The sequence below is a fragment of the Silurus aristotelis genome (assembly GCF_946808225.1).
Source record: "Silurus aristotelis genome assembly, chromosome: 9".
In the NCBI taxonomy this organism is placed as follows: Eukaryota; Metazoa; Chordata; class Actinopteri; order Siluriformes; family Siluridae; genus Silurus; species Silurus aristotelis.
Window position 1 is genome coordinate 18394234 of NC_139582.1, and position 58318 is coordinate 18452551.

The following is a 58318-nucleotide window of genomic DNA, read 5'->3' on the forward strand; positions in this document are numbered from 1 at the left end:
AATCAGTATAATCAAAAATTTCTGGACTCAAATGAAGGTGTAGAACCATCTCAAGGATGATCAGAAGAAATGGAGAGCACCTGAGTTAAATATATGAGTGTCACAGCAAAGGGTCTGAATACTTAGGACCATGTGATATTTCAGTTTTTCTTTTTTAATAAATCTGCAAAAAGGTCAACAATTCTGTGTTTTTCTGTCAGTATGGGGTGCTATGTGTACATTCATGAGGAAGAAGAATGAACTTAAATGATTTTAGCAAATGGCTGCAATATAACAAAAAGTGAAAAATTTAAGGGGGTCTGAATACTTTCCGTACCCACTGTATATATATATATATATATATATATATATATATATATATATATATATATATATATATATATATATAAAGTAACATAAAAATCATAATTGTGTGTGTGTGTGTGTGTGTGTGTGTGTGTGTTGAGCATCCTACACTCGAAAGCATAAAACCTGTTCCAGTTAATCGACACCCCATTTTAATTCACTCGGAACAGGTCACAGGTCAACAGGAAGTTGCATCAATTGAATTCCCTGAAGAGGCCAAAAGTTTGTGGACACCTCATCACACCCACAAGAGTCTTCTAAATGATATAATGATCCAAATTCTGAATCATCATCTTATGTATGAAGAACCAAAAAATCCTTATAATATGTAAATGCTTTATACCAAAACGCCCCCACAGAACCCATCAAAAATCTCTGGGATTCCGCGTGCTCGAGAGGATCATTTCTTGTGTTCATTGTCGAAAGGAATTGTGTGAGGAAATAAAAGTGGCATGTGTTAGTTCCGACACATTGTTGTTTCCCGACCATAAAAGAAAACCACAGTGTGTGTTAAAGCACGATTGTGAAGCGTTGCTGCTTTGTGCAACGCCATCGGGCTGTCGCAACTTGCCGAACGAGTTCAATGACGTTCCTGCTGTTTGTTCGTCTCCGATACACAAAAGACAAAGTGTTTGGATCTGATCCAGATAAAGAGCACGACGTTCTCGTTTTGTTTTAGACTGCATTCAGGACCGAGTTATTTTTACCACACTGAAGTATCCGGAATTCATCTTAAACCACAAATAACAATCACCTTTTTTTGTTCATCATTTACACAAACAACTCCCGCTGCTTTATTTAATTTTTTATCCGTTTATAAATGAAATTTTACCACAGTATCTGCCACTTTTGGGCACTTAAGCAAGGCCATTACCCCGATGACCTCTAGGGGCGCTGTATCATGGCTGTCCCTGTGCTCTGACTGCTTGTTATCACTTCTATTATAAGTGTTATAAACAGTTGCTACCTCACCTGGTCTGTCGTTTCTATTTTTTCCCACAAAAATAATGGAAAATATGATGCAGCATGTCCTGTCCCTCCTCTGTCCTGCAGTCCTGAAGACTTTCTCATGGTGGAAAAACCCTAACCAGTTAAAAAAAAAAAAAGAGAAAAAAAAGTAAGATTTACTAAATAGCCTTGAACACTGTGGTTAATTGAACCGTATACAAGACACACAAGGGTCAAATGTTTGTGGACGCCTCGGTACATCCGTATGCGAGTCCCATTTCGTCTTTAACCAATCAAACTATATCATAACAGACTGAGAGGTAGAAATATTTAAATACTGAATCTTTGTTCGAATAAATTCTGATCGCATCGTATCAGATTTTTTGGGATCGCCAGATATCAAACCGTTGCTTTAACAAAATTTGTCAAATTCTATTCATTTAAAACTGTATCATGAATCGGAATCATATTGTGAGATTCAGTGGTTTTCTCAAATAACAAATCAGTGCCTTATGTATTCAAATTATATTGAACTATCGACTCATATTTTTTAATTGTATCGAAACGTTGCTTTGTCGACCAAAATTGTATCAAATCTTCGTTTTATCAAGCGAAATTGGATCAAATGGTCACGTCAACAATGCGAATCGTATCGAATGGTTGCTTTATCGATCAAAATTGGATCAAATCATTGTCTTAAAAATCTTATCAAATCGTCGAATTATCGATCACAATTGGGACAAATTGATTATCAAACAAATTCTCATCAAATCGTTGCCTTAATAATCAATATCATATTAAAGTGTTGCTTAAAGACCGTTATGCTAAATATTATTAAATATTATTTATTAATCCAAATAGTATCGAACCGTAACAATCGGAATGGTCCAAAGTGAAGCTGCATCATTTTCCTCAAGATCCTTAAAATAAGATGAAGAAGACGTCTCTCATTTCCTATTACTTTATTATCAACCGATATTGTAATAGTGAATGGTCCAAATCGACTTTACAAATCAAAACTGTCGAATCCTCTAAAAAAAAAAAAAAAAAAAAAAAAACAACAACAAAAAAACATACCGAAACGTTGGCCTTAGAAATCAAAATCGTATGAAACGTTGCCTCAACAATCAAAATTGTATTATGCATTATGATTGTCAAACGATGTTTTATTTACCTTGTCAAATATTGAAATGTTGCCTTTTAGGGTTAAATTGAATTATAACACATTCAGTAGTATACAAAATACAGTTGGGGGGGGGGGGGGAGATGGTGTGTTTAGAGTGAAACGCCGGCGGAACCAAGAATCATTAACCCGAAATATGCCGAGGAATTCGGATCCGGATATTAAGTGTAAACAAAAAGGTGACTTTTTAAACAAAGTGAGGACACGCTCCATAGGCTGCGAACATGTTGCGTATTTATTGCCATGATTAAAAATACAAAAATATCGGTTAAATACAGTATCGCAGCTTAATTTTATACATTTCAAAAAATATTGTATGAAAATAGCATGAACCTGGTCTTCTTAATAAAACGTCAAGCTCAGCACAGGTTTAACATCGAAAGCTTCTACAGAAAGAAAAGAAAAAAAAAACGAAATAAAAAATCCTTAAATTATTGGATTTTGAAAATAATTGCTTCCAATCCGCCATACAGGACGTTTAAAGGTTTTCTTTCCTTTTTTAAAAGACAAACAATATAAAGCAGTGCACGATGAAGCAACACTTCTAGGACACGTCGTAGCTGATTGAGGACAGCCGACTGACTGTACACAGGTTTTGGTTTCGCAGGTATCAAGTATTAGTGGAGGTTCTATTTTAAAGTCCCCTGAAACTTCTGTGAATTTAAAATGTTTATGATTCAAATCAGTGCATTTGTTCCCTGCAAATAGTGTTGAAATTCTTGGCAAAAAAAACCAACAAAAAAACCCCCAACATTCTTTGATTTTCCTGTGTAGTAAAATTTAAAAAGATGAAACGGAGGACTCCTGAGTAAGCTTCCTGTTGCTCTGGAAACGATTCGCTTTTGACCAATCAGAATGAAGCAATCAACAATGCCGTATATCGCAATAGAGAGGACAAAAAAAGAAATGATACGTCACTACACTACACGATGTGGCTCACAGAAACCAAATCAGATTGTTCGGAAAATATATTTAAAAAAATTAATAAATATTAAATGTATTTTTTAAAATGACTTTTTCCCCCCATCTGCTTCTATTATTGAAAGAATTTAATTTCTAACAAAGCTCATTGGTGATGTTCTTGAAAAAACACAGGAGATGTGAATCTAATTTGGAAAAAGAAATGAAAAAATTATTTATGTATCATCTGAGAATTGTTGCATCATAAAAAAAAAAAAAGAAGCCAATTAGGTTCCAGTATGCAAATGCAGGCTGCTTTATCATAAAACTCTCACTGGATGTTAAGATAAACAAAAGTATCCTGGTTAGCTAATATGAAAAGCTGACTACCATTAGACAAGTTCTAGTTAAATCTATACATTTTCAAAAACTCTGCTTTTAATGAAAGAAAAAAAATGGATAAAAACATTTTACTAAAAATGATAATCAGACCCACAGTGAGCAGTGGATTAAAAGAAAAAAGTCAATTATGTGGATAAATAAAAAAGATTAAATTAGAAAAAAATAAAAAAAAAATAAAAAAAAATAAAAAAAGATCCTAAAGGTTTTGTTTTTATTTGTAGTGTTTTTTTGGTGCATTAATAGAACTGCCACACGACTGATACCAGTTTCTCGTTTGTATCCTTAATTTTGAAATGGTAGAAACGCTTGATTACTTTTTTTTTTTGTTCTGACAATCTGCTTGACGAACTGATGATTTAACCGTAGAAATTAATTCTATAGAAATTAATTCTATAGCAAATCTTTAGCTGAGCAAACAATGTGTACGTCAAACAGCAGCAGTTGTATAAATGTCCGTGTAAAATGTTGCAAAAAAAAAAAAAAATTAATTAAAAAAAATTATAAATAAAAAAAAAAGGGGGGGGGGGACTTCAGAAAAGTTCCAGGTGACTTTACAGATTCTTCAAGACGAAGTTTTTTTTTGTTTTTTTTTGCATAACACAGTCTAAAAGATAAATAAAACGTCGCTGTTTTTCTGAGGCAAGACAGATTGTTTTTAACACTGCTTTTAAATAAAAAAAAAAAACCACCTGAGCTTCCTGCAAATCTCCTTGAAAAACACGCTCACACACATACAAACACAGACGTGCACACGTCAGCAGGCTTTCAGGCCACGCCCCCTTTACGTCGTTCGATGCAGTATAAAAGCATGTAATCCAAGTCGTACAGAACAGTTCTGATGATCGACAAAAAAAAAAAAATAAGCTGCTCGAAACAATGGACCACTACAATGGGACTCGAATGGGGTAACTACATTTGGTTGCTGTGGCCAAAAAAAACAAAAAAATAACAAAACAAAAAAAAAACAATAAATAAAAATACAAAAAAATACACGAGGAAATTCTTGTCATCCTGGGTTTTTTTTCACTCCGTCGCCTGGACCTTTCAGAACTTCAAATACCTCAGTCAAACAAATACATTTACAAAAATATCAGATTTTCACGCAAACGGTGACCTCGATATGTCTTCGTAGTGGTTAATAACACACAGTTACACATAACGGTCATGATATCACACTACCTTCATTCTTGTGTGCCAGAACAAAGTAAACAACAAAATAATTCAAAACATAAAAAAATAAAAATAATAATTTGCCCTAGCTTGTTATTAAGTTGCTAAAATAGTGGTAGTGTGTGCTAGCTACATTACCTCATACGTCAGCAAGCAAGCTAGATACTATCGCTAAATAAAAGCGTCAGAACTGCGAGTTAGATAACGTTTTTAGCTAGCTAGCTAGATTTTTGGTTACGTATTGTTTTCTCTTTGGATGCTACTTAAGTTGCGAATGAACACGTTCGGAGTACATGATGTTCATTTAACACAAGGGGGCGAATTTTTACCTCAGATTTCGATATAATTTTTATGTCCCAACATACCACATGAATTTTCTGTACGAGTCGTACATGCGCATGCTATTAATTGCGCTGATTTTGATGTACTGACTGTCGAGAGCAAGACCTCTATTCAAATTACACCACAGGCATCAAACACAAAAAGTACAACTTCTTAGCGACAAGAAATTAGCAGGCGTGACAAACTTTGATATCGGGGCCTGACGTTGTGTTTGATCAAGCAGTGTGTTTTCTTTTGTAAAATAATGCATAGTAAAAGGTCGATCTTTGGTTCTTCTGCTACTGATTTCATTTTTTTTTTATAAAATATTTACAAGGGCATACGAAGCAAAAATTGTAGCGTTAAATGGAAATTAGCATACAGTATATATACTATACGGACAAAAGTTTGTGGACACCTGCGCATTAGATTGTTATGTGTTGTTTAATCCTCCCATTCCACATTGAGTCACCAGGTACTGTTAGAAGAAGCTCCACACTCTTCTAGGAAGATGTTCCACTAAATTTGCGGTGATTTCTGGTCATTCAGCAACAAGGGTGTTAGTAAAGTCAGGAACTGATGGTGTTGTTGAGGTGAGGACCCCTGGGAGATCAGAGGTCAATAGCAGGTCACTCCAGATCTTCCATAGCAACCAATATAAACTATATCTTCATGGAGCAGGTTTTGTGGACAGGAGCATTGTCATGGTGGAACAGGTTTGGGTTTTGTAGTTTAAGTAAAGTCAGGTGTCCCAATACAATTATCCATATAGTGTCTTAATTATATAAAGGAGCAAACAAAAGTTAAGGGCCTTGCTCAAGGGCCCAACAATGGCATCATTATGGTGCGGTGGGATTTAGACCTACAATCTTCCAATCACAAGTCCAACATCTCTTCCACTGAGCTACCACATTACCCGTACCTAATGAGCCACGGAGGGACATTAATACAGTAATGATGAACAGAATATTGCAAACACACACTCGGGTTTTTCTACGGCGCAGTAGAACAGAACCATCCATGCAATCGCTTTTTCATGTATTATAATAAGACCGTGCAACAGCTCGAATCGTGAGAAACAGGTTCCCAACGTCAAAGCCAGCCTCCCACTCACACAAACACACACACACACACACACACACACACACACACACACACACACACACACACACACACACACACACACACACACACACAGAGAGTTCTGCTGGGCCCAGCAGAGTGTGAAATATGATGCTACAGTAACTGATCTCAGATTCATGCAGTGCGTCTTGTTTTCTGATTCTGTTTTTTTTCTCCCGCAATGGGGATATGACACCTTCATATAATAATATTAATAATAATAATAATAAATATACGTATTGATGTTTCGGTGTCTGAAATTATCTTCATTGTGCTGGAGTGTGTGTGGGTGTGTGTGTTGGTGTTGTGTGGGTGTGTGTTTAGCTGGACGGAGCTTGATGATGTAACAGCTCACATTTTAATGTGGATCAGAGTGCATAAATCTGTGTAGGTGTGTAAATGTGTGTGTGTGTTAATATGGACTGGGATTGATGCTGAAGGATGTTTCCCCTACAAAGAGAAATTTTCATTGTGTGTGTGTGTGTTCGTATACATGCATGCATAACTGTATGTCTGTGTGTGTAGCCATTCAAATGTTTCCATAGTCATGATATTTGGTTTTGTATTTATAGCTGTGTGTGTGTGTGTGTGTGTGTGTGTGTGTGTGTGTGTGTACATGCATGAATAACTGTACGTCTGTTTGAATGCAGCCATTTGAATGTTTCCATAGCCATAAATTATTATTTTTTCATGCATCGCTGTGTATATGTGTGTACAGGTATGTATATGCGTGTGTACATGTATAGCAGTGTGTGTGTGTGTGTGTGTGTATTTATAGCTATGCATATGCATGTATAAGTAGCTGTGTGTGTACGTGTTTACAGTTAGGTTTGTGCGCATGTGTAGCTATGCTTGCGTATGTTTGAGTGTGTGTGTGTGTGTGTGTGTGTGAATATACGTGAACATGTAAATACTTATGTTCGTACCTCCATGTATGGCTTTGTGTATATGTGTGCATAACATTGCCTTTGTGTGTGTATGTAGAGCTGTGTGTAAATGTGCGTGTTTAGGTGGGTGGTGGGCCATGGTAGCGCAGCATGATGTTGAAGGAGCGGGCGAAGTTGTTGGACAGCGAGCAGCTCGTGCCCTCGTCCATCAGGGGCAGGAGGAAGGCGAAGAGCAGCAGTGCAAGGAGCAGCAGCTGCAGAGGGAGAGCCACGCGACACACGCGGTACAGGAACCCGCAGCAGCTCTCCTGCCGAAAACACACACACACATAAGTCCTCTGAAATAATAAGACCAAACAATTTTGCCCACATTCATGACACATCAATCAACATACACTATCTGAGCAAAAGTTTGTGGACACCTTACCAAGATTAGTATGTTATTTTTTGAACATCTTATTCCACATTTAGTCCCCATTCCCAGTTATAACAGGCTCCACACTTCTGAGATGTTGTTCCACAAGGGTGTTAATAAAATCGGATACTGATGTAGGTGAGATGAGGAGGCTTAGGGTGTCCAATTCGCTTAGTAGGGTTAAAATCAGAGCCCTATAACAGGAGATCTTCCACTGCAGCCCATGTAAATCATATCTTCATGGAGCTGGCTTTGTGCACTGGTTTAGTTCTTGTAGTTCAAGCGGAAGGAAAACGGAATGCTACAGCATCCAAAGATGTCACATACAGCCGTCTGTCTTCAACGGTTTGGAGAAGAATCAAATATACGGCTGGAAAAATTCTAATTCTGTTCATGTAGTCTCGTTACCTATAGAAATCAGGATCTGCTTGTTCTCATAAACACCATGTTTATGTTTTTCTGTGACTCATAAGCCTTCAGTAAATAAATGCACACATTCAAATAGAGCATGAAGACAGCGCTTAGAAATCCTGTACTGCTTCGGAATGATGCAAGAAGCAGAACCACCCACACCTGTTAACAGAGAGCAAAGCGCAGCCTCGGATCGCCCCCGCCCTCCCATGTACCATCTATGCAGAAGATCACAGGCGTGCTCAGCGTGTGGGAGATTTCAGATATAAAGCCAGTGCGCCTTGTGAGTGGGAGTGGGAGAGTGGGAAGATGAGAAGAGAAAATCTTTTCCTCCTCGGGTCTAGTCGGCTTCTAATCGGCGAGTTCGCTGTAATTACAGCCTCTGATTGCGACTGACACAAAACACAGCCAATGGATACGGTGAGGCTGTTATACTGCGAATGAGCTCAAAAAACGAGAAATTCAATCAATAATAAAATTATACACACACAAACAATATTGCCGAAAGTATCCATGTTTAATATGATGTTGGCCCTTTGCAGCTAGAACAGCATCAACTCATCTGGAAAGGATTTCCACAAGGTTTAGGAGTGTGTTCATTTAAATTTGTGGCGATTTGTCCAGTAGCGCATTTGTCAGGTCATACATTGATGTTTTGGACAAGAAGGCCTGGATCACAGTCTTAATTTATCCCGAAGGTGTTTTATCCGGCCAGTCGAGTTCTTCCTCACCAAACTCACTCATCCATGTCTTTATATACGTTGCTTTGTGCACTGGTGTGCAGTCATGTAGGAACAGGAACGGGTCGTTCCCACAAAGTTGGGAGCATGAATTTGTCCAAAAATGTCTTGGTACACTGAAGCATTAAGAGTTCTTTCACTGGAACCAAGGGGCCGAAGCCCAACTCCTGAAAAACAAGCCCACATCATAATCCCCCCTCGCTGCCTTTCACGATGACTATTAAACAGGAACACAACAACATTTTTAGCAACAACAAACGTTCTCCAGCAAGTAAAAGCACATCTCGATTGGTCAAAATAAAATCAAAAATCCCGCCTTTAACTATTATAGAATAAATAATGACTACATCATACATTGTCTTGAGTGAAGCACGGTGGTGGTAGTGTTAGCACTGGCATCTGTATTATAGGTTATTTTGTGTATATATAAAAAATAATCGATAAGGAAAAGACACGATAGTCACCAGGACAATCATGTGCATGATTGTCCTGGTGACTATCGTGTCTTTTCCTTATCGATTATTTTTTATATATACACAAAATTATTATTTTTTTTTTTATCAAAATCTGGCAACCTCTGACAAGAGGTTTTAACTTTAACTCTGTGCAGAGTTAAAGTTAAAACCTCTTGTCAGAGGTTGCCAGATTTTGATAAAAAAAAAAAAAAATCTCCTAGCAATTTAAGGAGTCCATTTACATGTACAGCATTTGGCAGATGCGTTTATCCAGAGTGACTTACAACAGAGCAGTTGAGGGTTAAGGGCCTTGCTCAAGGGCCCAGCAGTTTAAAATTGTTTTATTTTTTGGAGAAAAAGCTCTATGCACAGGTGTTACATTGGGTTAGAACCCTAGAACTTTTATAAGAGAACAGATGCTCTCACATACTGCCCTCAAATTGCATTTAATGCAGTCTTTTACTTCTAAAGCACTGATCAGTGGCCCTGCTTCTCCTCCAGGTCCTCAGAGAGACCGAGCAGATGGAAAGACAGAGGGAGACCGAGGTGTGAAACAAGGTGCAAATCCTAAGAATTCTCAGAAACGAGCCAAAAAACGCCTGCAGAGAGAGACGTCACTCAGGTTTCAGAAACTCGCAGCGTCCCACGGAGCCTGGAAATTAAATTTGTACTTGTTGATCGAAGCTCATAAGCCGAGCGGCGTCGCGTTTCGATCTCCGCGGATAGGAGAAGTCAAAGCACTTCGTTTGAACAACAAAACCAAACCCGAACTTGTTTTTTTTTAATCCGTAAAATGCAACTTGAATGGAGGAAACGTGTCGAGGCAGAACGGGAAAGAAGGCAAAAGATCTTAAGAGAATCCAGTCGGTGATGAGTATAAGAAAGTTTTCACAAGTACTGGAATCTGGAAGTTTGTTCTTTTGTATTGGAAACAGAACGTGATATTGGTTTAAGACTTATCCAGGAATTCGTTGTTTTTGGCGTCTGGTCTCGATTTTCTGTCTCATGTTACTAATCTAGACATTTTTGTCACGTTTTTGGATCTCCTGCGTTTATAATTGAGGCTACATCTACAGTAATCCGGATCAATTTGCTGGTTCCCCGAAAATCGCTCGTCTACACCGAAACGCTCACGTCCCTGTACTGCGCATGAGCCAATCGTAAGCCGCTTCAACCTGCGCCATTTTTCGTCTGATGTTTGTGTGCTTTCCGGCTTCTAAACATTGCGGCGAGTATACCTTCACTTTCCGCCATTTTCACTTTATAGTGTTTTTGTTCTTAATAATTAACAAAAATTTTTTTCTTATTTACATGCCGTTCAATACCGAGCTCTGTAAGCGTTATTTAGAGGGTAAACAGACGTCTGGAGTGATATCTATCGTGGCATGACCTGCCCAGTCGCTGCACCTAAATCCTATTGAACTGCTCTGGGATGAACTGGATCACAAGAAATCTCCAACTACTGAAGAACACCTTTGGCGGGTTTTGGGTAGTATTTCAGCTGAACGCTCGGAGAAACTTTTCGGATGCTAAGAGTATAAAAAGCTGTTTTCCTAATTGAGGATTTTTGCAATAAAAATCTGTGCAATCATATTTGTTGTTTATAAATACTGTTAAATTGGCCATGAAAAAAATTTGCATGTGTCTCTCAAAAACCAGAGCCAAATGATCGCAAACTTTTAACAATGTACATGTAATTCCTTTCAGTGTTTTATTACTTTAGCAACAATTTAAATGTATTAAAAGTACAGTAGAATTTGTTTGTGAAATGTCGAGATTGTTTTTTTTAACGAATTAAAATGCGAGGTTACTGTATATTCTCACCCAAAAACAACTGGTTTCCTATAGAGTCTGGTTCAAAGGTTTTAAAGTGAATGCCCCGGTGACGTGGAATGGCTGAGAGAATCACTGAAAGCTTTCGCTGTTTGAATTTATGGCACTTATAAATAACTATAATTGAGTACAGCGATTTTGGCATTGGCTTCTGCAATACTTAAATACATTGCATTTTTGTACACACAAAACAGCAGGGGCGTTTATCCACTTATCCCAACTAATGCCTGGAAGAATTCGCCTTAGAAAGACTCGTCGGTGAAATGTGTGAACCGTCCTTAAGCCTGCTTCACTTCATCATCAGGGATCTATGCGGCCAGAAAAGTCAGGTGTCCCGATACTTTTGTCTATATACTGTCTCTATGGATTGAGAAGTACAAAAAAAAAATACCTTTCCAGACCGGACGAGCTCCTCCTGCTGGATTCTCTCACCCTGGAAAAAAAGGGTAAAAGCAAATGATCAGTGTCAAGGGCGCCTCCCTGTGGCTGATCACAGCGTTGATAAGCTTTTGCTTAAATGTGCCTATAATACCTCCTAATATAAAAACGTGCTTTAAAAAAAAAAAAAAAAACCCTCCCTCCTCCCAGTACCTGGAGTGCGATCGGCGCTTTGACGCTTTCGGCATCCTTCAGTTTGGATTTATAAAGCATCCATCTGTAACGCAGCTCCTCCAGGTCCATATCCTCAGGTCCTGCTTCAGCCTGCCAGGAGCTGAGCAGCTGCTGGAACTGAGCTTGACCCCACGCCACGCCAGCACGCAGGTCCTACAGGCAAACACACACACACAAATACATCATAATACACTTCCTTATCATTTCTTTTAAATAACTGTCACTCTTTTAACCGAAATAAGTGATTTAAAAACAGAATTTGGTGTCTGGAAATATGCTGAAAAACTCCGCCCCTTTTTCCTCTACGACTTATAATTCAGATGAAGTTGAATTCAATTAAAACGTCTGAAATTGTTTTGTAGTTTTTTTTAAGATTTGGTTTTCCTTCTTCTTTTCTGGAACGCCAGATGGAGCTCTTAAAGGTCGCGCCATATAACGCTCTCCGTTTCCTAACCGCTCCCCCCCCCGCTGAGCAACTTCACATGCCATGCGGACCACTAAAGCCTGGCATCAAACAAACCCAGGATTCAGAGTAAACATAAAAGTTTATTCAGGAGAAGAGAGAGAGAGAGAGAGAGAGAGAGAGAGAGAGAGAGAGAGAGAGAGAGAGAGAGAGAGAAGAAGGCGGTTCGCAACCTTGAGTGCGTTCCGTCTTATCTTCAGTTCTTTGGTGCTCAGAGCGCTTTGGTTCATGATCCTCGCGAGTCTCTCGTTTTCTCTGCCCAGCCAGGCGTCGAACTCCTCTCTCCGAGATTTCCAGTCGGATCTGCGCTCTCTTACCTGCGACACACACACACACACACACACACACACACACACAGACACACAGACACACAGACACACAGACACACAGACACACACACACACAGACACACACACACACAGACACACACACAGACACACACACCGCTGAAAAACCCGAACGCTGTTAGTGATACAAGTCCGAACCATTACAAGGGGATCCCTGACCTGTTTGGGGTCTGTGAAACCGTGAGCCGAAGCCACTGAAACGTGCGTAAACGCAGACACCTGTTTCGGTCGAACGTCTGCATTTGATGAATCGCCTGCATAGTGGCCTTCGTTCAGCACTTTGACCATTTCTCCTCCGGATGAGTGCTCTTCAACCCATTCCCTCGTTCTCCCTCGATTCCCGGGTCCACCTCCCGCCCCGTGGGCGTGTCCTCTACCTTTCTGCTCTCCAATATTCTGAAATCCACGTCCCACTGCAACCGAGTCCACTTCATCAACCAATCCCGAATGGCCTCTCGTTTCCCGTCTCCAGACACCCTGGATTCCACCCGGGCGGCTGAACTCGCCGTCCTCCGTTTGAGACGCGTCGTCCTGTCTGGGGACCGATTTCCCGAAAGCCTTCGCTCTGCCCGATCCTCCATCCGTCTGCGAGCCCTCAGAAATCTGAAGGTCGACCTCGAATCCTGAGCGATCTTCAGGTCTGAGTTGGATTGTGGATCCGCCACTTCCCTCCAGCAAATCGGACGCGTCGCCTGAGGCACCGTGTCCGTTCAGGAGTCTGAAAGGAAGAACGGCGCACGATATATTCATGTTATACTTATTAAAATAGAATAATAGAATAAAGTCGAAATATTATGAGAATAAAGTTGAAATTACGAGAATAAAATCGAAATTTTAAGAGAACAAAGTCGAAATTGCGAAAATAAAATTGGAATATTACAAGATCAAAGTCGAAATTATAAAGTCGAAATATTTCGAAAATAAAATCTTCGCAATCATTGCAGTCAGCTGGGGGACGACGTGTTGTGGCAAAAAGACTTTATTCTTGTACTGCTGCGACTTCTCGTAAATTTTGACTTTACTCTTAAAATATTTTGATTCGATTCTCATAATCCTACGACTTTATTCCCGTATGTTTGACTTTTTCCCCTCAAAATATTTCTGACTTTAATCTGGTCATCTTAGATTTTTATTTTTATTTTAACGTAGCGCTAAAATGCCATCATAAGAATCAAAGTCATGTTTAAGAGTCAATGTAATTTACCCACAATCCCATACAGGGCCTCACCTGTACAGGTTCAGACTGAGCGCATGAAGAGCCATCCAGGACTCCCGCAGGCGCCGGAGGTCACGCTGAATGTGAACTCCGCCCTCCTCTGAGGTTTTCTGCAGAACGCCATGTCCCTGCGCCTCGGCCCTGTGCAGCTGCAGCTCCTTTTCGGGAAACTCGCCCAGCGCCCTCTACAGGAGCAAGAGAGACACAACAGAAGTGGCCTGAGCGTGATGGGATTCTATTAATTGAATTTCTTCTTTAAGATAACAATGCGCATCCGAACTTGGAAAATAATAGGGTTTTTTTATATTTATAGGCATATTTATATTAAAGGAGTTCAATAGGGTTGAGGTCAGAGCTCTATAGCAACAGATCTTCTACTCCACCTCATATAAAGCATAGGGGTATCGTCGTGCTGGAAGCAGGTTTGGGCCTCGAAGATGTGATTCGAACGTTACCTCTGCTTCGTGACGCCGGTTTTCCACGCTCCACTCTCCGTTCGCTCCTCGGAACGACTCAAGTTTCTGACGCATGACCATCAGCCATTTCTCCATGTTCAGGAGAGTGTCATGGAAACTCTCATGCTCCGAAATGCTCTTCTCGCTTTCGTTCGCCTTCACCTGATAAAGACAGACGCACAAGTCCTTCCAATTACAAAATCTAGTCAGGGATTGTGTGTGTAATGAATGCAACTTGTAGGCATGTCAGCATTTCTGACACTCTGGTTATATAATATAAGGAAAATGAATCGAGGAACCAAAATGCGTATTCTTGAAATGTCTAATATCTGAAAAAATGCCCGGCACCGCCTAGTGGTCAAATATTATCGGGGCCAGTTAAATCAGGGGTCCCCAAACAGTTTTCTGTGAGGGCCACGTAATTTTTTCCCTTCTCTAATTCTTCTTCAAAGAGCATTATTACTATCATAATATCATTTATTCATATTCATCGCTATTGTTATCAAAACATTCGCTTACATACACATAATTGGTGTGTGAATCTAACAAATAATCAGGCAATGTTAAAAAAAAAAAAAAAAAAAACAACACTCGAAGTAAAATAGTACTGAACATAAAACAAAAGAAAGAAATAGCAATGAATCTTAAAAAATTTTCTAAATGAAATAAATATGAATATATTCATTAATAAACTTTATTATATAATAAACAGATTATAAATAATAAATATAATATAGCGCTCTTCGTGCAGCACGCAGTCCCTTGTGTAAAATCAAACGCACTTCAGAAATTCGCCTCTAGAGGCCGCTCTCGTAATGACAACAAATTTTTGACTGAAAGCAAACCTCTACGATCAAATACAGATATGAGTAAACAATGACTTTTTTAAAACACGTCTCTGTTCCAAATGTGGAATGAATGTAGTAGTTCTGGTGAAGTAAAAGAAAGACACCAATTAATGATACTTTGTACTGCAGTCTGTACCAACAAAAACAGGATTCTCCACAAGATCAAATCAAGACGTCCTTGGGGCTTTAATTAATCTTAGATTTCGCTCCAGACTGTGAACACGTCGAGCCTTTTGCGGGTTTCGCTCTGAGAACGTAGAAACGGCTGCTTTCACAGTCGCTTTGTTCAATAAGTAAACATCTCATTCACTGAGCCAAACTCCTCAGGCCAAAAATAAGCACAGCTTGATCGTGGGTTTCACCATCACCACCATCATCATCATCATCATCAAAGCACAGCAGGAGGTAAGGTATACGCAACCCTCACAGAATTACTTACAGCCTGGAAGTCTGAAGCGGAAAGAGTTCAAGGAAACACTTAAAAAAAAAAAAAAAAAAAAAGAAAAAAAAAAAAAAAAAAAGAAAATATCATTCCTACTTACCCGAACGGATTTATAGAGCAGCTTCCAGTCTGAGGAAAGACGCTCGAACTTGGACCTGTTAGCAGGGCTGGACGAGACGAGCGTCTCCAGGGCGGTGATGTGAGCCTCACAGTCTTCTAGATCTTTCTTAAGGATCTGCCGATATAAAGTCCTTATATGGTCGTTATATGGTCCTTTCAAAAATCCAGACTTTTCTAGACTCAAATACGCAGACTTTGAAGATTTAAAAGACCAATATTTAACATCTGAAATAATAGTTTGAAATTCCAGCTATTACATGCGTTAAGTTACAATCTCTGATGTATGCCAGAGTCAGAATCTCACACAAACACACACACACACACACACACACACACACACACACACCAATACTAATCCGGACCTGTAAATCGCTCAAATCAATCTCCATAGTTGTAGTTTTTATTTTCCAAAATGCGTAGGAACCCTGCCTGTTGCAGCTCCATAGATCTGAATGGAATAAGATTTGGTTCTGTAGATGGAACCTGAACCTGGGGCTCACCTTCAGTTGGTCAGCCTGACTTTTCTTAGCCAGGATATCAGGTTGGAGTCCGTCTGCTGTGTGAAATCTTTCCTTTATAGACAGGAGCTTCTGGTGAATAGAGTCGTGAGCATCGCCAAAGTTCTTGGTGGTTGATATTAATTCCTGAGAGGGGAATAATAATAATAAAAAAAAATCTATTTTAAAACATGAAGTGCTAATTAATAATAAACATTTATAGTAGCAATACTTTTTACGTGTGGTTCTAGGAACTACAGTTAGCGGAGCGTCACAGTGGCTACTCGCTTTTTCTTCTTCTTCTTCTTCTCCTTCCGGCTTCTTCCATTAGGGGTCGCCACAGCGGATCATCCTTCTCCATACCCCCCCCCCCCCCTCCACCACATCCATCAACCTCCTCCTTGGTCTTCCTCTTTTCCTCCTTGTACTCTTCTACAGATATCCCCCATGTCCCTCCTCTGCACACGTCAAAATCACACCTCTTTCATCTCGTCAAAACGTCCTGCATGCGCTGTCCCTCTAATAAACTCATTTCTAATCCTGTGTATCCTCAAATGAAAATCTTTACTGTGGCTACTCTCTCCGTAGCCAAACACGATTTGTAGTGCATTGAAAACGTGCGGAACTCCCACCACTTCCGTTTTTACGAAAGCCCACAATACGGATTCTTATACGTTTCATGTCCAGCTTCGAGTCTCTTAAAAGGAGAAATTCCGGACAATTTTGCAAATATCGCGGAAATGAATGAATGAATGAAGGATGGAAGGAATGAAGACATTCGTAAAAAAAAAAAAAAAAGTGCGCTGAAATAAGTAGAACAGTTAAGTAGATCATATTTTTGGAAAATGAAATATTAAACCCACACACACTTATATACACACCTGTATTACCCAAACGGGGTCTAAAAAAAAACTATTGAATTTTTTCCATTTGTTTAATTTTATTTAAGCGATTTAATTTGTGCCAAATGAATCGATTACTCAATTTAATCAGTATAATAAAGTGTTTTGCATTCATTCCAATTATTCTTTTTATATTTTTTATATTATAAAATATAATTTTTTGATATTTTAGCCACCCCCCCCCCCCACCCCCACCACACACACATTTACTCCGCTATGTTGCCATTCCTTCGTGACTCGTCTGACGTGTATGGATTTTGCTCCGAGGAAACACAGCTGGATTGACGCACCTGCAGTCGAAGTCTCCTTTGCAGAAGTTGGCTGTGAAGCTGTTCTCGCTTCCTCATGTCTGCACTGAGCTCCTCCAGCAGGGCCCGGGCTTTCTCCTCACCAAACACGGCGCTCAGCAGGTCGGCTTTCACCTGCAGCAAGCTGAGTCTCTCCTGCAGCTGCACGCTGTCTTTCAGCAGCTTCTACAAAGCGATGGGAAGGAGGGGAAGAAAACAAAAAACGAGCACTCAAACTCCAAGTGCACGCATCATGTTTGAACTTTTCAACCTATTGACCGCTTAGTATATACTGCAGATGAACAGAAAAGGCAGCGAGAGAGCTAGACAGACGAACGGGTTAAAGTTCAAGTAGACAGGAAGCAAAGGTTAATTCCATCCGCACCAACAAAAAAGAAAATACGATAAAAAAAATTTATAAATCAAATACGTTTGATAAGGAGAATAAATTACAGAACGAACAGCTTCCAAACTTCACTCAGGTGCAGAATATAAAGTGCATCCACTAGGGGGCAGCAGACGCACAATAAAGGAATATACAAAATCAAATACAAATTAATAATAAAAAAAGATATAAAGCTATATAACAGGGGTCCCCAAACTCTTTTCTGTGAGGTCACAATTTTTTCCTTCCTTTAATGAGACGCCTGTAATGGAAAATAACGGTCCTAGATGACTGCTTGTGTTAATGTGGAGATTTTATAATATGAAATGTATTTATTCTGCCTCCTAATGCAAGATTAGTTTATAATGTTGTTCCGCCACATACAGACAAATGAGCAGCACTTTATAAGAGATATATCACCTATTAAACGAGCATTATGACTATCATAATGACATTTTTGCATATTCATTGCTATTGAAATCAACACATTTACTTACTCAGCATATTGTTGGTGGGTGAATCTAATGAATAGTTACGCTACGTTAATAACTAGTGGTCGAGCGATAGTGAATTTTACCGATACCAGTGGCTAGGTCGGATCGTTCTTGCAAAAAATGATTAATCATCTGATATTTATATATTTAAAATATATACTGGATAAAAATACAAACATAAAACTCTATGTAAAATAGTGGTAAACTTTATAAAAAAAAAAAAAAAAAAAAACTGAATTATAAAAATAAACTAGAAATTAATATATTAACTCATAAATATTATTAAATATTAAAAACATTATAAATAATAAATATAATGTAGCGCTCTCCGTGCAGCGAGCAGTCTCACGTGTAAAAACTCCCGTCACGATAGTAAACCGGAAGCTGGGAAAACGATCCATATTTATTTTTGACGATAATTCCAGAAATCAGTCAATGGGTGCAGTAGTTTCCGGGCTGCGATTTTTTACCCTTGCATTATTTTTATTTTTTTTTTTTCACTCAGTAAGGGATAAAATTAAGTGAAGTACAATACTTCAAACAAAACATCCTTAAGTAAAATTAGTTTTTAAATAACTACTTGAAAAAGTAGTACACTAAAAATACTCCTCAATTACAGTATAATTTGTTACTTGCAGGCTGAAGTTTGGGGACTGTATAAACTATATAAATGTTTTCATTACTACACGATGCAAATAATAATCGGATGGATATGATGCGTAAATATCCCTTTATTCATTTCATTTTGAGATTTTGAGACCCGAAGTCGAATCGAATTCCAAGGATTTGCAGCATTGAAAGCTTTAGATGTGTGACGAGCATCAAAACAGATCTTGCGCTTATTTACCTCGATATTCTGCACGAGCAAAGCGACGTGGGCGAAGTCTGTGACTTCAGCCGAGTTGTCGAGCACCTGAGACGCCTGCTGACTCCAATGACTGAAGGCATGCAGGGGATCCTGAAGGAGCTGCTTTAGGGCCGTTTCGCTTTCCGAGCACAGTCGGCACGTACGTCCTTTTACACTGAAACACACACCAAGGGACATAAAACGCAGGCGGGTATGGGGGCAAATTGTTTGTATGGGCTGGCATGTGGGCAAATTGGGAAATTAAAGACCATTATAAACAGAACTAGCTGAGAATTGAAGCCTTTTGAAGAGTGATTTTCTTTGCCGTACAGTATTTCTTGTCTGTGTGTGTGTGTGTGTGTGTGTGTGTGTGTGTGTGTGTGTGTGTGTGTGTGTGTGTGTGTAAAAGACACATTCAAGTGTAAACGCTGCTCCCAGGTGTGTACACACCTGCACCTAATTCTTTTGGCTGCGTTCCACCGATGAATGATGGCCTGTGAACCATGTGAGCACTTTGTAAAACCACATGATGTGTAAACAGCTTGTGTATCGTCTGCTCTGTTTGGGAATCGTGTATGGCTCTCCTTTCGTGTGCACTGGCAGGAAATCGTGTGTTGTATCGTGTCGGCTATGACTCACCTCCGATACTCTTTTAGCACCGTCAGGACTTCATCGGCAACTTCCCGGGAATCGTGTGGGAAGCGGTAGAGCTCCTTCAGCTGGACTTTAAGGAGCTCGACCCGAGGCTCTTCGGCCGAGAGGACGGTCCTCGCGTCCTGCCGCATGAGACGGACACAAAACTAAGCAAGAACTCTCAAACTGTTTTCATCTCAGAACTGTGACCACGTGAAATAGAGGTCGACCAATTGATCGGAACGATTTTTGGACTTTTTTGATTTTTTATTAATACAACAAAATTGTATTTGGACTAATGAAAGAAAAAAGCTATCTGTGAAAGAAGCTCTGTGACTATCTGTAGCAGTGGAAAAAAAAGGCGTGGCTCAAATGCCCATCAGTATAAATCAGTGTGACAGTTATAGCCTCTGGCTATAACTGAAGAAGGCATGGTTTCTGTGCCCATCAGTACCACGGACAGAGACATGTCCTTTGTGCCCATTAGCGGCCCTAAAGAAGGCGTGGCTTCTGTGCACATGAGCCCCAGTAAAGGAGAGTGAAAGAAGAAATGTAAATAGTGAACATCCTCTGGAACCTGCTTTACCATTCAACTAACACCTCTAGTGAAATTCCGCTGAATGAGGTATGATTATCAGTCACTCCCTGGTCAGGAATTTACCCGAGGTGTTTTTTGCTACTCCAGAATCACTGCCACACAAGTATGCAGACTATGTTCTACTAAACAGCATGTTGTCTTGTGGTCATGACGGTTTAAAACTCACTGTAAAGCTCTTCCACTGAGCCACCATGTTCTCCTCGGTCCTCTCTCCATCCCTATTCTCCAGGCGCAGGCTCATTTCGTGCACGAGCACTCGAAGCTTCTTGATGCCCTCCTCCAGTTCTTCGCGCCGGCCCTGGTACTCTCTCTGGGCGTCCATAGAGCTCTTCAGATCGGCGTGGATGTCCATCAGTGTCTGCCGCAGCTGCTGCCATGCCAGTCGCAGATGTTCCACCTCCTCCCTGATTAGCTCGGCTCCGGCGGGCGACGTGTTAGCTTTCACAGCCTCGACCTGGTCTTCGATGTTCAGCAGCGACTCTTCTTTAAGGACCACGCTGGTATCCAGGCGCTGGAAAAGAGCGTGAGATCAGAATGGGAATTAAAACGTGCGGAATTTTCATGTATTTACATGTATTTAATCCCTTTTTTATAATTCGTGTGTTACTATAGTGACGAGAACCCAAAAGTAATGAATGAGCGCTATTCTCAGCCAGCGTGACTCATTTCCCTTTGAGAATTAATAAATAAATAAATCTCCTTGGGAACATCAATGCAAACCGTCGCCGTTTTCCCCGCATAAGTGGGTTATAGAGTACCTTCAGGGCTTGCACACGCTCCTCCGAGACGTCCTCTACCTCCTGGAAGAGAGTCACTTCTTCTGTTTTCGACACCAACCACTTTTGGAAGTCGCGAACGCCGTTTTGGTGCCGCTGGTGCTCCTCTGCCACCTTCTCCACCAGCGCAAGCCTCTCCTGCGGATCAGAAGAAACAATCAGACGCATTCAGATGTTTGTTTACAAAAAGGTTTTTATGTTTTTATGCACTAAACCATGAAGAATGTCACACAAAGTATATAATACGCACAACAACATTTTTTTTCTTAACGAAAGCAAGCATGAAAGCGGCGATGTGCTAGAAAAACCTGTTCAGACACGCAAAAAAAAAAAAAAAAAAAGGCACAGTTGAAGGACAGGACCAGACTTTTTCTAGCATTCCAGGAGTTTCAAAAGTGAATAGAAAGCAGAAAGTACTCTACAGTTTATTTCATAAACACACCTCAGGCGGTGGACACTATCATTCTTTTAGTTTTTTCTCTGAAGAGGATAAGACAAAAAAAATAAACTACGCTTGTCATTCGCACCAGGAAAAAAAAATCCCTCTGTCCTGAAATCACAGAGTACAGTTCAAAAAAAATTAAAAACTACACTGGAGACTCCTTTATTTGTATTTCATCCCACTATCTATCACGTTCCTTGAACGTCACGCTCACGTATTACCTCTGCCCTGGTGCGGATGTCATTGTACGCCTCTTGCAGTGCGTTCTGAGCGCCCTCGTCCACGCTGGGGTCCTGGGTGCGGTTGTACAGGGTGGACGCCTCATCCAGCAGGCGCTCCAGCAGCTGTTCCTTGGCCTTCAAGTCGCTGCAGATGACGCGGTGATGCTCCAGCTGCCACAGCTTTTCCCGCAGACCCAGCTGCAGCTCTAGCTGAGGCTCCACCACACGCTGCACCTTCACCAGCCACATGTTGAACTCCTCGTAAGCCTTCAGGTACTCGTTCCAGTGCAGCCACACCCACTCGATACGGCTGAAAAGCAATGGAAAGCTTATTTGACCCGTACTGCATCTCAGTGGAGATCATAGACAACTTGTAATGATATATTCGAACCACGAGCAGGTTCAAGGTTCAACTCCACATGATGTAGATTAGATGTAAAGTACTGGGACACCAGGGCTTCAACCCGCTTTATGTGGTTCTTCCTCCAAAGTTGGAGGCACAACTTTCAATTGATCTAGGAGACCCGAACCTGTTCCAGCATGAGAAACCCAGCTCCATGAAGATGTGGGTTGGAGTGGAGGATCTCCTGCTACAAAACTATAAACCATAAACACCTTGATGAATGGGAGTGCTGACCACACCCCAGGTCTCCTGACCCTCACCTACATCAGTGCCTGGCTTTACTAACACCCTTGTGGCTGAGCACAAATCTCCACAAATATCTAGTGGAACATCTTCCCTGAAGAGTGGAGGTTATTATAACTGTAAATTGGCCCTCGAAGTGGAATTGCTGTTGCTGTTTTGCGCAACATTTTGTGCATATGTTTACAAGTACACTCTTGTGTATGGTTACAGTAGACTTGTATGATATATATAATTTTTTTATTTAAATGCACACTGGTTGGCGCTATTTTTTGCATTTGTCCTGCACTGTTGTGTATTGTCTGTTTGCAATGTCTTTTGTCATGCACCGTTTGCACTTTATATGGCTGGGACCAACTTTAGTCCTTAGCTCTATGTTGTGTGTGTGTGTGTGTGTGTGTGTGTGTGTGTGTGTGTGTGTGTGTGTGTGTGTGTGTGTGTGTGTGTGTGTGTGTGTGTGTTTAAAACCAGTTAAGTAGATCATATCTTTAGACACACACACACACACACACACACACACACACACACACACACACACACACACACACACACACACACACACACACACACACACACACACACACACAGAGCCAAACATGGTTCGAACTCTAATATAACTCTAATATCACTTTGGATCAGTTTGAATACGAGGTTCAAATTATTTGGACTTTTTTAATAAACAGTATTAATTTAAAAGTGATCAAAACTGTATAATTAATTAGATTTATTTATTTACTTATTTAGTGAAACTGATTAGATTGAATTATACACAGTAAGTGCACTCTGTGGGAGAGGACAGATTTAAATTATAATTACATAATTATTCATTATAAAATCTGGTATTATTATTATGGCGCTGTAGAAATCTAGGCACCAAAAGTAATTATAATTATAATAATGATAAAAAAAACAAACAAAAAAACAAAACAAAAAAAACCCCACACATTTATACCAAAAGCAGCATTCCAGGGTTCCTGGTCTAATCTTTCGAGATTATTTTTTAACCCTACATCAAATGTCCATACCTGTGGCAGTGGATGATGTAGGTGGACGTCTCCTCCCAGAGGGTCTTTAACTCCTTAAGTTTGAGGTGAGTCTGGTTCTTCAGCTCCTCGTCTCCGTTCTTGAGCAGAGCGTCTGCGGCCACCAGGACCACGTCCACTTTCATACGGCCCTCCTGCTCCGACTCGTGGATTTTCTTGGGGGCAAAGCATTAGCACATTCATTAAACCCGCATGCAGGGGATGGATCTTTTAATATTCAGTTAATACATATTAAAACATGCAAAGAGCAAACGCTGCATCTCCCATATGGAATAAAAGATAAGCCTAAAGCCCCGTAATCTGCTAATCAAGTCCCGAAGGTGCGGAGAACAACTCGGTGCCAACGCGGTGGTCACGTGGTCGGGTGGGAATGAAAGGAGCGATTATTTCTGCGGCCTATTTTCACATCACAGCGTGAGAAAGTCAAGTATAATAAGTTCGAGTCTTGTAGAGGTCGGGGTTTCAAGCAGGCGGAATTGTGAGGATTATAGGATTAACACCATAATTGATAAATTTAAATACGAGGAAAATGAGTTATCCCAAAAATTAAAAAAAATTTTAACATAAAGAAAACACTGCACAGTGCGTTTAACTTTTTTTGTTTTTTTCAAATCATTTTAAATTGGGTTTTATATTTCTATAAATGATGTTTTTATTTACATATTTCCATTTGCATTTGATCGATTAATCGGCAGAATAATCGATTACAAAAATAATATATATATTAAAAAAATTAAATATATATATATATATATATATATATATATATAAGAGGTGCACAGATAGCAGTTGTTCTGTGATCCGCACGCATCACTGTGTCGGCACACACGGGAACTGCCGATTAATTGCTATTTTTTTTTGTATCTTTATTGCAGAATGAAAGACGTTTTTTTTCCTGCCGATATTGTTGACTGCACAGAGAAGTCATGCGTTAACAACGGCTAGCAGAGGGGAGCAGAAGAACTTGAAAATCCTGAAATACGGGCATCTTTCCGTCTAAAATGAAAACGGCCAAGATAGTACCCATTTTTAAAAGTGGAGATAAACATCAATTTACAAACTACAGGCCAATCTCATTACTTTCACAATTTTCCAAAATTTTAGAAAAGTTATATGTTATAAGACTTGATGATTATCTCAATAAATTTAACATTATTTCAGATTATCAATTTGGTTTCAGGGCAAATAGAGCAACCTCAATTGCAGTCATTGAACTGGTTGAGGAGATATCTACAGCGTTTGACAATGGAGAGTACACTGTCGGTGTCTTTATTGATTTGAGCAAGGCATTTGATACTATTGATCATAATTACCTGTTGGCTAAAGTAGAACGATATGGTATAAGAGGTATTGCCCATGATTGGTTGAGAGATTATCTTAGTGGCAGAGATCAATATGTACATATAAACAACTTTGACTCTGAAAGAACAAATATAACGCATGGAGTGCCACAGGGCTCTATACTGGGGCCAAAGCTGTTTATAATGTACATAAATGATGTTCCAAAGGTATTAACAAAGTTAAATTGTATCTTGTTTGCCGATGATACTAGTCTCTATTGCTCTGGACAAAATTTAGATTTTCTTTTGAAGATAGTGGAAAAAGAGCTTACCAAATTAAAAACTTGGTTTGACTATAACAAACTATCAATGAATTTGAATAAAACTAAATATATTATTTTTGGAAATCGAAAAATTGAGGAACCAATAATCATATAGAAATTGAGAGAGTGTGTAATACAAAATTTTTGGGTATCTATGTTGATGATAAACTCAATTGGAAATTACACAAATTATTTAAAGACAAAAATATCTAAAACTATTGGTATAATGTGTAAAATAAAATCATTGATAAATCAAAATTCATTATATTTATTATACAATTCGCTCATTCTTCCGTACTTAAACTATTGTGTGGAAATATGGGGGAATAATTATAAATCTATTATCAAACCTATCTTCATATTGCAGAAGAAGGCTATTAGAATTGTTAACAGAGTTGATTATTACGCCCCAACTAACCCATTGTTTATTAAAATGAATGCATTAAAATTACAGGATTTGGTTGATCTAAGCACAGCTGTAATGGTGTATAAGGTTCACAATCTTAAGCTCCCAGTCTATATTCAGGAGAGGTTTAAGCTAAGAGAGACTCGATATAATTTGAGAGGAATCGGGGTCTATAAAAAAAATAAAGTTAGGACCAATACTAAAGCGAGGTGTTTCTCAGTTAGAGGAGTCAATCTATGGAATAGTCTGGAGGACAAAATAAAACAATCTATATCAATAAAGGTGTTCAAAAAAAAATTCAAATTAAATGTGATTGGTAGTTATATTGCATTAGAATGATATTGTTCAGTTTAGTTTAAAGATCATTAAAACTAGTAGAAGGCCGGTGTATTATGTAATGATATATGGCAGTATTAGGGTAATGTAATGTTTAGAGGTAAATAGACAAGGTGATTTGTGTAATGTTATTAGTAATGGATTATATTTGAAAAATATTTTTATTTGATCTGTATGAGCTGTTCATATATAGCTGGTAATATTCTTACATCTGTTATCACTTTGCTGTTTTCTGATTACTGTTGCCTCATGTTGGGTATTTAAAATGGTTTTGTAAATAGGGTTAGGCATTAATAAGTGTTTCACTTCAGCCTAAACCCCTTCAGTCATTGCTGTACTATAAAAAATCTGTTTGTGTATGATGTTATGTTTAAATGACTGAAGAAAAAAAACTAACTAACTAAAACTAAAATAATTTCCTGGCTTTTTAAAATAATAATCTGAAAAAAAAGTTATATTTGTCTCCTCCCCTTTTCTTGGTTAGGTTAAAAAACCATTGGTTGATCTGTTGCGCTGCTTATACTCCTGACCATGTGCTTTTTTTTCATTCCATTACACAATTGGTCCCGTTTTTTGCTTATAATAATCGTGGAAGATTCAGACACAAGTAGCGTACAGGCACTGGTGTAGGTGCGGTGAGGCATCACTAAGAGTCGGAAAAACATTATCAGCACTCGCTATGTGTTTTACTGAACGATCCGATACCTACAGCTGAATCCTCGAAATTAATACTGATCTTTTTGAAATATTATTGAAATCCTTGAACCTGGAAAAAAAAGTTAAAGAAACTAACAAAAGTTCCAGCATGAGTTTAAGCTGCCAAAATGTATGTCTGAGAGACAGATTGATTGATGAAATTACAGCTCAGGGAATCAGGCATTCAGAAGACCACATTTTTTATTATAAGAAAAAAAAGAAAAAAAAAAAGGGGAATTGTGAAGCCACGATACGAGTCCGGGTTAAAACCCAGGATTTTTTTTTATTTTTGTATAACTGATGAATAAACCTAAAAAATTGATTAGACTTCGACAGGTCCTGAGTCAGTTTTTTTTTTTTCTTCCCTACGACCCGCTGTGATGGTAATGGTGTCTGACTGCTGCTCTGTGAGACCGTGTTTCTTACCCACTGTGCAGGAACTTATATAATCCTTCCCTAAACTATATGTTCTTCCTGTATAGTGCAGTTTGGTGAGTCATAGAAAGTCGTGCTGCGCCAAAAACCACGAGTGTAGTTGAGAATCGGAGCCTTTAATCGAATGCCTTGAATTATTACGTTTGATGGAATGAATAAGATTAAGATCGCCTCTAGAGGCGAATCACTGACGCCGCGTGCCGCACGGAGAGAGCTATATTATATTTATTTATCTATATATTAACATTTAAATGCTTTTAATAAAGTTTGGTACTATTTTACCCGACTGTTATGTTTGTGTTTTTATGCAGTATCTATTTGTAAAAATTTATTAAATTACAACGATCCAACCTAGCTATCGATAAAATCAATTTTCTTTTTAGATTATAAGGAGTCCATGTTTAAAAACTCACCTCCGTCTCTCGCAGCCGGGCCTCCAGAGCCGCTCGGGGTCCGTCTGTGTTGTCATTGATCTTGAGTCTTTCCTGGACGGCCTGCATCCATGCCTGCGCGTCCTCCCAACTCTCCCTGAACTCATTCTGCTCCTGCTGGGTCATGGGCGTGACCGGCACCTGCACGCAACACGTTCAAAAAAAATGAATCATTCTTCTGATTCATTTGCTGCTTTGAAATTGTTTCATTTTACACTCTGTCTATTTATCCAAATATCTGACTCTGTATCCAGTTGATTCTTCTCATGCATTTGCTATGCAATGGCTCTACGTGACATAAAACGCAGTTCCTGTTACTACAAAAACACACAGTTTTTATTCTGCAGTTGTGCTCTGGAATGAGAAACGGGATGTCTGAAATTAAATCTATTTCCTGAGTGAGTCACTTTCTCCCACCGCAGTCTCACAGTTCCTGAAGCCGGCTGTGTGAGGAGGAGGAGCAGAAGACCACAAGAACCTATACTGCTCCAAATGGATCGAGTTTGTCTCGGTGTGAGCTACGTGAAAATCTTCAAAATACAGCCAAAAATATTTTTAAGGGAAAAATGACTAATATTTTTTTTAAAAATGCCTGTATATCAACTAATATCCTTTAAAACATGCATAAATCGAGAAAATATTTCACAGTCTGGATTTCAGATATAACATTTATATCATGTTATGTTTAAATAATATAATTTTTTGATTATTATTATTAATTTTAAACTGGCTGTTAAAGTAGAATCTCATATTAAGGACTTTTTATTTTTTACTAAATAAATCTATAAAAAATATGACTGCAATGCTGGCAGTTGGTGAGCAAATCTACTGTTTGATAGTCCAATAATATATAAAATATAAAATTTTATTTTACAACCCTGATGTGCACATAATGTGCCATATTGTGCCTGCGAAAAATGTTACCTCTCCCTTTCATGGTTTTTGAGATACTTGCTTTTCTATGCATTCTAAGGCAATAACACACTAGAATTGGACAGTGAATGACTGGAAAAAAGTTTTGTTGAGTTTAAATGGGACAGAAGGATTTTTTTAATTGGGGATGTTTTGGAGCAGGGAATGTTGGAGACTTATTCGGGGTGAAAGGAACCAACATGGCAACCATTTCATACTTTAACACCCTGCAATTCCATCTGGACTTTGGCTAACTGGAGTGTTATTAGTCATGGAACGTCCTGCCCAGTCACCACACCCAAATCCTATTAATCTGCTCTGGGATGAACTGGATCACAAGAAGGAAATCTCCAACTAGTGAAGAACATCTTTAGCGAGTTTTACAGCAAAGTAAACGAACTGTCCGGGTGCTGTGAAGTGTGTGAAGCTGTTTTTCATGCTATTTTTCAAATGGAATAAAGTGAAAATTTTTATTCAAAAAGTTACATTTACGAGTTTGCTGCACGGAAACAAAGGAACGTGCACGTGTGTCTCAAACACCATATAAGACACCACAAAAAAAACCCTTACACAGAAAAGCAATTAACCCCTTCTGACCAATCAGAATGAAGAATTCAATAGCACTGTGGTGGAAAAGAGTGAAAATGACGCTACTACATTTTGCTTTGAGACTTTATTCCACGTGTGTGTGTGTGTGTGTGTGTGTGTGTGTGTGTGTGTGTGTGTGTGTGTGTGTGTGTAAGACTTGCAAATGGCAACGATACGACGGTGTAAGACATTTTACGTAATTAACATAATTCTATCTTTTTGTTGGACAAGCATCATAGATTTAAAAACTTTGATATAAACAACGTTTTTTTTTACTCGTGTGAGGGGTTTGTGTGTTCAGCCTGCGATTCATATGCAAATACTCTGCACTCGTCACTTTTGCTTTGCATCAGACAGTTTAAAAATAGGAAGTGGGGAAAAAAATCAATCAATCAATTATTTATAAACAAATCCTGATGAGTTTTAAAGAGTTGACAAATTGTTCTGTATAAACTAATACTAATAAGGATTCATTTGCTGATAAAGAAGAGAGAACAGAAAAGAAAGGAATAAAGAAATCAAAGAATAATAAATGTGGGCGGAGCTAACAAACCATGCGAGGTTTGAAAACAACTGCCGCAGTGCTGCAACAACTATCGATAAAATCGTCAACGAATGCAGTTATCAATTAGTTGGGCTGCTCAAGTTACTGGTTAAGGCAACATAACAGCAGGAAAACGCGTGCGTCGCAAGTCATCCCAGGCATGGGAGCATTTTATACTAAACGCAACAAAGAAGACTGTAACCTTGTGCAAAGTGGAGCTTGTGCGGCACGAGCACATGAAAAGAAAAACACACTGGTGTCGCGGATGAAGGCGAAACATCGGCACGTTAAACTTTTATAATTTAACAAAGTGCTATTGTGAAAACTCGCGAGCATCAAGTTGCACAGTCAGCAACTTTTCCAGCATTTTTAAATGTCGTATTATTTACATGCCGTACATATACTACAGTAATATTAGTATAATTAATATAATTGCAAAATATGTTTGATCTTATTTGACAATAATTTGGTGATATATTGATATTACTGATATATTGTGTAATATATATATATATATTGATATACACACACACACACACACACACACACACACACACACACAGTGTATTCGGAAAGTATTAAAACCCCCTGTGTGTCATTCCAAATCATGTCCAATCAATAAACTTTTCCAAAGGTGGACTCGAATCAAGGTGTAGAAACATCTCAGCAACGAGGAATGAAAAAACAAAAACTCATTTCTTTACTCGGATATTAAAAAAAAAAATACATAAAAAAAATCCACCAAAAATAATTTTTAATCATTAAACATGTCTTACTGATGCACCAAGTCTCAAAACAAGCACCAAAATCCGGCCACATCCGGCAATTAATACCGTCCGTGTGGAAAACATAACAAAAGTTCAGTTTGGTGTCCTGATGATTTGCTTAATTTAAAACATCGTAATTATTGTTTTCACTAATAATAAACATACATTTGCATCCATATTTGTCCATGCCCATTTTGTATAGTGTAGTAAAAACTTGAAAAGTATTCATTTAGAACAGATTTAGAAAAAAAGTGTGTTCATCGCAACTTAATCGCACAATTTTATCTGCATATTTCTTATGTATATATCATTATATATACACATACAAATAACAAAAATATATAGACAAAAATAAATAGTCCAAATTTGAATGATTACGATAATATCACAAAACCGTGATAGTGTTTTCATACATATCGCGATATTCGCTAAATCGTACCACCCTTCATACGGTTCAGCAGTAGCAACGATCACGAAAAAAGCAGATGTTCTAAAGTGTATTATGCGGTTAAATGTTATTGAAACGACTACTTCTTATCTCCATTCCAGATGTTTTGCATAACAGTTAAAGGAGGGGATGATGATGATGATGATGATGATGATGATGATAATAATTATAATGATAATAACCAAATCATAACGAATCTCTGCTTCTACTTCAGGGCGGTTTAGAGATTATCCTGAGTATGAACATTTTGATACTGGTTTTAATACAGGAAACAAATAAATGAACAAGTCGTGAAAACAGTATTGTAAACAGAGCACGCAAACTTTGTACGGAGACCCAAACAAACACGGTGTATGTAGTAGAGGCTCCTACACATCCATGCGGCCACTAATCCCAATCCCCACGCAGATAAACCCGACTAAATGACTTACTTACCGCTAATTGTGCATCTGAAACGCGAAATACAGCGTCCACGGAGTGATTCCGAAGTGCAGAAGTTGTCCACGAAGAGCAAAACAGAAGGAAGCAGCAGGAGGAGCAACAGCAGCTACTGTATTACTGCAGCCTCACTGTCACCCAACCGAGCCGTCCCTCAGAGCCTGGACTGCGCATGCGCCACGGCTTCACGCATGCGCTCTAAACATTTCGACCGTTCGCGACCTTTTACTGCACGATCCGATTCCTCGAGGTGTATATCGATATCGATACATCGAAACGTCGATATATTTGAAATGTTATTGAAATATAATTGAAACACTTCAACAAAGTAGACTTACATTTTTTGACTGTTCATTCAAATGTATTATCTTTCAGAAAAAAAACTGTCCCTTTAATTTTTTTTTTATTAATTTATTCGGGTTTTTTTTTGTGAAGAAAGCCTAAAAAAAAGAAAAAATAAAATAAAATAAATGTAAATGTATAAAAAAACTATTTATGGCTGAGACATTGATTTGATTCGAGGTTCCAGCTTGGAAATAAGGCCCACATTTTTTATTTCCAAAAAAAAAAAATCCACCATGGAAATCTATACATGTCGACACATTTAATCCAGTGGTGCACACATCTGTCTGCATGGGCGATATATAAATATATACACGATATTGACAAAGTTTGTGGACACCTGAATATTTTCTGTTATAATAACCTCCTTCTGGATTTTCGACTGTGTTTATTATGTAGGTGAGGTGAAGAATCCTGGGTGTCATTCCACTTCATCCCAAAGGTGTTCAATAGGGTTGAGGAGGTCAAAACTCTACAGCAGACCACTCAAGAGCTTCCACTCCAACCCATATTAAGCATATATTCATGAAGCTGGCTTTGTGTACAGGGGCAGTGTCATTGGGTCCCCAAGGTCAAATAAAGGAAAGAATTTTATGCTACTACATCTAAAAAAAACAAACATCCTATACAATCATTTGCCTCCAACATTGTGGTAACAGTTTGTGGTAGAACCACATATAGCTGGAAATGCCATGTTGTCCCTATACAAATGATCAAATAATACAAATAATATACCAAATAACACGTCTAATAACAAATCCAACTCTTATAGAAACAGGAGTTCACACAGACGCTCCAACAACATTGGATAGGATACAAGAAATAAGCATTCGACAAGATGTAGAGAAGTCATTCAGATAAAACAAACGGGTTGACAAAAGTCTCTGGAATCACATTTATTTTGAGTGGGTGAATTTTACAAGATCAGGCAACCCGTTTCTAGCAAAGACATGTCAATCATCTGGGTCAACAGGTTACTGCAATATCTACATGAAGAATCCTCTTCTTCTTCTTCTCCATTCGGCTGCTCCCATTAGGGGATCATCCATTTTCATACCCCTCTGTCCTCTACATCTTTCAAACCATGTCTTCCCTCACCACATCCATAAACCTCTGTTCTTCATATTTAGAATCAGGCTACACAGGTGGTCCTGAGTTCGTATAAAAGTTTCATGCCTTCCAGACTTGGCTGTGAAATTTCATACTATACAAAACCAAAGCATGGGATATATAGATATATACAGTGTATGGACAAAAGTTTGTGGACACCCAACTATAAGATTTGTGTCCTTTTTATTCACATGTAATCCCTGTTTGATCTTATAAAGAAGATGGAAGTTTTTCCACTAGATTTTGGAGTGTATGCTTGCGGACATTTGTGCCACAAGGGTGTTAGAGTCAGGAACTGAAGTAGGTGAGGTGATGAGGCCTGGGGTGAAGTCAGCGTTCTGCTTAATTCCAAGGTTGTATAATGGGGTTGAGATCAGCGATTTATAGCAGAAGATCTTCCAGTCTAACCCATGGAAAGCATACCTTGATAGAGCTGGCTTTGTGCACAGGGGCCTTGGCATGCTGAAACAGGTTTGTGTCTCCAATTCAAATTCACTGGTATGGTTTTCATTCTTATTTTGCTTTCATTCTCTAAATGCGAAAACAAAACAAAACTGTATTGAGTGGATTATTAAACCAAGAGCATTTTTAAAACACGACTTCCACCTCCTCCCTTCTGGCTTTTGTTATAGAACTCCTAGTAATAAAACAAATCCTTTTAGATATTCATTTAACCCCTTCAGCTGTAAATTTGATAAATTTAACATAAATACCTCTTGGAAAATGTGCTTGCTGCAACCAAATTGCCTTCGGGAAACAAATAAAGTAATATATGTACATGTATTTTACAGTTACCGTAATTTCCGGACTATAAAGCGCACCCATATATAAGCCACTGAATTTCACAAAGATTTTTAACATAAATAAGCGTACCTGTGTATAAGCCGCAGGTGTCTACACTGAAACTAATGAACTTTACACAGGCTTTAACGAAAGACAGTGTCTGTTACACGGTGTAACGGGTAAAATATGTTGCGGCTCCTTTAAGAGCAGAGCGGTATTTTGGGAATAGCCTGCCACCGCATTGCATGTGTGCAAGACAGAGGAATATGTCCTTATTATTTTCTGATGCTCATTTCTAAGTTTCTTTGACTAACTCATAAAGCTGTTGCCAAGAAAAATAAAAAAGCACGAGTTTTGGAAACCTGTCTGTGCTTATATGATTTCTGTTGTAACTGGAGTTAGCGAGCGCTCCCTTCACCCAGACTCAACCGATACAACGGCTTGTATCTAAACAGTAGCCTACCAACGAAGTCATTGTTCACTGTCTTCCTCCTTCCTTTCACAACTATTTCTCTCGGGAGTTTATATTTTGTCATCGTCGTGCGTTTAAAAAAACGCTTTTTCACCCGATGCTGTGCAGCTCAGAACACAGGTGAGGTGCGTTTTTTCGTTTCCGTTCGGAAATTTTATTGGTCTAATATTATGGGGTTCAGTTTATTGGCTTGAAATTTGTGAAACCGGGAAAAACCCAGGAAAAATCCATAAATTAGCCGCTTCGTTGTTTAAGCCGCGGGGTTCAAAACGTGGGAAAAAATTAGCGGTAATATTTATGTAATACATATTGGCCTCATTTAAAGTACCTATTAATGCAGATATAAGCTCATGGGGTAGAGACACACCTGCATTTATCTCCCCCTACTTGGTTGAAGTTGATCTAAAAATCCAGGTGATGGTGTTTTTTCGTTTTGTAAGTTTCAGGCTGAATAAGTAAGAATGTGTGGTCTTGTGTTGTACAATATTGTGTGTGTTAGAAAACAGTGTTAGATTTGTTGTAGAAGTGAGATCAGGTTCAGCTTCATAGCCTATACATTCGGGGGAATGTGATGAAGGGGTGTGTTTGGTTTTGGGGGGGGGGAATGTAGCTGGAACGGATAGAGGAAACAAATCCAGTTAAGTCTACAAAGGTGAAAAATTATAATACAAGATTTTCCCATTTAAATTCCTCAAATGTACATTTTATGCATGAAATCTGTCAAAAGTCTTTCAGCGTTCGTGTCCCAGAAGCTCTCGCACATCAGCAATAAACGGACCAGTATATGAGGTTGAAAAAGATGTAGGATCCGGGAAAGATCATGCGCGAGTACTTGTCGATGACGTGCGTGTTCTGGATTATGCTGAAGTTGCGCAGTCCTTTCTTCTTGGTAGCCGTCGAGGTGTTGCTGACCGACAGGTGCACCACCATGTGCTCACGTTTCTCCACCTCCTGGGGCATCATGGGAGCGTCGGTGTAGCCGGCCAGGCTATTGGCGTCTGCTTCACTGCACGTCCCATCCAGCATCATGGTCCTGGTGTGGGACAAGCCGCATGTGCAGGACAGCGACTGAAAAGCAAACAGGACGCTTTGAGGTCAAGGGTTAAAAAGAAACATACCATATAAATGTACCCCAAACAGAAGAGAAGAAGCGCTAATACCTGCGCTCGGACACGCTCGCGGAGCTTGCGTTCTCTCCTGTCCTGTACAGTGGACAAATAGTTGACTGCGGCGTACTCGAGGACGGAAAGGAAAACAAACACAAAGCTGACCCACAGATAAATGTCCACAGCTTTAATGTAGGACACTCGGGGCATTGAGGCGTTCACGCCGGTGATGATCGTGGACATCGTGAGCACCGTAGTGATACCTGAATTTGGGGGAGAAATAATATGATTTATGAGTGTATTTTAATTATTATATAGTATACTTTAATTATCATATAGTGTACTTTAATTATTATATAGTATACTTTAATTATTATATATTATACTTTAATTATAAATTAGTGTGCTTTAATTATTATATAGTGTACTTTAATAACTACTGTATATAGTGTACTTCAATTACTATATAGTGTATTTTTATTACTATATAGTGTACATTAATGACTGTATAGTGTATTTTAATTATTATAAAGTGTACTTTAATTACTATATAGTGTATATTAATGACTTTATACTGTAGTGTACTTTCATTATTATATAGTGTACTTTAATTACTATATATTAGGGGTGTAACGGTACACGTATTCGTACCAAACCATTTGGGTGCAGGAATACCGAATGCCTCACGAACATATTAAGTGGCGGACCACAAGTATGTTTGGTCTCCACCTCCCACTCTGAGTGCAGTGTCACTGTGGCTACACACTCCATACCGGTAACATGATTTTGTTTTGCGCATGCAGGAAATCGCTGCCACTTCCTGTCATCATCAAAGTTTTTTATGACAGTCTAGCGGTACTTCCCGTGGGCTCACCACCTGCAGGAGGGACCGTAAGGGACGGTGCTGTGAGGATTGGGCAGCAGTCGAATGGCGGGGGACTGCTTAGACTGCTGCCCCCGCGACCCGAATTACGGATAAGCGGGAGAAAATGAATGAATGAATGAATGAGTCCAGCGGTATTGATTCTTTGGGGCCTAACGAATGTAAACTATTTAAGTTAATTTGTGCCAATTTACTCGATTACTCAATGTAATCAATATAACAAAAAAGTGCATTAATTTGATTTATGCGATTTTATTTTTTATTAAAACCAAGCAGGTATATTATGTAAAATAGTTTTAACTGTTGATGTTTACAAATGTTAATAATAGTAAAAATATATAATAAATATAATTCATAGTATTATGGAAGATCATGATAAGTAATAGACATAGTTAAAACTTCAGGTCTTTAAATGATACAAAGCTGTAAACAGTTGTACCCAGGGAGACTCGGGCCGGCACGGCTCTGCGGTCGATCCAGAAGGAAACCCAGGACAGCATGACCATGAGCGTGGCTGGGAAATATGTCTGCAGTAGGAAGAAGAAAATGTGACGCCGCAGCGTGAAGTTGATGTACAGCCGGTTGTACCAGCCTGAGGAAAAAAGACAGGGAGCGAGAGGAAACTCAGACACTTCGGAATGAAGTGATCTTTGATCATGGTGCAAAAGGTTTGCCAGGGGGTTGAGTTTCTTTAAAAATCTATTCTCAGTGAAGAATTGTCAGGAAGCTAAAATAACTCTTTAGAAACGTGGCGAGCTGAAAAGCAACCCCCGAATGCACCTCATAGCAGATGATGAGCTCCATCAAAACTAGGAAATTAAGATTAGGAAAAGATCAGGTGATGATAATCGAACAATCGGGTTGTTCCAGACCTGTGCTGCTGTAGAAAGCCAGACGCGAGGTAGTGTGGAACTTCTGGATGAGGAACTGAGAGAGGGAGATCCTGTCGTCCGTGCTCAGAGACTCGTCCCCGCTCTTCCAGTACAGCATCAGATCCTCATCTGTGTAAGCATCTGTGATGGAGAGATTACAGCAGACATTACAGCTAACCCAACGGTCCAAGGAGTGCCAGAGATCTCGGACAAAAATAAGGGTTTATTCTAAATAAATGATGATTTACGAATTAATAAATAATACCAAACTAACTCAGAGAGAGTGTTTTTTCCCCCTCTTATAGTCTGAAAGCAGGGAAGATAATAAATGAGGCACAGGGTTTACAGCAGTATTTGGGTCAATGTTAGCTCATGGCTGTTGTGTGTTAATGTGTGCTGGCTATTAATATGGCCGAAAAATAGTCACGTGATTTTCCAAAAAGATCTCGGTTTAATATAAAGGTGAGCCAAAGATCGTATCGACGTTAATAAATTGTAATTTCAACAATAATTTTTGGTTAGAGTGTGTGTGTGTGTGTGTGTGTGTGTGTGTGTGTGTGTGTGTGTGTGTGTGTGTGTGTATGTGTGTGTGTGTGTGTGTGTGTTTGTGTGTTTCGACTCACAGCTCTCGAGTTCTAGAGAACAGGTTTGCGAGTCCAGCGGAAATCGGCTGAAGTCCATGTTGCAGGCGGCTGTAACCGTTACTCTGCAACACACACACACACACACACACACACACACACACACACACACACACACACACACACAATTAAACCCCACACACATCCTGTACAATGTGATAAATGTACAACCCAATCACATAATCTTTCATTGTTCAGACTTCGTCAAAAAAGGATTCGTGTCCTTGTCATTTTTGAAATTCTATTAAATTCTCATTAAATTCTGTGTACTTTGTATTATTGTAGCAGCCCAATGGAGACAACTCCATATGGTGTATCCAGCAAAGCCAGACCTTGTGGACTTTGTGGTGTAAGCCAGTTGTGCGCTAGTTTTTCATGTGCAAAGACCGGCTGCATATTCCATTCTTTTTTTTCTCCTCTGCACATCCTTTAATCCACAGCCATGTACTTTTACTTTCAAATCCTTTGCCCTGTCTTAGCTAGCATGCAAAACCTAAGCTCGCTGGTAGATCATGAAGGATAAGATCTTTATCTGTGTAGGCATCTGCGACAGGGAAATCACAGCTAAACAAACGCTCCAAGGAACGTCAGGAATGATCTGGGACGAAAATGAATTTGGCACTTGTGATGCTAGCGAGAGAATCCTAGCAACCTAGATGAAAGCTAGCTAGTTTTTCATTTGACTGGATCGACTTGTTGGCTGTGTTTTTCTTATTTCTGTTTAACCTATTAATCCCCTGATCTCCACATTTTCGTTCATATCTTCTCATTTGCTAACATACATTAGCTAGATTTATTTATTATATCATTAATTATTAAATGTTGTTTTTTGTGTTTGTGTGTTTTCCTTGCCACATCTGTAGATCTGCTAAGATGGCGATAATGTTAGCAAATGTTAGCATACAGATTATTAGGCCACATTATACTGTCCTTTTCAAATATGTGTTCAATCCAATTACGTCGTTTTACTTCAGGTTCTGCTACAATATGCTGACCCGCCATCTTTTCACTAGCGAGGGGGAAAAATCGAAGTCTTTAGGACACAAAGTTTACGATAGAAAAGCTGTACTTCCATACAAAAAAGTGAAAGGCAAAGCAAGATACCTTTAAGCAAAAAACTTTATTTGGCCTTTATGTGACTTTCACTTCTCTTCAAAAGCAAACAAAAAAAAAGTTCTAAATCCTGTTTTATTTGTTTTATTTTTTGAAGCCCATAGAAGCACATTTCTCTATTCTTTTTTATACTGACTTTGAAACGTATCACATATTAAACGTATCTCATCCAACCCCCATCGCTCTAACTGACATATTGGGATGAAAAGGTCAAAATTATTGTTCCAAAAAAAGCGATGCGTTATTCATCAAGCTTTGGGCCGGCCGTGTTTATTTTCTTGTCTGTTCTGAAGGAGGTGTCGTTAGTGTGTCGGTACTGTCCACTTTGTATCATCCGACCTACATCAATAAAATAAGACAGGCCCTGTCTGTACTCACAGATTCCCTGCAGAAACTGGCCGGATATTTGACTTTGAAATTAGTGCCGACCCTAATGCACGCAAGGAGCTCGGCCCAGTTTCCTCCCTCATGACGGTAGGGACAGAACAAAAAAAACAAGAAAAAAAAAAAACCACAGCACCGCAAGCGAGTTCCCTTCATTTGAATGCATGCAGCATGTGCAGGTAATATCACCGCACTGCCATAGGCCATGGCTCGCCTTTTCACAGGCCAAAAATATTCCTCACGCAAGGGGCTTTAGATGCATAATAATATGTGTAATGGGGAGGAAACGAACCAAATGGTATTTTTACCAATATAAAATAATCGTTAATAAACTGTGGGAAATGTGGATCGCATAAAAAAATTTAAGTGAAAAGCAAAGCTACGGGTATGGGATTTTCACAATCTGTTACTCGGTTACAAACACTCTATGGACAAAAGTTGACAAGTGACCATACGATTGGTATGTGCTTTTTGAACATTTTATTCCACATTTAGTCCCATTAGATCGATAACTAAAAAAAATTCCTTGCTACCTGAACAGTCGAAGTAAAAACCAAGACACCAATCTTTTTTCTCACACCTCAGGCTGTAGAGAACGTGGCCATCTGGGAAAACCCTCAGCATGATGTTCTCAGTGGTAGTGTCATGGATGAAGGATCTCTTCGAGTGCACGAAAAACACATCAGGCACCCAGATCTTTTTCACCAGGCGTCCATCGAAGGTCATGCTTTTGTTGGTGGTGCTGGTGAAGGACAGACGCTCGTCCTTCCAGTAGTGCCTGAGGTATAGGGTCATGGTGAAGTCCTGCGCAATAAGAATCAATTCGTTTCACAGTTACAGTTTACATTATGGACCTAAAATCTGTCTGTTGAATCCAAATGCTAATAGTCATTAGTAAGTAAGAGTACTTAGCAGTAAGTAAATTCTCTTTTGATTGACTTCTGGTGTAAAAAAAATTCAGATTGTTTAAAGAACAGGTTTAAAAACATTATGGAGTTATTATTGCATCTAGTGGTTAAAATGGGAACTGCAACAACTTCATTTACCATTGTTAATACTAAAAGGTATAGCTCCACTTTAATATTTCCTTAGTGTAATAAATATTACATATTTAGCTTTTAGCTTGTTTAAAGTTTAATAACGCATTCAAATGTAAAAAAAAAGTAAAAAAAATCACGAATGAAACCACCACGTCCAGTTTTCTTACCCTAATCCTCTTTTATAATGCCATGTACATTTATCTTATAAATTCTATTTTATTTTATTCTACTGCAATAAAATAGCATTTATTTTAATGCAGTAGAATAAAATATATTTACCTCTATTTTATTTTTTCTCTAAAATTTCAGTCATTTTTATCCTTTATTTTTTAAGAACAGTTGTGATAAGCATTTCAGTTCATGCCGTATTGTGCACGGGTATGGTTATGTATTTTATGTTTTACGAAATTCAAGCGAAAAGCTTTCGATCCGATCAACGAGAGGAAACCATTGATTTTCTGTAACATTTACATTTACTGTATGCCATTTTGGTAGACCCCCTTATCTAAAGTGTCTTATAGTTATATTGTTTATACAATTGAGCAGTTGGGGGTTAAGGGCCTTACTCAAGGGCCCAGAAGGGAAGATTTGAACTCACAACCTTGAGTTTTCTGAACCAGAATTCCAACATCTTATCCACTGAGGCTACGTCTATACAAATCCGGATAAATTTGAAAACAGCATTTTCCTGTAAAAATGCTCCGTGTTCACACTTTTGAGCAAGTTTCTCAAAACTTGCTTATCCACACTAAAACATCGAAAAAACTCCCACATCCCTGTACTGCACATCACAGCAAATTGTAAGACCTGCCATTTATTTACTTTCTGACTCTTTGAAACGTTGCGCCAATCGGAAATCACACTGCAACCTGAAAACGATATATATCCAAATGTATCCACTTTGGAGAGCGTTTTCATAAAGCTACGTTTTTGTTGACTGAAAACCCCACCTCAGTGTGGATGGAAGACCAAAACGGAGAGAAAATTATGCGTTTCCAAACAAAAACATATTAGTATGGACATGGACTGACCTACCACGATGCCTCATCAATTTATCTACAGAAGCTTGGACGTCGGTTTCGGCTGTATTTCAAACCACAGGCTTTAGAACGATTTGAACAATCAAATCAGGTCTCTTACATCCAGTCCTCATTATTCTAATCAAGTCTGACCAACCTTGTTTTCATCAACTCCATCATACCAAGCGTTTTTTCCTATTAGCAAGAGAGTCTATAAGACCAGGCCCTGTTTTAGTCCACAATAAAATAGATGCAGAGCGTGCATACACGCCTGATACTATTAAGCCAACAACAAAAAAATTGTGAAAATAGCCCACTAATTAAATATGGTGTTTCCTGGCAGATGGTCCCACTCCTAATGAGCCAAACGGCACTTTAATTTGGACATATTTCACAACAAAGGATTACCGGGTGCCAATATTTATGAATTCCTTCGCTTTTCACAAAAATAAACAAATTGATCAATTTGTTTGGCTTTCCTGCAATGGTTCTGTGCCAGAGCAAATCACACCAGTGAAATAAAAATGGAAATACAAGTCACAAACTTTTACTAAATGAATAATATAATGGCACATTACACAACACTGAATACAATTTTGGCCTCCGCACAATCTAATAAGATACCAATGATGTCTGGCGAAGATTTTAGATGATATTATGGTCGTTTATGTAGAGTTATGTGTGTATATGGCGCTATAAGAGACTATATAAGAAAATAAAAATGCAAAGGTTTTTGAAATTGTTTATGAAGACTGAATATTTTTTATAAATGGCTAAAGACAAGAGCAAGAGTTTAAAGCCGGCAATCTGAGACCTGATCTAAGGCAGTTCTATTTAAGACAACTTGAAATATGTGAGAGACATGCGATCGGTTTTAACAACCTGAAGAAAATCAACATACACAACCCATGATGTACGCATTAACAAAAGAATCATTTGAAGTTTGTTGATATGAACATATAAACTGATATTTTAATAAAATCATCAACATGGTAATGTCCTTTACATACCTTACACCAGGTGTCCCCAAACTTTTTTCTGTGAGGGCCACATAATTTTTCCTCTCTTAAATGGGGTCAGTGTGTAACAGAGATTTATATGGGCTGGAGTGACTGCCAGTGTCATGGTGGAGACTTTATGCATGTAAATGCATTTAAATTATAATTTTAAATGCATTTACTATGATGCCTTCTAATGCTAGAATTGTTTATTATTTTGTTATGCAGTGTTCTTGTAATGACAGCGGACCGGAAGCTGGAATTTTGCCGACAGTTCCAGCAATCAACTATTGGTGCCTCAACCTTAAAAGCCAAGAGAGCCATTTGGGGATCCCTGCCCTACATTGACAAAGTTAACAGTGTGAATTTGAACAATTTTCTAAACAAAAGGTTTGACTTACCATGTCTACTTCTGAAATGCTGTCCAAGCTTTCGACCTGAACGTCGACGCCCACAGGAATAGCAGGACCTGCATTGAGGACATCAAATATTCGCACAATATATGCTCATTAATTTGCAAACCGCGTTCATTGACAGATGACTGTTTTTTGCATCAAATCCCATTTCGAAAAAGATCAGAATTGTATTTGTAGTTATTGGGATGTCAGATGGTTCATGAACTGTATGAGGACAAGAGATTTCATAGAATGCTGGAGAATTCTCAAATCTGATTGGCTTTAAAAGGCTGGTGAGGTGAGGAAACAAAGTTCTACACAATCTTTAATAGTAAAATGTAACTCTAAATGGACAAAAAACACCACAACAGTACTAATACTGTAAGGTAGATTATTTCCCGATAACATTACGCCCCCATCCCACAGTTTCATTCAAAGTGCCGATTGGAGCACCAAATTATTCTGTGTCCTCCAAAGCCCAAGCATTTTTTTTTTTCTTTTTCTTTTGCATCTCTTCCATCAGATCTTTGACATCAGAGGGATTTCGAGCAGGCCATGTTCACTCAGCTGGAAATGCAGCTTTGATATCTTTCACTAATATCCACTCCTTTCGGTAGGATTAGGATAAGAGCAGTAGTTGTTACCGAATAAGATCAGACTAGTGGTATGGGTTAACATCACACACAAGTCTTCTTGACTTTTCAAGATGATAGAGGAATGCACTGTGGATGTATCCAAGGGTGCTTACAAGATGATAGGAGCATTGTATTGCATGACCCTCAAGGTTGGAACAGTGGAATGTTATGGTGACACGTAGATCATTCACAGAGCTGAACGTTTCTATATGCGGCTGGATTTAGAAGCCTACAACAGGGACTTTTTTCTGAGAGTGTGATTGACTTCAGGGCAGTTATTTTTTATTTTTTATTATATTTAATTGCTCGGTATAGCAGCCCTATTCCTTGTAATGCTGCCTGCAAGCCGTGTCTAAAATATTGTCTTGTGAGATTAGCGCACTCGAATGCTGGTATTTTGTTTCAGTAGAAACTTACTTTCTGAATGTCTAAGGGGGAAAAATAAATGGTGAAAAAAACAGCATTTGATTCAATTAGCCCAGTTCACATGAAAGAAAAACATGATTTTTCAGTTTCTTTCAGCAGAGCAAAATGATCTTGTAGCTCAGGATTCAACAATCCATGTGCTTTTTGAGCATCCCATTCCATACTTAGTCCCCATTCAAATGTTATAGTAACCTCCACTCTTCTGGGAAGATGTTCCACTAGATTTTCGAATGGCCTTCGAAAGATGGCCTTCGGAGATTTGTGTGAGATTCATTTAGCCACAAGGAAGTTAGTAAAGTCAGGTACTGATGTAGGGTGAAGAGACCTGGGGTACAGTCAGCATTCACATTCATGCCAAAGGTGTTTAGTAGAATTAAAGCTCTATAGCAGGAGATCTTCCACTCCGAACCATGTAAAGCATATCTTCATGGAGCTGGCTTTGTCACACTGGAACAGATTTGGGGCTCCAAGTTCAAGTGAATAGAAAACTTCATGCTACCACATCTAAAGACATCCTACACAGTTGGGTGCCTTCATCTTTGTGGCACAATTTTGTTGAAGAACCACAAAAGTCAGGCGTGCCAATACTTTTGTCCAAAATGCGAACGTCGTGTATTTGCTGTGCCACACATGACAATTTAACTTATTTCAAGCACTACTCTTTAAGCATATGGGAATTATATTCTAAACATGTACCTTGTGATTTTTATCATCATCATCGATTCTAAGGTCAACATTTATATATAAATATATGAGTAATGAAAAGCAGCAAGAGCAAGGGGGTATTCTGAAAGCAACACAGTTTTAAATGTTTTTCCCAGAAAATAGTTACATAGATACGCGTTGGAATCAAAAAGTTTCGTAACATGTCAACAGGTGGCAGCACGAGGCTGCACGCACAGTCACATGAAGCACCGAGCTTCATAAGTCAGTGTGCCAAAACACATCGTCCTGTGTACATCATGAGCTGTACAACTGTTGCTATTCTGACCATGTGCATACTCTGTCACTGAGCTCTCCTTACACGTGAGTTTCTTTTCAGAAACAACACAATCTCACTTCCGCTTCCACCCTATTTGCCAGATTTTCCGGATTTTGCACTTTTCCTGAAGATGACGATCCGGCTCAAAGGTCGCCGTTTTGACACAATTGCGGAGATCCGGCGCAAAAGGATTTGAAAAGAAGACATTCTAGAAGTGTCAGGAATGCCAGGAGTCAGGTATCACTTGGCAATGGGATTTATTTTAAAGTGATAGTGTGTAAACGTAGATAAATAAAGTACTTCCTTGTAAACAGAGCCAGTCTCAAAACCTTTTGAAACCACCGTCTATTGTTTGCTCATCATGGAGTTGGTGTATGCTGATTCATCAAGTTCTGTAGAAAGGCACTTTATTTGCATTAATATCCATGTTTACATGTCATGTGCCACATAGAAATATCAGACGAATAAGGCTAAGCACGAGGGAATGAAATCAATGCACCTAATGAACTAATCAACTTCCTGTTACATGTTTGTGTCTGAAAGTGCCCTCGGCTGGATTCGTCCCATATCCCTAAACTTTGGCCAAACATGTAGGCGTCACGTGGCATATTCGACCGGAAGGCCATGTGCTAACTGCTTACGCTGCGTGCGCTTTAAACGGTTAGCATGAAGACGGAGTTCATTCGAGATGCCACAGTTGAGCATTACGTCCAGATGGACAGACTCATCAGGGAGCTGCTAATTTGATTTTTAGCATTAAAAAAAAACCCTCAGGGGACAAGTGTACACTTCAGCTGTCGTTTTGAACAGCTGGATGTCAGTACTGACGTCTCTGTGTGGAAAAATGTTCCGAATGTACAAATACAGATATGTAATCTGATAAAAAAAAGGGAAAGTACTGCATAATCTGTCCCACCATGTCCACTAATCCCACATGCATGTAATCCAGGACAGTATGAAATCTATACAGCTATGGTGGGATGTCTCCATATACACAAAATGATCAAGACACTTTTCTGTCAGAGGATAGTCTTTGACCATAACGTACCATTTGGTAGCAGGGTCTAGATTATTCCTGCGCTCTCGCCCTTACTTTCTTTACCTCAGCTATGCCAACGTGACAAAAAAATTGTCAGAGGAAAAACTACTGACATTTACTACGGGATAGCAAGCGGTTATATGCGCAAGTAGCGCATTGCTGAGCCAAAGAAACATCAATAAGACGGCTGTGCTAGTGTCAGAGTAAAAAACTGGATTATAAAAGTATCTAATTCTGTCAGAATCGCTAGAACTTTTTTTTTTGGAACAACACACACACACACCACTTTGATCCGGCAGGTGATGCAAGAAAGCATCCTGTAGCTGAAAAAAATCCATTGTACTTCTCAGAAATATCACATCAGTTCCTTTAAGCAATAAAGCCTTATGTTTGAGACAAAATATGCAATTCATCTCAAAACCTTAATAAATCCGTGACTTGTAAAAAGTGTCCTAACGTCTTGGATAGTCTTTTTGCCAGGACACAGTGAAGATGGACGACGAATTGGCTGCAGAGTAGAGATGAGAAATCTGAATCCGTTAAGGGATTCGAATCTTTCTGAATCACTCATTGAAAGCATCCGAGTCTCACGTATCCCTTGAGTCACGTGAGTCAGTCAGGATTCTGCACGCTTTTGCCATGGAATTCCACTAGACGGCACTCACAGAATCCTTGGAATTTGCCGAATTCGTGGACTCATAAATCGCACTTACAAGTCCCTAGGATCCGGCCAATTCCATTTGAGCTTTAAGTTTGAATGAGCCGCTGAATCCCATGGTCCATGTGGATCAGCCATGACATGTATAGGACCTGAGTTTCTTTATGAAAAAAAATACAGCAGGAAGTAAACCAAAGAGCTGTCTTGATTCATGATGTACAGTAGTCATGACACTGTTAAGGGGGAAACTTCCTTCTTGAAAAAAATTTTTAAATAAATACTGGATGTTCTTTAGCTCAGACAAGAGTAGTGACAAGAGAATGAGAGATGTTTCTCCTGCAGTTGCTCAAGGAGTTTTCATCAGTTTCTCTGTTTATGAGAATTATTTCTGAACCAGAGTTGGAATTTGAGAGATTCGCTCATACTGTACAAATGTAGTGAATGATATTTACTGGGTTTACCTCCAAAAGCAGGTCTCATGGTGAAGTCATGATCGTCCACCCTGAGTAGCTGCTCTGTTTTCACCTTCCTGGATTTGGTCACATCTGGGGGCTTCTTTGCCAGAGGGCTGGAAGACAGTGATAACCAAAATTCCACCTTAAACTCTTACCCAAAATTCTGTGATTATATTGCAAATTCAATATTATATTCAGTAAAATAATTTTATAATTTATGATTTTATTACTTATTTTTTTTGTTTTTTTTTATTTCATGTAAAAAAAAAAAAAACATTTCACTGCTTAATCCGTATTTCTCTCTCTGCTACTTGCATTCTTTCTTTTTCTTTCTCTCTCCCTCTTTGTTGAGTTAAACATGCTCCTGAGGTACCAGTGACCAGTGTTCCTGTCTTGCCTGATTTATCTTAACGCCCTACACCTGGGTGGAGAATTCTTCAATTTGAGACAATCTGTGAAGCTTAGGATGGTTCCCCATATGAACAGCCTAAAGATCCATGAAGTTACTGAGCAAATCAAGGATGGATTTGGACTGTAATTAATATCAACAGTCCAGTAGGACCACAGGAGGCATGTACAGTTCTGCATTTCAGCACCCATCACTGAACAGCACCTCAACTGGACATTCGGTGTTTAGGATAAGGACGGGTTTCCTTTTCGAGTCTGGTTCCTTTTAAGGTTTCTTCCTCATGCCAGCTCAGGACATTTTTCTTTGCCACAGTCGCCACTGACTCGCTCATTAGGGATAAATTTACAATAATAAGGAATAAATTATAGGTGTTTACCTTATACAGTTTTTTATAACTGCTTTATCTCTGTAAAGCTGTTTTGAGACAATGTCCATTGCTAAAAGTGATTTACAATTAAATTGAAATGATGTCTTACTGAATAGGATTATGTACATGAAAAAGCAAATCTGAATTGTTTTACAGCACGACATTGCTCTCAAAATATTTAAAAAGTATACAATTGTTGGCGCATGGATTCTATTGTACGTAATAAGCTTTTCTTCTCAGCCCCTGTGCTGATGTCCTCCATGCAGGAGATTATTTGCTGTGATAGTGGCTTTAGTTGGATGTTGTGTCATCTCAGTGGTAAGTACCAGATGGATGAAACGTGCGCCAGACACGTGGCTGGTGTGTGAGGAGCGGCGGGCACAGCATGTGCACAGTGTGTACAGTGCCATGGTTATATGTGTGTGTGTGTGTGTGTGTGTGTGTGTGTGTGTGTGTGTGTGTGTGTGTGTGTGTGTGTGTGCGAACCAGATGTCTGGGTCATGCTAATTGTGCCCTGGACTTTATCCTTTTATTAAGGGTAAAGCTGAGTCATATTGGAATTCTGGGGTTAGAAAAGAACGGCTTCTATATTCTCAGTAATAAAAAAAATACTAAAGAAAAACTGTAAAAAATATTATAGTCATCAAAGCAAACACCTTCATAATAATCCACAATTTGTCTACACAAAAGACTTCTTTTATGTCCTCACTGTCATCATCATCATCATCATCATCATCATCATCATCATCATCATCATCATCCTCAAATTAAACCAAGTCTCATACAGAGATGATTTTCACAAGGACCCTAGATGATAATCAGCTTTCTTAACAAATGTATAAACTTCCCATCATTCCTAATTTGTTTCCAAAATGCAAACTGATGACCACAATGATCCCAATTATCGAAATCACCACTTCTACCACACATTCACAATCACTGCTCTGGTCAAAATGTTCAACACTGCATTTCATTCATCATCACTATCATCATCATCATCATCATTAGTTCAATTATTACCATCATCATTTTCTTCATCAGCACCATCATCATTATTGTCATTATTACCATCATTGTTGTCATCATCATCTTAATAACTGCCATCATCATCATCATCATTATCATCATCACCATTACCCTCATCATCATCGTCATAATCACCATCCTTGTCGTCATCATCATCTTAATAACTGCCATCATCATTATCATCATCACCATCATTACCCTCATCATCATCATCATTACCCTCATCATCATCATCACCACCATCATTGTCATCATCTTAATAACTGCCATCATCAACATCATCATCATTACCTTCATCATCATCATCATCATCATCACCATCATTACCCTCATCATCTTCATCACCATCATTACCCTCATCATCATCATCATTACCCTCATCATCATCATCATCATCATCATCACCATCATTGTCATCATCTTAATAACTGCTATCATCAACATCATCATCATTACCTTCATCATCATCATCATCATCACCATCATTGTTGTCATTATCATCTTAGTAACTGCCATCATTATCATCATCACCATTACCCTTATCATCATCGTCATCATCACCATCATTGTTGTCATCATCATCTTAATAACTGCCATCATCATCATCATCATCACCATCATTACCCTCATCATCATTACCTTCATCATCATCATCATCATCATCATCATCACCATCATTGTCGTCATCATCTTAGTAACTGCCATCATCAACATCACCATCATCACCCTCATCATCATCGTCATCATCACCATCATTGTCATTATCATGATCTTAATAACTGCCATCATCATCATCATCATCATCATCACCATTATCATCATCATTATCATCATCATCTTAATAACTGATATTATCACCTTTATCATCATCATCATCATCATCATCATCACCATCATTACCTTCATCATCATCATCATCATCATCATCATCATCATCATCATCATCACTATCATCACTATCATCAATCTCATTATTTTAATAACTACTATCATCATCATCATCATCATCATCATCATCATCATCACTATTATTATTTTCTTCATCACTCGAATCATCATGATCATCTTTATCATTATAATGACCCTCATCATCATCATCATCATCATCACTGCCTCCATAATCATTACCATCATCCTCAATGCAGTGAACACCAACAAACAAACCTGTCATTGAACTCGTGTTATAATCAGTGGAAGGATTTGGGTCTGAACTGAAGATGCACACATTTCAGCACTAAACTCAGACCTAAGCGCGAGCTTCACTTAGACTTGTTTAAATCCAGTCCTGGTTTATAGTTGGAGATGAAGAGCAGAACTCACACTCCGCGTTTCTCACGCGCTGCGCTGTGACTCCTGCACTCCTCCACCGGTACCAGACACAGAGCTACAATCAGCAAGAGCTCCAGAGCAGGCATCCTGCGCTTCAGCCTCCTGCGCTTCAACGCTGCCTTCGGATCATCGCCATGAACTCGGACCAGGGATCGGAGGCATCGCTCCGGTCAGAGCGCGCGACAGGCTGCACCGCGCATCGCTATGGCAACCGTTTAAATCTCACCGCTATAAGTACTCCTCCTGCTCACGCGCCCTATTGGTCATAAAACAGGTTGCCAGAATAAACTGTATGGTTTACACTTCGGGTTGCCAGATCGTTTGCACTGGTATAAAAAAAAAAAATGCTCAAAAAAAAAAAGAAAAAGAAAAAAAACTGCAGAATGACATCATGGTCAAAATTGCATAGTAGTTTAATAGTCATAATAATTTGCATATTAGAAGTTACATAAAGGAACAATTATTCCTGATGAAGGAAACTAGTGGTCTTTGGGAACAGTGGTGCGTAATTGGTCCCTGGGAACACTGCTTAGTGATTGGTCATTGAGCACAACGGTGATTAGTGATTGGTCCTTGGGAATAACCGTGCAAAAATGGTGAATGGTTAATTGAGGACAGTGCAGCTTAGTGATTGGTTAATTGAGAAGTATGGTATACATGCAGTGATTGACATCCATTTTCTCTTGACTTCTACTATATGAAACCCTTAATCACAATGAGCTTATGTATAGTAATGCATGATTATACAGATTCAGCTATAGCACACATTACCTGACTTGTGCAAAATTCCAACAAGCAAAGGTGCTTAGTGATTGGTTAATAGGGAAAATGTCTCATCAGTGTTGTTTAATAAGGAATAATAAAGATCAGTGATTTGTACATTGGGAAAATGTTCAGTCGGTAGTTGGATAATTAGGAATTATGGCAATTAGTGACTGTTTATTTGGGAATAATAAAGATCAGTGTATCATTTTTTGGAACAATGTTGATCAAAAATTCATAACTAAGAACAATATCCATCAGTACCTGATCATTAGGGACAGACTTTAGACTCTGAGACTGTCTAGTGGTAAGTCGGGTAAATCTTCTACATGAAGTTGAAATATACATCCGTTCCATTTTATTAGGCAAAAAGCTCTATTTCCTGGCAGTGTTCTGCAGAGGTAAACACCCCCTGCTGTATGTCCCACAGTTCTCCATTCTCACATTTTGAGCTATTTCTGATTGTGAATCAGATTACCTTTACTTAGCTTTGTGAGATAACTCTGACGGAAATTGGATTCTTTCATGTCTGGCACAGCTTCTTTAAAAAGAAATCACACCGGTGTGTCTGAGCTAAGAACAAACAGGTCCTCTTTAAACCGTCTTCGCTCGGTGTCCTCTGTGTCCCCTTCATCAATGCGAGCCACACAGGTGACTTTGGAGAGATTTAGATGAATGATGTGTTGCATTTCTGCTCCATGTTTGCAAAAAATCACAAACTAATGCTGCTCTGATGATGGAAAGGCTAAGTGTTTGTGTTTTATACGTAGGGTCTGTGTTATTTTGTGTTTAGTAGGTCGTGTGAAATGAAAGCCCTGAAAAGCAAGCACTAAATAAACAATCACATGAAATCATTTAGGAGGAGATCATCACAATCTGGCAACCCTATGTACATAAACCTATACAGATGTATTAAGGTTTCACAAAGGACTTATTTTAAATAATAAGTATGGTAAAAATAATAAGTATAGTAAAAAATCATTACTCCAGACAGTGATGTTAAAAAAAGATTGTATATGAATACATATATTGGGAAAAATGGTGAATGGTTAATTGAGGACAATGCTGCGTAGTGATTGGTTAATTGGGAAGTATGGTTCAGTGATTGACATCCAGATGTGATTTACACTTGACATCTACTGTATGAAGGCTCTAATCACAATGAGCTTATGTATAGTAATGCATGATTATACAGATTCAGCAATAGCACACATTACCTGACTTCTGCAAATTTTATTTTAACCCTTTAAATATGCCAAAAAAAAAAGCAATATATCTATTTGGACTCCATAAATACATTCAGCTTACTTATCCCAGAGGGTGTGTGATATTTTAGGAATACCCCAGTGGTCTCTAATCTTTGGAATAACCTCCGTTGTTTCTGGGTTGTGTTTGGTGCCTTGGGCCTCGTCGCTCCTCAGAAATGAAGCCACAGCAGCAGATGGTGTGTCACTTTTACACACATCCTCCCTCCCTCTCACGCACTCAGCTTTGCGACTGCTGCGGTTTCGGCTTATCTGGGATTTCAAGGCGATTCCCTGCGGCTACTCCTAAACTCTGCGTCCACGCCGTGCCTGATACCGAACCCCAGTCCTGGTCCCCAAAGCAGCTCTTATGTATAACATATCTTTTAATATTTAAAAAATAAAATCTGGCATCTTTTTAATGTGTGTGTGTGTGAGTGGGTGGGTTTGTGGTGATGTACCTTTATCAACTTGACAAGTTCGGATTTGCATTTAATATTAAAGGCAATTTCATTTGAAGTAATATGCAAACCATATAATATTGATTTTCTGATTTTAATTTTATGTCGTCTTGCTAGTAAATGCTATAAATGATTAATTGTATATCATTTGATTTATATAATGTGACAGACATTCTTATGGGCAAATAACTTTATATTTGTACTTACCATTATTTTATTATTAGTAGTAGTATTATTAATAAATAAATTAAAACCTAAATATGTTAAATGTTCTTATGTTTTAAATACACTTAAATCCCAGGGTAAATGTACCGTGCTGTGCACTGTATATTATATACACCACTGGCCCTAACCCTTAACCCTGATCCCCAACCCTAATCCTAAACCCAAACCTTGACTGCTAAAACAAATCTCTTACCCTAACCCCTTAAACCTAAGCCCTTATCTTAAGCCCTGATATTAACCTTCAACCTATACCCCAACCCCATAACCCTAACCCTTAACCCTGATCCCCAACCCTAAACCTAAACCCTAAGATTAACTCCTAAACCTAATCTCTAAATGTAACCTCTAACACTAACCCTAACCTCCAACCCTAAACCCTAACCTTAACTCCCAAGACAAATTTCTAACCTTAACCCTAATCCTACCCCCCACACCTAACCCCCTAACCACAACCCTAAACCCTAACCTTAACTCTAAAGTTAAGGTTGCCTAACCCCCAACCCTAAGCCTAAATCCAAACTGTAACTCCTTAAACTAATCTCTAACCCTAACTCCTCATCCCACTTAAAACTAACTCCCTAACCCTAAACCCTAAATCTAACCCTTAACCCCAATCTTAAACCCAAAACCCAAACCCACACCTCAACTTCTTAAGGCTCACCGCCTAACTGTAAACCAAAACTCTAATCTTAAAACCTCTAAGCCCTGAACCTACCCCTAAACTCTAACATAACTTTAACCCCTAATCCCCAAACCCCAAATACCCCTTTTTTTTTGAAAGAGTCAGAAAATGTATTAAGTTCTTGAATTTTTCAGAATAACAAATTCCTGGCCTGACAAGGTCAATGTTTGAAGGTTTAATTATAGCCTAGTGTGTTAAAGATCATTTAGTTTAGACCTTACAAATGTGAAGGGGGCCCAAACTTTTGCACATGCCACAATCATAATTATAATTTTTTTTATTGGTAAGTTCATCAAATATAAATGGACTGTTTATGAATTATGTACATTTTGCTTTAGAGGCTGTGTTTACTGCTTTTCACTTCAAAGGGGTGTGCAAACTTTTCACACACTATTTGAATACACATTAGTAAAGTGTCCACTGACTGGAAATAAGCAACACGAAGTCTTATTTAAATTAGAAACAGTTTAAAAGGGCCCACATGCCTGCAGTGTGATGAAAGAAGTCAAATAAATACTTATTGGGAATCAGGAGAACTTGAGAACCCTTGATTTTCAACAAGACGGGTCTCGAAAGTGACAAACGGAGGTTTTCATAGGCTTTTATGTGATAAAGAAATCGTTCAATTAGTAGTCAGAGTATGAATATTGAGTACGAGTATTGAAACACCTGACTTTTTTAGTCATATGTGTTTTTTTCACACAACTGTATAGGAGATCTTTGGAAGGGGTATCATGAAATTATCCCTTCAATTGAACTAGGAGACCCAAACCTGTTCCAGCATGACAATGTCCCTGAGCACAAAGCCAGCTCCTTGAAGATATGCTTTCCATGGATTGGAGTGGAAGATCTTGAGTGTCCTTCTATAGAGAACCCTATGGATCACCTTTGGGATGAAATGGAATGCTGAAAGAATCTCCACAACTGTCCACAAGCGCACTCCAAAATCTAGTGGAACATCTTCCCACTAAAGGTTCATAGGCACCCTGATGTTAGTCTACATTTTCTTAGAGTTATGAAATTTGAAAGTACTGGACTGGAAAGTAAGAAACATTACGACCAAATTCTGGTTTTGCCATCACTCTAGCACCACCATCAGTTAGATTTGGGCCTAATTTGAAAGTATGGCTATGGTCTAAACCTTTGAAATGTGTGTCCAGAATTTAAAAGCCAGTTATAGCTTAGATTTAAGACTAGTGCAGCCAAAGACGTCAATATTCACCTACTTCTACTTTCCACCATTTTTAATTGTGTCCAAAAAAATATCCCATCACTCCTGCTATAGATTTTGTCCAATTGTCACTACATTTGGCAGGTGTCTTCAGAGTAAGACAAAAGTTCTCAGTAGAAATTGCAGACTTTTAGTGAAGCAGCTTCCAGAACTCTAAAAGGGAGCCTCTGATTGTGACAATGATGATGATGATGATTACATTTTCTGTTTCACTTTGGTCTGATTTCTGGGTCTATACAGTCACAAATAAGCTGAGATAAAAATACATGAGAATGAAATGACCCCTGGCTGGGTTATAGAAAAAGAAAAAAAAAAAGGAATGATGAAACACGATGGAAACGCATTAGCATCTCGTTGCAAATCGAAGGCGCAAGATCCCCTCCCCTTTGCTTTGTCATCACTTCTTTTTCTTTTGTCTCTGGCAAAAAAACAAAATGACCTCCTTGTGAAAAACACTTTAGGACTCTGTGGTCGGTTTTTACCTCTGCTGCATCCTGATTATTTCCTCAGCCACAAACAATCCTGTTTGTTGTGTCTGGATCTTACATTCACAAGACGCTTTTCAGACAAGAATCTGCTTAAAGGTTGGACTTTACCACAGAGTGTTTCAAGGGCTTGCATGAGCATCCAAAAACGAAAAATGGCAAATAATTTTAATACAATTTTATTTTATTTGCATAGCACATTTTACAATAAACTCAAAAGCATTTTGAGTTTATTGTGTATACTGTAAGGTAGTGAGCGACTATGGCAAGAAAAAACTCCCTAAGATGGAGGAAGAAACCATGAGTTGTGCAGTAATAAGTGTGTAAATGCAGAACTATTCATGCAACCTGTGGTCCTGAGGCATTTAAGTAGACTGTTGGTATTAATTACAGTCCGAAACAATCCTTAAACTTCTTGGGGGGCTGAGTGGCTTCATGAATCTTTAGTCTGTAGGTGTGGAACCATCCCCAGCTGCACGGAGTGGTCTCATTTAAGGACTCTTTCCAGAGGTAGGACGTCAGGATGAACCAGGCAGATCTGAAGAGAAGAAAGGACTGGAACACTGGAAGCTCAGGGGGATGTTTACTCGACAGAGAATGAGAAATAAGTGGCTGCCGGCCAGTATTAAAAAAAAAATGCAGTGACTCTCGGTTTCAGTGTCTCAGTGACTCTCGGTTTTCAAAACATGCCAAAGCTTTCAATCATGTGCATTTGATAATTTACGCTATTTAGAAAAACCAATTTGGTCCATTTCTTCTCACTCTTCTGGGAAGATGTTCCACTAGATTTGGGAGTGTGCAGATTTGTGCTCATTCAGCTACATTCCAATTCATTCCAAAGGTGTTTAACGTCGCAAAACAAAAGTGACAGGAAAGCTCACACATTTTTTCGCCATTCAGCAATGTTCATGGTATACAGTAAAGCGAGGATTTTTATATAACCAGACATCACTAAACGTGGTCTATGTGATACTTCACAACGACAACGCCGTGTCTTTTCTTTCTCAAGAACGCACCGTACGACCGACACTTCCCGCAATAAGTAACGATGGCATTCTCCGTCGCAACACGATTTTTTATCTCGTCTCCCGAAGCTACTTTAATCTTTTTTCTTTCCCTTTCTCCCGGCGCACAATAACCAAATCCTAAATTGTTCTAACAAGACACGCTAAAAGAGAAACGCCTGCTGTTTGATGTCTAATGGTTCAGATCACAAGTCTTTTTGAAGTCAAATTATATTTTCCAATTAGCCCAGAGGTCAACATCCCAATTCTGAATCCCGTTCTTTTGATTAAAGTTCGTGTTTGCTGACGGAATAATGACATTGTCTTTCGCACCCCCTATCAAAAAAAAAAAAAAAAAAAGAAAAGAAAAGAACGCAGCAGGCGCCTGAATGATAATGAAGAGCGTGTTCGGGCAAATAGTAAAGTGAGTTAAAGACAAAAAGGCTCTCTGTGACAACAAACACTTAAACAAGGGAAATACTCGGGATTCGTCGACACCGATGGCTCGGGAACGAAAGGCTGGGTGGCATGTGCTGTTTTACGGGGCAGGAAGTGAATACGCAAATGTGCGAATAAGACAGTGTAGAGTTTAACCAGGCCAAAGGAGCATGTAGCCAAAAAAATAGACTGATCACAATCACACTTTAGTATCTTATTATACAGAATGGATTCATAATCCTTTCTATTCGTATATGTCTTCGCCAACATATCTATACTAAAGCAGGTGGTAGCTCTGTGGTTAAGGCTCCGGGTTATTTAGCGGAAAGTCTTTGGTTTAAGCCACCCTTGGGGCCCTTAAGCAAGGCTCTTAAACCTCTGTGGGGCGCTGTAACATGGCCAAACCTGCTTCCTACATTGCTTGAATATGATAAGAATTATCCATGTTCCTGTGGGATCAATAAAGTATTCTAAAAAAATTTGGATTGGGGGGATTGGGACACCAGTTCAATTCTGAAGCGCTTTTCGCAATGGACATCGTCTCAAAGCGGCTTTATAGAACGTAAGAACGTAAGGAAGAAAAAACTTCCTTAGATAGTATGAGTAAGAAGCCGGACAGACAGGCAGGCAGGCAGACAGACAGACAGACAGACAGACAGACAGACAGACAGAGACAGAGACAGATAGATAGATAGATAGATAGATAGATAGATAGATAGATAGATAGATAGATAGATAGATAGGTATATAGATAGATAGATAGATAGATAGATAGATAGATAGATAGATAGATAGATAGATAGATAGACAGACAGACAGACAAAGATAGATAGGTAGGTAGGTAGGTAGGTAGGTAGGTAGGTAGGTAGGTAGGTAGGTAGGTAGACAGACAGACAGACAGACAGACAGACAGACAGACAGATACAGTGGTGTGATTTCTTATTTTTTTGCATGTTTGTCACACTTTAATGTTTCAGATCATCAAACTACTTTAAATATTAGTAAAAGATACACAAGTGAACACAACATACAGGTTTTAAATGAAGGTTTTTATCATTGAGGGAAAACAAAATCCAAAACTACATGACCCTTCAGGCATGCAGGAACCGTGGCTTGGGCCAGTGACAGGTTGAAAATGTCAGTGAAGACCTGCGGCAGTTGTCCTGCACATGCTTTAAAAACACGTCCCGGTATGCCTTCTGGACCAGCTGCCTTGCATGCATCCACTCTGCTTAATGCTGAATAGACGTCGGATGTTGAGAGTAACAGTGGACTGTGAGCAGTAGAAGAGTCAGCGTTTATGGTAAAATGTCCTGATTGAAACAAACAAAAAAGTGATTGAGTGCATCCGGTAGGAAGGCAATGCTGTTTGGTGGAGATCGAGGTGTTGGTTTGTAGTCTATAATGGTCTGGATGCTTTTCCACATGCGACGGGGTCAGAGATGTGAAAGTGCTCTTCTACATGGAGTTTGTATGTGTGTTTGGCTCTTCTTATACCCCATTTCAGGTTGGTCCTGGCTCTGTTGCAGTCGTGTGTCCTGAAACTCTCAACCTTTTGATCAGTGGTGTGTATTTGGGTAGCATGAACAATCAGACTGATTGATCAGAGGTGATCAGACTGACCCAAATAGGGGAGGGGAATGTAGGCCTTAGGTATGTTTGTATGTACCTAATCCAATGTTTTGTCTACTTCAGCAGAGCAGGAGACATTATGGTGAAATTTAGGTAGAACAGATCTTAGGTTAGAGTGGGTGACAAATTAAATGTAAAAATTCGCTCACAGGAATTGATGTATATGATGTTCCACCTAAACTAAGTAGAAGAAAAAGAAGATGTAGACTCACATTTACATTGCAGCACAGAGGAATTCTTCTCCTTTCACATCCCAGCTTGTTGAAAAAAAAAGGTCAGAGCATGGGGTCAGCTATGATACAGCACCCCAGCAGCAAATAAGGTTAAGGGTCTTGCTTAAGGGCCCAACAGTGGTGGTTGGCAGTACTGCAGCTCCAACCTCCAACCTTCTGATCAGTCGCCCCAAGCCTCAAGTGTTCCTCTAAAACATGAACAGAATCAAAATAAAAAGGATGATTTAGTTTCCAAAAGTTTATTTAACATTCATGGAAGGAGTCTCCAGTTTCAGAGTATTTCCTGAACAGTTTTTTCTGCCATGGAAACCGCGTGGTGCCGTATAAGGCCAGTAAACAAGTTGATTAAAGTGAATGTTTCATGCCTGCGTTATACATATTCACATCTCAGCAGGATGCGAGCTCACATGCCAGATCTGCTGTTTACTTA

General features: G+C 38.9%; 2 protein-coding genes across 4 annotated transcripts; both read right to left on the minus strand.

Annotated features, from left to right (window-relative positions):
* Positions 1 to 3981: 3981 nt before the first annotated feature.
* Positions 3982 to 31181, minus strand: syne3 (spectrin repeat containing, nuclear envelope family member 3). Of its 3 annotated transcripts, XM_083549645.1 has the most exons (20): positions 31005 to 31175; positions 27293 to 27451; positions 23386 to 23558; positions 21718 to 22027; positions 21037 to 21192; positions 20445 to 20789; positions 19687 to 19823; positions 19048 to 19222; positions 17325 to 17507; positions 16136 to 16279; positions 15616 to 15750; positions 14226 to 14387; positions 13783 to 13955; positions 12714 to 13272; positions 12381 to 12524; positions 11724 to 11897; positions 11524 to 11565; positions 7026 to 7586; positions 6450 to 6904; positions 4093 to 6378 (listed from the first exon to the last, which is right to left on the minus strand). In XM_083549645.1, the coding sequence occupies exons 2-18, from the start codon at positions 27434 to 27436 to the stop codon at positions 7398 to 7400; spliced, it is 3345 nt and encodes a 1114-aa protein (XP_083405771.1). In that variant the 5' UTR covers positions 27437 to 27451; positions 31005 to 31175; the 3' UTR covers positions 4093 to 6378; positions 6450 to 6904; positions 7026 to 7397. The 3 variants fall into 3 exon arrangements, with proteins under 3 accessions (XP_083405770.1, XP_083405771.1, XP_083405772.1); XM_083549644.1 differs by having other exon boundaries at positions 3982 to 6378; positions 6450 to 7586; positions 31005 to 31181; XM_083549646.1 differs by lacking the exons at positions 4093 to 6378; positions 6450 to 6904; positions 7026 to 7586 and adding an exon at positions 8826 to 9011.
* A 2827-nt stretch (positions 31182 to 34008) lies between these two features.
* On the minus strand, positions 34009 to 49849 carry gabrr2a (gamma-aminobutyric acid type A receptor subunit rho2a). Its single transcript, XM_083550318.1, has 9 exons — positions 49483 to 49849; positions 46367 to 46473; positions 42172 to 42239; positions 39294 to 39517; positions 37199 to 37281; positions 36576 to 36716; positions 36143 to 36295; positions 34875 to 35083; positions 34009 to 34782 (listed from the first exon to the last, which is right to left on the minus strand). The coding sequence occupies exons 1-9, from the start codon at positions 49575 to 49577 to the stop codon at positions 34477 to 34479; spliced, it is 1386 nt and encodes a 461-aa protein (XP_083406444.1). The 5' UTR covers positions 49578 to 49849; the 3' UTR covers positions 34009 to 34476.
* Positions 49850 to 58318: the final 8469 nt, after the last annotated feature.

Coding starts and splice junctions, on each gene's coding strand:
- syne3 (XM_083549644.1), bottom strand. CDS start 27,436: ATGACCCAGCAGGAGCAGAATGAGTTCAGGGAGAGTTGGGAGGACGCG. Junction 22,028..23,385: donor TACATCATCCACTGCCACAG/GTATGGACATTT, acceptor ATTGCTTTTCAG/CCGTATCGAGTGGGTGTGGC. Junction 19,824..20,444: donor CTCAGTGGAAGAGCTTTACA/GTGAGTTTTAAA, acceptor CTCATGCGGCAG/GACGCGAGGACCGTCCTCTC.
- gabrr2a (XM_083550318.1), bottom strand. CDS start 49,577: ATGCCTGCTCTGGAGCTCTTGCTGATTGTAGCTCTGTGTCTGGTACCG. Junction 37,282..39,293: donor CACGTTCTCTACAGCCTGAG/GTGTGAGAAAAA, acceptor TGTGTGTTGCAG/AGTAACGGTTACAGCCGCCT. Junction 35,084..36,142: donor GCCGGCCCGAGTCTCCCTGG/GTACAACTGTTT, acceptor CCCCAAATTCAG/GTATCACTACGGTGCTCACG.